Source organism: Monodelphis domestica, chromosome 7 (genome assembly GCF_027887165.1).
Source record: "Monodelphis domestica isolate mMonDom1 chromosome 7, mMonDom1.pri, whole genome shotgun sequence".
Lineage (NCBI taxonomy): Eukaryota > Metazoa > Chordata > Mammalia > Didelphimorphia > Didelphidae > Monodelphis > Monodelphis domestica.
In genome coordinates, this window is record NC_077233.1 from 201,431,575 (window position 1) to 201,503,663 (window position 72,089).

Below are 72,089 nucleotides of genomic sequence, written 5' to 3' on the forward strand. Positions count from 1 at the left end.
TGACTTAAAAGGAATGAATCTCTGATGGTAAAAAATTTTAGTCACTACAAAATACTGATGAGGAGCATCTTTATGGATAGGAGAACTTTGATATCTCTGAAAGGAACAGTTAGGTGCAGCTATTTATTTTGGGTAGCTTTAAATTAAGTGAATGGTTTTCAGAGTTTTTATGACTCAGATGATTTGATTAATTTTTGTATTAAATAAAAAAAATTATTCTACTCTTTGTAATCACAGAAAATAAGAGGATGGATCTTTTGAGCAAAATATATGAGTTCTAAACTGAGGTTTACAATAATGCCATAGAAGGAAAAAAATATTTATAGCATCACTTATAAGCAGGCCATTTGAAAATCATTCATGGGTAGCAGTGTCTCTTTATAAAAAAAGTCTTCCACAGCTAATCTGTCTTTATAGTCCTTAGAAATCCTTCGAAAAACCAGACTAAGGGTAGAAATGTAATTTTTTTTGAGGCTTGAAAAAATATAGAGAGAGCTCCAGGAAGCCACAGTCCCTCCCCCCTCAGAGAGCAGGGTCCTCTGAAACAACAGTAACCCTCAGGGCTGGCAAAAGGGCCTCGGTAGCCGGCTATTCTGAAGGCCACATCCTGAAAACAACCTGACCCAGTCACTGGGGCACCCAGACAGCAGGGAAATAGAAAGAGACGGGGGAGCCTGCAGTCCCCTGGCTGGATCCTTCCATCCAAGTCTCAAGGTCCCTGCCTCAAAGCATACTCAGTTCAACCCAGAGAAAGTTAATCTTATCAGGAGCCCTCGGAGCTCCGGGAAGCCGTGGCCCCTCCCCCCTCAGAGTGCTGGCTCTTCTGGCCAGCTAAGGCACAGAAACAAACACTGCGAAGAAAGGGCCAAGCCAGGCTCAGAGTGTGGAAGTAAGGCAACAGAGAAGCACTGGGAGGGAACTGAGGAGGGCAGTAACATGGAAACAGCAACAATTCCTGGCTTCCCTGGGAAGACAAAACAAAAACTGCAAAGAACGGACAATATGCCTAGGGCTAAAACCTCTGAACACCAGACAGAGATAAGAAAAGCTAGTCCTCCCCACTCAGATAGAGATGGCAAATTCCACAGAAGCACAAAAGCCCCAAAATTCCTAGAAAAACAAGAAGAAGGGGGAGACTTTGGACACATTTTATGGAGCAAAAATACAAAACACAGAGGAGATAGAAGAGGAAACACAAGCAAATGCTCTGAAACCTTCCAAAGGAAGGTGGAAACTTTCCACAAACCCATGAAGAATTTGAATCAGAAAGGATAAAAAAGATGGAAGCCTTCTGGGAGGAAAAGTGGGAAAAAATGCAAAAGAAATTCACCCATCTACAAAACCAGTTTGACCAAACTGAAAAGGAAAACCAGGCTTTAAAGGTCAGAATTAGGCAACTCAAAGACAACGAGCAGGTAAAAGAGCAAGAATCAATAAAGCAAAGCCAAAAGATCAAGAAATTAGAAGAGAACATAAAATATCTCACTGACAAGGTGACAGCCTTGGAAAATGGAGGAAGAAGAGATAATTTAAGAATAATTGGACTTCCAGAAAAGCCAGAAATAACCAGCAAACTGAACATCATAATACAAGATGTAATCAAAGAAAATTGCCCAGAGATTCTAGAACAAGGGGGCAATACAGCCACTGACAGCTCACAGAACACCCTCTACACTAAATCCCCAAAAGACAACTCCCCGGAATGTAATTGCCAAATTCCAAAGCTTTCAAAGAAAAGAAAAAATCCTACAGGAAGCCAGAAAAAGACAATTTAGATATAAAGGAATGCCAATCAGGGTTACACAAGACCTTGCAAGTTCCACTCTGAATGATCGTAAGGCATGGAACATGATTTTCAGAAAGGCAAGAGAGCTGGGTCTTCAACCAAGAATCAGCTATCCAGCAAAACTGACTATATACTTCCAAGGGAAAGTATGGGCATTCAACAAAATAGAAGATTTCCAACTTTTTGCAAAGAAAAGACCAAAGCTCTGTGGAAAGTTCAATATCAAAAATTAAAGAGCATGGAATACCTGAAAAGGTAAATATGAAGGAAAGGGAAAAGGAGAAAAATGTTATCTTTTTCTTTTACCCAAACTCTCTTCTATAAGGACTACATTTATATCAATCTATGTATACTAACATGTGGGGAAAATGTAATGTGTAAATAGGGGGAAAAGAAAGACCAAAAATAATAATCTTTCTCACACAAAGATTCATACGGGAAGGGGAGGGGAAGAAAACTCCTATAAGAAGGAGAGGAAAAGAGTTTTTACTTAAACCTTACTCTCAGGGAAATCAACTCTGAGAGGGAAGAACATCCAGATCCATTGGGATCGTGAATTCTGTCTTACCAACAAGGGAAGGGAGAAGGGAAAACCAAGGAGGGGGAAGGAGGGAACACAAAAAATGGAGGGAAGAAGAGGGGGGAGGGGGAGAGAACAAAAAAGGGAGGGACTAGAAAGGGAAACATATCAAGGGAGGGGACAAGGGGGGCTGATTTAAAGTAAATCACTGGACTAAAAGGTAGAACTGAAGAAGAAAGCTTAGAATTAGGGAAGGATATGAAAATGCCAGAGTGTCCACCAGTGACAGTCATAACGTTGAACGTGAATGGGATGAACTCACCCATAAAACGTAGACGAATAGCAGAATGGATTAGAATCCAAAACCCTACCATATGATGTCTTCAAGAAACACACATGAGGCGGGTAGACACCCACAAGGTCAGAATTAAAGGATGGAGTAAGACCTTCTGGGCCTCAACTGACAGAAAGAAGGCAGAAGTTGCAATCATGATATCTGATAGAAGCAAAGCAAAAATAGACCTGATCAAAAGGGATAGGGAAGGTAATTATATTTTGTTAAAAGGGACCTTAGATAATGAGGAAATATCACTAATCAACATGTATGCACCAAAAAATACAGCACCCAAATTTCTAATGGACAAACTAGGAGAATTGAAGGAAGAAATTGACAGTAAAACCATATTAGTGGGAGACTTAAACCAACCATTACCAAATTTAGATAAATCAAACCAAAAAATAAATAAGAAAGAGGTGAAAGAAGTGAATGAAATCTTAGAAAAATTAGAATTAATAGACATATGGAGAAAAATAAATAGGGATAAAAAGGCTTCTTCTCAGCACCACATGGCACATTCACAAAGATTGACCATACATTAGGTCACAGAAACATGGCACACAAATGCAGAAAAGCAGAAATAATAAACACAGCCTTTTCAGATCACAAGGCAATAAAAATAATGATCAGTAATGGTACATGGAAAACCAAATCAAAAACTATTTGGAAATTAAACAATATGATACTCCAAAATTGTTTAGTTAGAGAAGAAATTATAGAAACAATTAATAATTTCACCGAGGAAAATGACAATGGCAAGACATCCTTTCAAACCTTTTGGGATGCAGCCAAGGTGGTAATCAGAGGTAAATTCATATCCTTGAGTGCATATATTAACAAACTATGGAGAGCAGAGATCAATCAATTGGAAATGCAAATAAAAAAACTCAAAAGTGATCAAATTAAAAAACCCATGAAGAAAACCAAACTAGAAATCCTAAAAATTAAGGGAGAAATTAATAAAATTGAAAGTGATAGAACTATTGATTTAATAAATAAGACAAGAAGCTGGTACTTTGAAAAAACAAACAAAATAGACAAAGTACTGGTCAATCTGATTAAAAAAAGGAAAGAAGAAAAGCAAACTAACAGCATCAAAGACAAAAAGGGGGACATCACCTCCAATGAAGAGGAAATTAAGGCAATCATTCAAAATTACTTTGCCCAATTATATGGCAATAAATACACCAATTTAGGTGATATGGATGAATATATACAGAAATACAAACTGCCTAGACTAACAGAAGAAGAAATATAATTCTTAAATAATCCCATATCAGAAAATGAAATCCAACAGGCCATCAAAGAACTTCCTAAGAAAAAATCCCCAGGGCCCAATGGATTCACCAGTGAATTCTATCAAACATTCAGAAAACAGTTAATCCCAATATTATACAAACTATTTGACACAATAAGCAAAGAGGGAGTTCTACCAAACTCCTTTTATGACACAAACATGGTACTGATTCCAAAACCAGGCAGGTCAAAAACAGAGAAAGAAAACTAGACCAATCTCCCTAATGAATATAGATGCAAAAATCTTAAATAGGATACTAGCCAAAAGACTCCAGCAAGTGATCAGAAGGATCATCCACCATGATCAAGTAGGATTAATACCAGGGATGCAGGGCTAGTTCAATATTAGGAAAACCATCCACATAATTGACCACATCAACAAGCAAACCAACAAGAACCACATGATTATCTCAATAGATGCAGAAAAAGCCTTTGATAAAATATAACACCCATTCCTATTAAAAACAGTAGAAAGCATAGGAATAGAAGGGTCATTTCTAAAAATAATAAACAGTATATATCTACAACCATCAGCTAATATCATCTGCAATGGGGATAAAGTAGATGCATTCCCAATAAGATCAGGAGTGAAACAAGGATACCCATTATCACCTCTACTATTTGACATTGTACTAGAAACAATAGCAGTAGCAATTAGAGAAGAAAAAGAAATTGAAGGCATCAAAATAGGCAACGAGGAGACCAACCTATCACTCTTTGCAGATGATATGATGGTCTACTTAAAGAATCCTAGAGATTCAACCAAAAAGCTAATTGAAATAATCACCAACTTTAGCAAAGTTGCAGGACACAAAATAAACCCACATAAGTCATCAGCTTTTCTATATATCTCCAACACAGTTCAGCAGCAAAAACGAGAAAGAGAAATCCCATTCAAAATCACCTTAGACAAAATAAAACACCTAGGAATCTATCTCCCGAGACAAACACAGGAACTATATGAACACAACTACAAAACACTCTCCACACAACTAAAACTAGACTTGAACAATTGGAAAAACATTAACTGTTCATGGATAGGATGAGCTAATATAATAAAAATGACCATCCTACCCAAACTTATTTATCTATTTAGTGCCATACCCATGGAAATCCCAAAATATTTCTTTACTGATTTAGAAAAAAAACATAACAAAGTTCATTTGGAATAACAAAAGTTCAAGGATATCCAGGGAAATAATGGAAAAAAAAACACAAATAATGGGGCCTTGCAGTCCCAGACTTTAAACTATATTACAAAGCAGCAGTCATCAAAACAATTTCGTACTGGATAAGAGACAGAAAGGAGGATCAGTCGAATAGACTGGGGGCAAGAGACCTCAGCAAGACAGTATACAATAAACCCAAAGATCCCAGCTTTTGGGATAAAAATCCACTATTCGATAAAAACTGCTGGGAAAATTGGAAAACAGTGTGGGAGAGATTAAGAATTGATCAACACCTCACACCCTACACCAAGATAAATTCAAAATGGGTGAATGACTTAAACATAAAGAAGGAAACCATAAGTAAATTGGGTAAACACAGAATAATAGACATGTTAGACCTTTGGGAGGGGAAAGACTTTAAAACCAAGCAAGACATAGAGTCACAAAATGTAAAATAAATAATTTTGACTACATCAAATTAAAATGCTTTTGTACAAGCAAAACCAATTTAACTAAAATCAGAAGGGAAACAACAAATTGGGAAAAAATTTTCATAAAAACTTCTGACAAAGGTTTAATTACTCAAATTTATAAAGAGCTAAATTTATTGTACAAAAATCAAAGCCATTCTCCAATTGATAAATGGGCAAGGGACATGGATAGGCAGTTTTCAGATAAAGAAATCAAAACTATTAATAAGCACATGAAGAAATGTTCTAAATCTCTTATAATCAGAGAGATGCAAATCAAAACAACTCTGAGGTATCACCTCACACCTAGCAGATTGGCTAACATGATAGCAAAGGAAAGTAATGAATGCTGGAGGGGATGTGGCATAGTAGGGACATTAATTTATTGCTGGTGGAGTTGTGAACTGATCCAACCATTCTGGAAGGCAATTTGGAACTATGCCTAAAGGACGATAAAAGAATTTCTACCCTTTGATCCAGCCATAGCACTGCTGGATTTGTATCCCAAAGAGATAATGGACAAAAAGACTTGTACAAAAATATTCATAGCTGTGCTCTTTGTGGTGGCCAAAAACTGGAAAACGAGGGGATGCCCATCAATTGGGGAATGGCTGAGCAAATTGTGGTATATGTTGGTGATGGAATACTATTGTGCAAAAAGGAATAATAAAGTGGAGGAATTCCATGGAGACTGGAACGACCTCCAGGAAGTGATGTAGAGCGAAAGGAGCAGAACCAGGAGAACATTGTACACAGAGACTAATACACTGTGGTATAATTGAATGTAATGGACTTCTCCATTAGTAGCGGTGTAATGTCCCTGAACTGCAGGGATCTAGGAGAAAAAACACTATTCATAAGCAGAGGACAAACTGTGGGATTAGAAACACCGAGGAAAAGCAACTGCCCAACTACAGAGGTTGAGGGGACATGACAGAGGAGAGACTCTAAAGGAACACTGTAATGCAAATACTAACAACATGACAATGGGTTTAAATCAAGAACACATGATACCCAGTGGAATCATGAGTCAGCTATGGGGGGTGTGTGGGGAGGAAAAGAAAATGATCTTTGTCTTTAATCAATAATGCTTGGAAATGATCAAATAAAATATTATTTAAAAAAAAGAAAAAATATATACTTTAAACTCCTAAGAACTTCGCAAATTCTTAAACTCACATGGTCATTTAAGTAATTATATGGGTGTTCCCATGGGAAATGTAGTATTACTTCCTTCCACAAAATGATTCATTTTAAAAGCTAATAAAACTTAGCCCTGTGTCCTGCAGACTTAAGATTGAATTTCAGTTTTCTATCTGGATTTACTACTGGTTAAAATTTTAAAACATAAAAAGGTGGAAAGGAGGGGTTCCTCCCCTCACCCCTTTCCCTTCCTTTCCCTTCTCTCACTCCAGCAAAGAGATGTTACCCTAAGAACAGAGTCTTTTTTAAAGATACTCCCATTATTCAGTTCTAGTCAAAATGATTCAGATATTCTCCTTCTCCTCTCCCCCTGAAAATGACAAAGCCATGAGTCACCAAACCAAAGTCAGACTTCTTGAACTTCTGTTATTCTTGCGCAAACTCAGCTCACAAAATGGAAACTTGTTTCCTTACTCAATCTATTTCCTTCTGTTGTAGTATCTATATTTAAGCCTTTTCTCCCATCCTTGTATTTAAGGCATCTTTTCTATAAAGACTTTAAAAGTAACAAATGCCCCATAGCTACATTTAATTCAGTATAGTGTATCCATATATAAATGTAGCAAGCTAAACCTTATAGTTGAGAGGAAATGGGGTAAAACTTTTCCCTTGGCAGAGTCCATCAGATTGTTCTCTCGTTCTGCATTTAATTTCCATATTGCAAATATCAAATGCTTTCTACAATATTTGTATAGCCCATCTTTCCAATCCCAGGATGTTTTTACATATTCTCTTTCTGCCCCTGAACTAATCTTTTATCCCTTTCAGGCATAGAGTACTTTAAGTAAATTTACCTGTGTCCATAGTAAACAATCCACAGCTCAGGGCAGCTGACTTCTTGTTCACCCAGATGGAAATCAAACTGAAATGTGGATAATGCAGGCACCTGCCACAATCCTCTTAAAAATGCAAGACCTTAACCAGGCAACAGGATCCTGTTTCAAATAGAAAGAAAAGTCTATGAAGGGTCATAGGATTGTTAACACTCTAAGCTATCAAATGGGCTGTTACTAACTGCATTGTTTTGGGGATTTCCTTAGACTTCAACTGGAATTCTACTAATTCTAATAAATGTTTTTTCCTTCCTTCCTTCCTTCCTTCCTTCCTTCCTTCCTTCCTTCCTTCCTTCCTTCCTTCCTTCCTTCCTTCCTTCCTTCCTTCCTTCCTTCCTTCCTTCCTTCCTTCCTTCTTTCCTTCCTTCCTTCCTTCCTTCCTTCCTTCCTTCCTTCCTTCCTTCCTTCCTTCCTTCCTTCCTTCCTTCCTTCCTTCCTAATCTTGAACTTGTGTCAAATCACTCATTCACTTTTGAAGAGCTCTATGTAGATGTCCCATCAGAATCTCTTAGAAAACATGTCCTAAAGGCAATGCATTGTTTGTCTCCTAACATTGCCTGTTCTCCAAATTTTCCTCTTTCTGTTTCAGACACTTGTGCCCTGCCCCAGTCAACATAGTTTATTTTTAACTGAATCAATTTGAATTACTTCTCTCCCTCCCCTCTTCTAATATCCAATCTGGTTCTGACTCATGGCAATTCTACATTCCAGCTAAAATCAACTAGTTGTTCCTTAAATTCAGCATACTATTTCCTTGCCTCGTTCTAAATACTGGCTATGCTATATTACTAAACTGTGGGTTCCTTGAAAAAATGTTTTTAATTATGCCTTCATATCCTTAGTATCTAGCCTGCAATTAACTGAACTGATCATACTCCCTGCTCATTTCTGCCTCAGAATCTTATCTTCCTTTCTAGCTCATTGCAAGCACCTTTCCTCTGAAAATCTTTTAATGGTCCTTTATCTTGTTACTCCTCTTTTCCTCTCTGAATCTCTTCATATTTATTTGTCTTTGAAGTTTTTTTTTTTAAACAGAAAATATGTTCCTTTCAAGGCAATACAGTCTCTTTTTTGTCTTTGTATGCCTTGCATCTATATGCAATGTAGTATAATTTTATACCTTTTCCTACAGTATTGGAACTATAATTGAATCAGCTCTGCCTTTATTCCTAGATGAAATATATCGATCTGTTCTTGTATGGATTCACTCACTATCCCTATAATTTTCCAGTCCAAATTACCCCTTCTTATCTACCATTCTCCTGTGTATGTGTGTATGTGTGTTTTCCTTCATTTCAGTGTTATGTCTTTGAGGGCAGGAATGGTCTATGCTTTTGTATTTTTATTTGCAGAGCTCAGCACAATGCTTGGCTTAAGCAAATGCTTAACATATCTATCCCCCTCACTGTTTCATTTATTGAATTTATTAATGAAATGGTCTAGTATAGTATAGTATAGTATAGTATAGTATAGTATAGTATAGTATAGTATAGTAGAGTAGAGTAGAGTAGAGTATAGTATAGTATAGTATAGTATAGTATAGTATAGTATAGTATAGTATAGTATAGTATAGTATAGTATAGGAATCATTATCCTGGACCCTTGAGTTTCTTTTTTTGAAATATTTTGATAACTCAAAATAATTGGTCTCCTTTGATAGGCTTTGTATTTTAATTTAGGCATTTAAAAACATTATTGTAAGAATGGGTCCAAAGATTTAATCAGACTGCAAAAGAAATTCATACACAGACAATATAGGTTAAGGTTTCTTATTACTGTATAAAGGAGATTGGATTTATAATTAGATATCCTGGATTCAAATCCTAGTCTTCCTACCACTTATAATATATGTGACCTAACAGGATTGTGTTTTCTCATCCCCCAAAATGAGATATTGGTCCAGATGATCTCTAAATGGTCTTTTCAGTGTCCTATCCCAAGGAAAATATTTCATTGTATATGCCATAAAGAAAATGTTTATTGTGTTTTAGCCAGAACATGAAGAAACTAATTAGGTGCCAAGAATAAGAAACTGTTATAGGAGAATAATTTATATCAAAAACAAACAGACAAAAAAGTCCTTGAAGGTATAATTATAAAGCATGACATTTCACAAGGTTTCTATATAAATGATTTTCTTACTGAACTTGGAAGGTCTAGTATGACCAGAGTGAAAACATCAGGTCACACCTTACCTTTTCTTTAGTGACATCTTTTTAAAGGAAGGATTTAGACTGAAATTAATCATAATGACTAACAAAGGAAGTGACCATGATGTGATTTTATTTTCTTTTGTTCTTTGGTTTATCTATAGCAGAAAATGGATGCCCCAATCAAGAATAACAAAGGCTTTCTGAAATATTATCTTAATCTTCACATCATCCCTCTGTTGGGAAGTGTCTTTTATGAATCACCAAGAGGGTTGGGTGACTGATCCTAAGTAACACAAGACTTAAGTACAGAGATACCATTGGAATCTGAATTATTGCTGTTCTAATAGTATACTCCATTTTAAGAAATGGCCAAATGTGATCTGATCACACATATAACAATTATCCCCACTAATCCCATAGTTCAGTAAAACAAAATAAGAAAGTAGAGCTCCAAAACAGTAAGAGTGTACAGGGAAGAAGGAACACTCATAATGTCAGCTGGTTAACCCATTAACAATTTGATTTGTAGTCATGTATGAAGACACTTCTGAATTTTGAGTCCAAAGATCAGCTATTGGGCAATGTGGATAGAGCAACAGACCTGGATTGGGGAGGACCTGGATTCAAATGTGGCCTTAACCACTTCCTAGCTGTGTGACCCTGTACAAGTCATTTCACCCCATTTTAATAGCCCTTGACTTTCTACTTTAGAGATGTCACTAAGACAGATATTAATTTGTTTAAGGTTTTTGTTTCCAGTTAAGTAGTAGGCCAAACTTTATCTTCTTTAGCCAACTCAACTGTTGTTAATAACATTTGCAGAATTTTATATGAAGCACTTAGGATCACATGATATTCACCCCAAAATTTTAAAGTAACTCAAGGATGGAAATGTGGGAGAGTTGACCAAACATATTTTTAGCTTTCTAGTATATTCATATTAATAAATTGATGTAAGAGTTCTAGAGTGGGGGAACATGCTCTGGGCACACTGCTGAGTGCTACTAAAAATACATTAATCAGAGTTCTGACCTCTGTTTCATAGCAACTTGAAATGGTTTCCTTTAATAATGTATTATCCCCAATTAAGCAAGAATACTCTGTCCAGCAGTGCTAGCAGGTAAATGGAACTGTGTTCTAAATATTATACTGCACTTTAGTCCCAGGTCATATTCTTTTAATTTTTTGCCACTAAATTCAATTTGTCCTAAATTCCTTCTCCTCCTCCTTTCCCTCTTCTTGTTCTTCCTCCCCTTACTTTCCATCTTAGAATCAATATTGTCTATTAGCTAGGCAAAGAGAACTAAGTGACTTGCCCAGGGCCACACAGCTAGGATGTATCTGAAGAAAGATTTGAACCCAGGACCTCTCTTTTCCTGGCCTGGGCCTGGCTCTTGATCCACTGAGCCAAATAGCTCCACCCAAGTTCCTGTCTTCTTAATATTCTTCAAAAAATTCTATTTTTTTTAAATGGGCTTTAATCTTCTGAACTTGGCCTATTTCCCTATCTATGTTTACTAGATTGAGTCATTTAATCTGACCTTTCTGACAGTAGGATCTTTGTGTCTCCATCTCTTTGTATTATTGGAATAATTGAAGCAATATAGAAATATCTGAATAATAAACAGCTTCCTTGGAAGTAGTCCTAGAATAATCTTAAGTACTTAACTGAAAGAGAAAGGATTGTTTGGAATAATTGACAGGGTACATTTTGACTTTTGACAAATCTCTTGCCTGCATTTTTTAAAGTTTCTCTTCATTATAGATTTTTGCTCAATCATTATCAGTGAACTACTATGCAATTATCAACATTATCAGATTTTTGTATATGGAATACACAGAAGTACTAGAAAGGAAAAGGCTATGGGCCATTCTGTTAAAAGCAGTTATTATAGACTTTCTTTTTTTTAGTGGGTGGAATTAAAGTTGAGTCATCATCATTCAGAGGCCAGAAGAGGAATGAATCACTCTCCTGAAGATGTTACCTAACATTTCAGTCAAACAACACATAGAGGCCACAATTAGTCTCTAAGTATATATATATATATATATATATATATATATATATATATATATATATATATATATATATTGGCATCAATTATGTTTCCATTCTTTTCTGCCTATGTATCTCTTATTTTTGTTGTTTTAAAATGTGCTAATAGACTATCACCAGGATAATAAATGGGTCTTTTTCCTCCTTTAAAAGTGGGAGTTTCACTTTAAAATGGTGCTACTTTATCTTGCAATTATATCTGGTTACTTAAAAATATCAGTGCCTTTTTATTTTATGTTTAAAGTATTATATGCTTCCAGATTTTCTAATACAATTTGAATCCAAATGTATAACCCATTTAGAGATTTTTATGCCCATGTTCTCATAACAGCAACAATAATAATGATAGTCATAATAGAAAGTGATTGGTACATTTGCTTAAGAAAGAGTAAGGAGCATTTTTGTTTGTTTTATATTTTTTTGTCATTTCCCCTATGTACATCACTACATGGAGAAGGGAGATATTATTTATACATCAGTGGCAGAATTGCTGTTTTAAAATTCTTAGCAGCCACAAGTTATGAGTGGTGAGAGGGGCAAATACAAATCTGGCAAACACATTTTTGAAAATCACCAGTCATTCTTTCCTTTGTTCAGTTACCCAAACATGGATGCTTGAAATGAAAATCTAGAATCATAGCCTGTTAGAGTTTGAAGGGGTCTGAGCTATCATCTTGTACAGTTTCCTCATTTTATTTAGATCCCCATTAAAACTCAGAGAGGTCAAGCACTCAAATCTCAGGCTCCAAAATTTCTAGCCTAGTGTACCTGCCTCTAGTAGGTACATTGCAATTAAGAGGGGACTATTCCATTTATGTATTGGTCCCAGGATTTGGATCTTTAAATATATTATTATTAATGTTATTATTTTGGTAAATTTTCATACATTTGAAATTCACTGATGATATATATTGACAACGAAATGTTCCTTTCCAGCTGGAGGCAATTCTGGGTATTATAGGGTATACTAACAGAACACAAATTCTGGCACATCCTGCCAATATGGAAAAGTTACAAAAAGAATTGTTAATGTTTTCTATTCAAAGACTAGCATAGCAAATTCTTAGGAGGCTTGTCAGCAGAATTTGGCCACAAAGTGATGTTTTTGCTATTGTTACTGCTGCTGGTAGTGCTATCCTTATTCTTGATTTCACCCACAGAAACTCTGAAGAATGTTTATTTATTTTTTTTCTTTTTAAACCCTTATCTCTCACTTTAGAATTAATACTGAGTATTGGTTCTAAGGCAGAATAGTTTTAAGAGCTAGAGAATGGGCATTACAAGTGACTTGCCCAGGGTCACACATCTGGAAGTCTCTAAGATCATACTTGAACCTAGGACCTCCCTTCTCCCAGACTGACTTTTAATCCACTGAGCCACCTAGCTGTCCTCTGAAGATTGTTTATTAAGACACAAAAGATTGGGTTTTGATCTAAGTTTCTAGAAGTGTCCAGCCCAATAAAAACATGAATGTTTGAAGTATTAGCAGATCAAGGATCAGGGATGAAAAGCTAAAAGGGATTTCAGAGACTCGCTAGTTCAATATCCTCAGCTAAGAGATTGGAGGAACCAAGGCCAGGAAAATTAAGTGATTTCCCAGAATCACTTAGGCAGCTTATCATATGATATTTGAATCAATTCCAAGGCTGAATGGGTTAGACAATTGGGGTTAAGTTAACTTGCCCAAGCTCACAAGGGTAGTTAGTGTCTGAGGCCAAATCTGAATTCAGGTCTTCCAGACTCAAGGCTTGGCACTATGTGCTACTTACCTGCCCCTATATTAATGGTTAACTGAAAGATGACTGGTGAAAACAATGAGGCAGTGAGTCTTGACAGATAGAATACTAGACCAGGATCAGGAAGACCTGCATTCAAATCCTGCTGCAAACAAGTATTCTAGAACAACTCATTTACCTTTTCTTAGACTCAGTTTCCCCAACTGTAAAGTGGGAGAAATACATGTAGCATTTCCCTCCTAGGGCTGTTTTCGGGGTCAAATGAGATAAAATATGTAAAGCATTTTGCAGACTTTATAGTAGGGAGGAAATAATTATTTATTTTCTATTTTTAAGCAAACATTTTAAAAGTAGTTATTGCGTGCCTGGAACTGTGCTAATTTTGTTATAAATATTTTTTCATCTGATTCTTGCAATAACCCAGGGAATTTTGTGCTATTATTATTCCCAATTTTATACTTGAAGATACTGATGCAGACAGAGGTAAAGTGACTTGCTCAGGATTGCACAACTATTAAGTGCTCAAGGTGATAATTGAACTCATGTCTTTATGATTCCAGACATGACACTCTATCTACTGTACCACCTAGCTGTTTCTAGTACTGTATAAATATAATTCGTAATCATGTAAACTTAGTAAACCCAGTTTCATGATTACATTTAAAGTAGTAACAATTTGTAGTTCCAGGTATTCATTTAAAAAAACTGAATCATTGGTGAGAGAACAAAATCTCCATTCTTACATCATACAGGAAACTTCTTAGAATACCTGTTCTTGATTCATCATTCTTTCATACATCTTATAATTTTACTTCCCAATTTAACATGCATTTGTACATTTACACAACTGCCAAGAACTCAATTATTTTAGAGCTCACATTTAACAATCTATATAAAAGAAGATGCACATACAGACCCTTTCCTAATTAAAATAAAAAACAAGACAAAACAAAATCCATTGTATCATGGCATTGCAAACCATTTCTTAAGTGTTTTTTTCAATAGTGATGCATTACAGAAATCACTGTTTTCAACTGCACATTTTTCATAAATCAAAGGCATAGTTTCAAATATAAGCTAACAAAATATGATCCTGCCCAATCAAAATAAACAAAGAAGTCCCCAAAGGATGATGCATATAGCACAGTCTTTTACAGAGTTTATGTATTATTAAAAAAATACTTGTTTGAAACAGTGGGGGCATTTTATTGCTATGACATTATACATTTTTACCAAAAAATATTTTCTATAATAGCTCAGGACATTTTAAAATTATGGCCCAAATCGACTTGAACTACCTTATAGGCAAAGTTTTCTTTCTCAAATCTTACAGGCAAAAAATGAATAAAGCCTATAAAAAGTGATTTTTCTCCCCCAATGTATTCTTAGACCTATTTTCTGGAAAGAGTTCTTGTTTGGGGGTGCGATTGATTAGTCCATCCTCAAGTGACAGATACTTAAAATAGCTGAAATTTCATATCAATCAAGGGGAAAGAAACACTAGGCAACAAACCAGTTTTTCTTTTCTAAGCTTCCTAACTAATAGCAAGGATTGACAGTAGAAAAAATCAACCTGATAATTGTCCCACTTCTCTAGTTATCATGCTGCTTAACTAAACATAAGAGTAATGTTTCTCAAATTGTGCTGCAAAGAGTGCTGAAATACCTGAATTGTGAATGTTTTTATGAACCCTGTGTTGTTTGTTAAAAGGCATTAAAATACTAATTTCAGAGAACTTAACTAGAGAGTTATACCAACATTTTGTTTCAACTGAAAGGTTCCATCAATATTGTGGCAAAGTTTGAGAACCGCTGCTTTAGAAGCTTTCTGCCTTTTGTCCTAGATACTTTTCCCTCTCTTGCCACTCCAAGGAATGGTTCCAAAAGCTTTTTCTAACTTTTTTTGGGAGAGAAATTAAAATCAAGGGAATTGATCAATTGTAGAGATATTCACTTGCATCCTTCAGGGACTAACGGGGCCATAGATGTAGAACTAGTAGGTACATTTAGAGGACAATCTAACCAAGCCTCACTTTTGCATTTGAGTACACAGAAACCCAGAGACCTGCCCAAAATAAGCCAGGTAGGAAGGAGAGCTGGAACTTGAACTTGAATCCTGTAATTGATGATTAGTACTTTCCCCATTGTGTGGACTACACTGTTTCTATACATGGACTTCTCAGTCTGAACTGTCAGCTCTTGGAACATAAGCATAGTTAAATATAAACTCCTGAAAACATCTATACTATAGTTATGTTATAGTGCTTTGAACATTGTAGGCAATTAACAAATGTTTTGGAATGGAAATGTCTCTGGGTTTTCCTCTATAACATTTCAAGTCTCAAAATCTTTTTGTTTTTCCCCCAGGTCAAGCAGAAATCAAAAGTTAAAAAAAGAAAAGTAGCATATCTATCCATCCTAATTTTTCAAGTTGCAGCCTCTTCCTCTTACCTCCCTCCTCCCCCCTCCCCCCCTTTTAGAAGTCAGCTCTGAGCTGGCTAGCTTTGCAAGCCTGATTACATTTTGTTTAGGGGGAGGACTTAGTCATATCCTCTAGACAAAAGGCAACCAATCACCGAAGTTTGTATTGCAACTTTGGTTGCTAGGTGTGGTCAGCCCTTCCATATATATAAAAAATGACCAGCCTTAACGTTTCACACTTCCAGCTTGAAACTTTCCCTGACGGTTCTTTCATTAGCTGTTTTGCAGAGAAAGAGGTGAGTTTTAATTTTCTACTTCAGAGCTGTCTCTTTCTTTTTTTTTAAAACTTTCTTACAACTCTACCCCCTGAAACTTAGCTCTTGGAAGCAGCTGACTCTGAAAGTTGTAGCAGAGGTCGGTGTAACTTTACATTTTTCTCAAAGTTTTGTTTTGTTTTGTTTTGGTTTTTTTGGGGGGGGGTAAAAATGTTTGTGAAATTATATTTTCAGGATCAGTGTTGAAATTAACAACATTGTTTACTTTTGTTGGCCACTGGATAAAAGAATTATGCAGAAAGAATGTCGTCTGGCCAGTTTACTTGGCATTCTAATCCTTCACAGTTACCATGGAAAAAGATGTTTTTTTCTTCCCCTGCAATTTACCAGTTTCCAGCAAGCTATGCCTGCCTTATATGGACAGGAAAGGGAGGGGAAGGGAAGAGGCAGCCTGCAAGTTTCCAGTGAGTCTCCTTCAAAGAGGAGGCTATTCATAATTTAGTTTACCGAGGCTGGAAGCCAAAAGTTAACCCAATTTGGGTTCACTGTAGTAGTAATAAATAAACTGTTTCTAATTAAGGTATTTAGAGATTGATGCTTTTGTTTTAGTAGTCCTTCATAAGCTAGAGATAAGCTTCCCCTCACTTTTCTTTTACCAGGGTGTGGCCACATTCCTTTTCTGGGTAGTTCATGTGCTGACCTGTTCTTCAATTCTATATGCCATACTTGAGGGGAAAGAAAATAGATGTTTTTCTGGGTGGTGTCCTAATAATGGCATAACGTGAAGAAATGAGATCAGGGCCTCTAAGGCCTTCCTCATTTCCTGAACCCCTATCATTGAAGATATTAATGGGTGGGGCAAGCCAGAAGAAAAGAATCATTATGGAGACAGTTCTCTTATAGGGGAGACAAAGCTGATTTAGAATTTAGAAGAACTGTATCTTTAAGTCTCAGTTCTGTATTTTCTGCCGATATAAAGGTGGGGAAGTTAAGTGCTCTGTGCCTCATTTTCTTATTTTCTCAGAGGCAGCCAACCATAGAGATTAAAGAATCTGGGAGACTTGCATTCAGATCCTGCTTCTGCTAAATTCTAGTTGTGTGTCTCACACCTCTTGATGCTGGCAAATCTTTAAAACTCTTTTACTCTCTTTTAAACTCTTTAACTCTCTAAACTAACAATTGCTTTGGAGGAGAGGTTTCCTTGTATTACAGGCCCTGTCTTCCCCAAATCCCCTAAACAAATTCTACCTCCCAAAAGGGTATTTGAATTACTTGAACTTTACTGTGCTTTCTATCTCAAAATGTATGATCTTAATGAAACTTTTTTTATGTTTTGAGAATTAGAAATAATGGGGATGCATTACATTGGGACTATTTATTATCTCAAACTGTCTTTCAAAGATGATTGCTGAAATCCTTTTTTTGAATGGTAAATTTATAAACACTTATTAAAAGAGTTGCTTATATTTAAATATCATGTACACAATTTAAATACCACGAAGCATTTGCTGAAGTTTAGAATACTCTTAAAAATCTTCTTCTCTCCCTTTTGGAAACTTCATGTTGAAAAGAATTTAAATGTGATGAAATTCTGGTTCAATTATATACTTAATAGTGTAATAATGACTTAGCCACAGGTGCTACCTCATTTGGAAGGTGGGGAATTAAAAACCTTTTTAAGTGGATACATAACAGGTAATTATTAACAATTTAATTATCTAATCTAATAATGATTTTGCTAACCATTAAAAATATTTATTTAAGAAGTTACTAAAGAGAAATAAGTTGGAAATCTATACCTGGTGAACTGAATGCCTCCCAGTCCACTACTTAATTCAAGAAGTATTTATTAAGTAACTACAATGTAAGGTGAGAGATTGCATGAGAGACAACATGATGTAGTGGAAAGAAGACTGGTCTTAAAGTCAGGAAAACCTGGGTTCAAGTCCCTTCTCAGATCCATACTATCTGTGACCAGATAGCTCATTTAACTTCTCTCTATGTCTTAATGAACTGCATTCTAACACTATAAGGTAAAGGTGAGTTGCTAAGGAGTTTGGTAATAGAATATCTTTCTCTTCCTCTTTTCTTTTCTTTCTCTTTTATTCTCTCTCTTTGTCCCCTCCTCTTTCTCTTCCTCTGTCTGTTTTTGTAACTCCCTCCCCCCAGATTTGGAGGATGGGACACTCAAAGTCTAAAGTCATGATAAAGGAAGACAAAGTTTAAGGAAGAACAATTAGATCAGTTTGAGTGGAATATAGAGTAGTTGAAGGTAAATGACTTGAGTGGTCTTGAATGATAGGCTGAAGCTAGATTGTGATGACATTTAAATGTCAAAGAAAGTTATTTGTGTTTTATTCTAGTAGCAATAGGAAAGTCCTGAAAATTTGCAAAAAGGGGGACTGCCTTGACTTACTCTTTGTTAAAATTATTTTGGGGGCTGTGTGTATCTTCAAAATAAGATTTGAGTTTGAAATAAACTGAAACAAAGGTCATATAAATTTTTTCCTAAGAGCACTAATCTGAGAATCTGAGTCCTAGTTGTGTCACTAGGTAACTAAATAATCCTATTTAAATAATTTAAGGAAATTGAAGTTAGACAGGTTTAATGACTTGTCTAAAATAATAATGTGCACATCATTCTATAAAATTCCTTACTCTAAACAAAAATATTAGCAATTAATACATTTAATAAATCAATTCATACAATTCATACATCAATTAATCAATAAGCACTAAAATATATATTATATGGAGGCAGCTAGGAAGTGTAGTAAGTAGCACACTACTCCTGGATTCTGGAAGACGAAAGTTCAAATCTGGCCTCAGATACTCATTAGCTTTGTAACGTTGGGCAAGTCATTCAACCCTGTTTGCCTCAGTTTCCTCATCTGTCACTCCAGTATCTTTGCCAAGAAAATGCCAAATGAGGTCACAAAGAGTCAGACACAACTTCAAAAACAACTGAGTGCATAAAAAAACATGATTTTCCAAAGATATTAAAAGCGTAATTCACATTTTCAGGAGTTAGCCTCTCACAGTTTAGTATTTGTAGAAAGGTAAAATGATCATCTTTTTCATTTACATAGGTATGGGAGATTCTTGTGGTCAAGAAACAACAAGGTATAGGCCGACAGATTTTTAAAATCCACTTTCAAGTCCCTAAGGGTCTCCTAGGTCCCTCAGGGTTTTAAAAACTTGCCACTTAACTGATCTAGTATTCAGTGACCATATGTTTTCATTTTGAAAGGAATTTTAATTCCAAGTAGAAATATTGAATGAACAATTGAGTTGCAAAATGCCCTGGGCATGGAATTATGATGGGTTGCTATATTAAAATTGTGCAGCCGTCTTGAGTCTAACATGAGTATGATGCCCTAGTTTTACCAGAACTTTGTCTTCTCAAATTCAAGAAACATGCATTTATTAAGCAGTGAGAGCAGACAGTGATTAGAAAAAAAATTAAAATTTTTAAAAACTTGAGAAGTTTCAAGGTCTATTAAATTCAAGTGAGTTGAGTATTACTAATATACTGCTTCTGGAATGCTTTTATCTCAATTTGTACTTAAAAGGTGTCCTTTGTTTATTTAGCTGGCCTTAATATACTTATAAAGCAATTATTTACTTTGTTCAAATATTCCTTACTGCATAAACTGAACAAAGATCTCCTTGGACATGCAAATATAGAAGCATTGCTAATCTCTAGAAATCCACATATTCAGCAGCAGATATCCTAGGATAAGTAGTGAGTGATTGTTCAATAACATTCATTAAAGACAAGAGATATATATTGTTGCTGCTAATGTGATAGGGGAGGATTTAGTTTTCTACAGTGAAAATAGCTGATCTGCACACATGTTTAAAGGAGAACTGTTGAAGTATAGAGAATCTTTTTTGGAGTGATAAAATAAAGTTGGGGTTTTGTTGGCATTTTACAAAGAGAAATGGATTTGGAGTCATAGGATTTGGAATCAGATTCTGACTCTGTCATTGTCATATAGGGAAAGTCACTAAACCCTTTAGCCATCAGAAGTTTCTATGAAATGGAGGAGCTAGACTAGATGACTTATGGGTAGGCTACTTATTTCCTCAGTGCCTCAGATTCTCAAAAGTTATACTATACTATTGATGATGTTGGTGGTGTTGGAGGGACTTTCCCTACTAGGAATTCACTGTAATGCATGCATGGGAACGTGTTCGTTCATGTTTGTTGTTACCCTCTAGTGTTTGTGCTTATATAGTTGAATGCTCTGACTTTTCCATGAAGGTTAGCTTTCAAAGACTCACTCTGATTATCTTAGAGCTTCTAATTGAATGATTTTTCCACCCCATTTTAGTCTACTTACAATTCTCTGTGGGCTATGAAAGTAGATAATGAGTATTTGAATGATGAGTGCGTAAAGAACTATAGTGAATGCAATCCTTTCTTGTTCCAGTTCTTTTTTTCTTCTGATTGAATGTCATCTAAGTTGTGTGATAAGAAAATTGTGTAGTATAGAATTGACCTTATCTATCAGTTTCAATGGGTTCATGCCAAATTACTACAGGAAAATGAGCATTAAAATGCTAGTTAAGGCTCATTGCCCCTTCGTTTTAACTTTTGCTTATGCTTTCTTTTCAGGTACTTCTTTGAAAATGGCTATGGTAGCAGAATTCCTCAAGCAGGCCTGGTTTATAGACAATGAAGAGCAGGAGTATGTTGTAAGTATAGATATTAGAGGTTGACTAAAAGTGTGATATCTTCGCCCTCCCCTTTTCTATCTCTTCTTCATGTATTATATTTCCATATTAGAGTGGAAGCTTTAAGAGGGCTGGACTGCCTTATTTCCTTATATTTGCTTCTCCTCTGCCCACAGTACTTAACACAGTTCCTTAACACAGTATTCACATCCTGAGCAGTTAATAAATACTATATCTGTCAATCAACATTTAATCCAAAGCTGGGTATTTAGAAACAAAATAATTTTTTTCCCCCATAGAAAACTGTGAAGGGATCAAAAGGAGGACCTGGACCATCAGTTAATACCTACCCTAACTTCAATCCATCTTCTGATGTTGCTGCACTGGACAAAGCTCTTACTGTTAAAGGTAATCATGCCTCATCAGAACATTCCTCTTTGAAAAACATATGGATACATAATGTTTAAACATGGACCATGAGGACAGAATAATACCTCATCAGAAAAATTTTCTCCCGCAGTGCCTAGCAAAGGAGTCACTAAATGAATATATGTTTGAATTGAAACAAATGAGGAAAATCTTACTTCATTTCAAAGTTGAGTTATTTCCAGGTCTAATGAAGCTGCAATTTATTAGTAGTTAGGAGAGGCTTTATTTCTTATTGGTGACTTCAGATTTGCAGAAGCATAGGCTGGCCCTAAAGTTGGAGGGGATAGTAGTTTCTTAAGGTTAGTACAAGAAAATAATATTATTATTCCTTTCCACTCACTGTCTGGTCCAAAGAATCTGGATTGAAACTTTTTTTTCTTTGTTCCTTATTGTTCAACCACAGCTCAGTCTAAGAATTACAAGGCAGGGAAGAGACAAAGCTATTTTACTTTTATCCTTACTAATGAAAGGTTGCCTGACATAATACATAAAAATGTGGCCTCAATGCCACAAATTAAAATTCTACCTCTAATGTGTGACCCTCAACAAGTCATTAACATGTCAGAGCTCTACATAGCTCTCTAACACTATAAAAGACAAAGGGCCAACCTGCATTGGTAGAAGGAATATCTTCACTAGGGAGTTTCATTTACTAATAAAATGATATGTCCAATATCTTTTCAAGATGGATGAGATTTATTTGTTGACTATTCCCACATAAATATTAAGAGAAGAATAATTTTAAGGCTATCTATTATTTAATGTACTCCTTTGATAAATGAAATTGGAAAATGGCTTTTGGAAATAAATATTAGGTTAAAAAAATCTAAAATGATTAATATTTTAATAAATTCCCTTAAGTGTGACTCAAACTCAAAGTAGGTGGTGAATTGACTTCATAAAACAATCTAACCTACATTTTAATGTTTAGCAGAGTTTTGTTTTTCAGGGAAAAATGTAATGGAATAAATTTGTTTTTCACCATTTTGACATTACTGTAAATACAATCTCACCAATAATATCAAAGATAAAAAATGATTCTGAAGTGCAATTGTCCATCAATTTTTAGGTGTGGATGAAGCAACCATCATTGATATCTTAACAAAGAGAAATAATGCTCAGCGTCAGCAGATTAAAGAAGCATACCTCCAGGCCAAAGGAAAGGTAAGTAAACTAGAGACTTCTTTCATGAGCCCAAGATCTGAATTTTAGCCTTTTTTGAAGGAATTCCAGGATAACAAATAAGAGGTGAAATAGTTCTACCTATGAAGTAAGAAGATCCAATTTCTGCTACTTATTCTCTGTGTGATCTTAGACAATTAACTTAATATGCCTAAGTCTCCATTTCTCCTTCTAAGAAATGTGGTGGTTTTACTAGATACAAATACAAGATGCATAAATGCTATAAACCTACAAGAAATATAACTTTGAAGTCTATTTTAATATTTATTGTTATTTAGCTTTGTGAATTTTGATTCACATTTTTTTTTATTTTAAGGAGATAGTGCAACTTGTCATTCATTTTATATGCGATAATTTCTGGATGACACTTTTCTCCAAGTTGGTGGATCAGTAAAAGAAATCCTCTCAATTGGACAGCTTATATTCCTAGGCCTCAATATCCCCATCTATAGGATGAAGGGATTGGGCATGATTAACCTTTAAGGCTCCTTCTAACTAAAATTCTACAATTCCTCTAAATTAAGGTTCATTTCAAGAACATATTGCACTTCTTTCTTCCCTCAGTGTCTGAAGGTGTTTTAGTAATTTGTCAATACCATTTTATGGATTCCTCCTTAATCCTCTTTGAATGTTTGTACTTATTGTTCATAATGTGGATCATGGTCTTTGATGATTGCTTTGTTTGGGTGGTAGTAGGTTCCCTCTAGGCTTATTCATGGAAAAAGCTTTGGAACTACAGAGAATATCAAGGCACTTCATCATTTGACTCATCATATGCTACTGATTCTCTTCTATAGACCCTGGAGGATGCTCTAAAGAAAGGCCTTACAGGCCATCTGGAAGAAGTTGCCGTGGCTTTGTTGAAAACGCCAGCCCAGTTTGATGCTGAGCAGTTGAGAGGTGCTATGAAGGTAATATATGATGTATGAAAAATATCTAACTGATACACTCACTAATTAGATCCTCCTTGTTGGCCATCACCATAGGACCTAGTGCATGGACCATAGGGTTCAGTAATTTGATCAACAGACATTTCAGAAGTGGCAGGCAATATGCTGAATATTGGGGATACACAGAAAGGCAAAAATATAGTCCTTGCCCACAGGGAGGTCATGTTCTAATGGAAGTGACAGCATGTAAATAACTATGTACATACAAGATATATATATATATATATATATATACATATATGTATATGTATATATATATATACATATATATATATAGCATTGTTGTACCTCTAGGGGTCCTACAGACACCATTCTAAGGGGAAGTCTTTTAACTCTTTGGGGTATTCTTGATACTCCCATTACATTCTCTGAGCCAACAGAATAATATTGCAAATCAGGTGTTCTCTTTAATACAGACCAGGAAGCCCCAGTGTCTAATACACAATCATAGTAAGTGTTACCCACCTTTAAAGTAACATGGGGTTCATTAGTATGGGGGGGTAGTGGATAGGGACAACAGGTAATAGGACATCAGGGTCCGGAAAATCAAAGGTTGTATCCTCTGATTCCAGTGCCCCAGCCCTCCCCGGACACCTTCATTGTATTTGGGAAGTTCCTTGGGAATCACCCTGAAGGGCACTCCTTGAGGGGCATTAGCACCACGAGTATTTTTTGGATGAGCACCATTTTTTATATATTGTTGTGGAGTTATTTCATTTGAGTTATCATTTTCCCAATATCCATTCCTATAGTCCTCATTCCTAAAGTGGTTTTCATTGTCATAATTATATTTATTTCTATAATTATCACTTCTGTAGTTGTTATTAAAGTGCGTATTCCTTCCTATAAACTTCATAAAAGCTCTACACTGTACTGTATTGTGGCCCTTCGTCCCACAGAAGTGGCAGGTAATAGATTGATAATTAAATTTCTGGAGAGGGGCAACTGTCATTGGTTCATTATCATGCCCACTTTCTAATTTACCTATCTTATCTTTTAAATATCTCATTTCTTTCTTCATTTCCTCCATGTCATCATTATTTTCTTCCTCCTTTTCTTTGTTCCCTTTAAAACATATATAGCTGTTTTTCACAATTCTTCAATGTCCATCTCTGACCATCTTGGACAATGTGTTCTAAAATAATTCTTAATCGCTTTGCAAGAGTTATTGACAAAGATTCTTCTAACTTGTCTTAAGCTATTCTCTTTAGTTAGGTCCCAATCCAGGTATCTGTTCCCAATCTCGATTATTCTATCCATTAATCTGGAGGGTGTTTCTTCCTCCTTTTGCTTAATTTTTTCAAGTTCTATCCACTTATCTGTACTGTCTGCACATTCCCTCATTGATGTAAGGATGGCCTCTCTGCAACTGTATAGTTGTAGATAATCCTTAGGGTTGTTATAGTCCCATTCGAGATCTTGAGATGGCCAATGTGCTGCATTACGCCCCTGGGTTTTGTTGACATGAGCAATTATTTTATTTTTCTCACGTTCAGTTAAAAAAGCCTGTAGCAAGTCCTTGTAAGACAGATTATACTGAAAAAATATGTCTCCCATCTTTTTTGTTACTAGAAAGGGATCTTGTTCATATGTGGGGATATTTCGTGTAAATTCATTTATTTCTTGGTGAGTAAACGGTATCCTGTGTCTTAAAGTCACCACATCTCCATTCCGTCCTATTTCAGGTACTTCTCTTAGAGGAAATAGGCCTCTAGTTAAATTTTGTACCTGTGGGTCAGTTTGACAAGGACAGGTTTCTCTAGGAGGATGAGATCTCCTTTGGGCTGGAATTTGGTTTTCTGTAGGAGAGGGAACATGAGAAACTGAGATTGCAGGGGAAGGGTTTTGGGGATTAAATTCAGTCAAAATTTGCACTACAAGAGAGAAGCAGTCTGTTGACTGAGATATAGAGAAGGTGTTTTCCATCTGTATTTCAGGGAAGGACATTTCCTCATTCAAAGGTTCTGAAACAGGTCTGTTTCTGGTAGAGTGGATGTTTGCCAATTGATCCTATAAGAAACATTTTAGATCTTCTAATTGGGCTTGTGTTTTATCCTCAATTTTTTTTTTAAATTTTGGCATCTCTTAAGTACAGTATTGAAGAGTACAAAAATGACGTTACATATTAATATAAAAAATTGGAGGTATCCTGCATTCCTCAATGTCCCTAATTCTTCAACCACCATATATAAATGTCGAAGAATGTAGTATTCATTTATATATATATATTTGTAATTATTTTTCTAACAGTCTTCACAAAATATGTGGGGAAAAGGACAAAGCAAAAACTTTTCACAGGTTTTTTTTTTTTTCACTCCTAATCTAGGCAGTTGTTCCCTAAGGGAAAGGATATTTAGAAACAGCTCTCCCAGCCAGTACTTTAGGACCCTGTTGCTAAGTTTAAAACAGTTGTTTTCTATCTAACTATCAGAGTCATACAGCTGGGAAGTATCTGAGATCCGATTTGAACCTAGGACCTTCTGTCTCTAGGCCTGGCTCTCAATCCACTGAGCCACCCATCTGCCCCTAGATTAAAAGGAAGAAAAAGAAAAACTGCTGTTTCCAATTTAACTTAAGGAGCAAAGAAAAGAGAGAAGTTTTTTTTATCCTCACTTGTTCTAGCAGCTGTGTCTTTAAGCCGAGTTAGCTGTTAAAAAGGACTGAGTGGTGAGAAAGAGCAAAAAGACAAGAAAATTCAGGAAGTTTATTGGGGGAACTCATTATCCCTTAGTGGTCACCACGCTATGATATTAAAATCACCTTAAAAGACTGATATATATTAATTTAGGGTCGCCAAGGAATTCATCTATGTAATTCCTAAATGAAACACTCAAATCAGCTACCAATTTTTTATGGTGTTTTAATTACAAACAGGATGAAGAAAGTATTAGAGGGAGAGAGAGAGAGGGAAAGAGGAGAGAAGGAAAGAGGGTTTAAAATACCCACTCTGCTCAGGCTGAGCCAAAGTGGGCTCAAGGCCCTGAATAGCCAAGGCAAGGAATGAGATCAGTCCCTATCACTCAGGTGACCAAACAGGAGAAAATAGTCCGTGGGCTCCTCCAACTCCAAGCACCAGCTTCCTACTGACTCTCCCCTCCTCACAGGAAGTCATGAGAACTCCTGAGGCTGTCCTCTACCTCACTTCCTGTGTCTTACATGTGCCCAATGGTGACTCTAACTTGACTAGGACTGCCCAGAGGCCTTTCCTTTTTGCACATGTCTGTTGAAGGCCATATTCTCAAATAATTAAATCTTGAGTTTTGCTGTAGCCCTTCCTAATCTTGTTACCCTGAATAGGGTGGAGATTGTAGTTTCCAAGACTTGATTCTGTTATTCCAAGTATCTCTATTGTTATTGATCAGGAAATAGCTAAATCTGATCTTCTAGAGAATGGTCTGAATAGAGTTGAGTAGTTTTGGAATTCACAATCTGCAGAATTTCCAATTTCCATAACACAATATTTACTGCATGATGAAGAACCAGGTATCTTGTTGCCCCAGGCTTTTGTGAACTGGCTTTGTGAAGAGGACCAGGGAGTTTGAGTTATATCCAGCTGAAGGTCCTTTGGAGGATGATGATGCAGGGTGTGTCAAAAGGCTTAGGTGTGCCAAAAAGCTTCCAAAGTTAAAGGCTATGCTAAGACTTTTGGATTGCCCTTTCTAAGGATTCCTTTATGTACTAATGGACTTTCAAAATCTTTAGAGACTTCCTTGTTGCCCACTTTTCCTTTGGGATCACTGAATGTGTTCTAAATAAAGTGACTATCTCAATCTTTTGGGTCTGAGTGGTTCATTGTGAAGAATGTGTAACCCCTCCTCTGACTGTATTAATTGAAAGTGCAATGGTATCACAACATGATGAACATGGAAATATTTATTATATGACACATATGCAACATATCATATTGCCTGCCATCTTGGGAGAGGGAAGGGTTGGGAAGGAAAGAAAGAACGTGAATCACTAAATGTCAGAAAATAATTCTTGATTGATGTAAATTTTTTTTAGTTTAAAAAGGAAATTATAAAATCATGAAATAATGGAGTAAAAACAGTCAGAGAAGTCAGATACTAATAAATAAAATTATAGCACTGGTCTTTGAAAGTATATTTAACAGTAATGTCTATTTATCCAAATGCTTTCTCATAAGATTTTTCTCAAAACAGAAGATGGAGAGTGGAGTTAAAGCTTAGATATTTCAGAGTCTTCAAATAAATACAGTTATTACATTTAATAAGACCTTTTCCTCATTTATTTTTACAGGGTCTTGGAACAGATGAAGATACTCTAATTGAAATTCTTACATCAAGAAATAATAAAGAAATCAGAGAAATAAACAGAGTCTACAGAGAGGGTAAGTCAACAGTGGCACACACACACACACACACACACACATATAAACAGATGGGAAGAAGAATATTATGTTTCCTTAAAATTTAAATTTGTTGGTAGTGATAAAGTCTCCATACATTAAAATATCTGAAAGAAGCCAAAGGGCACCAGCAGAACAGGCAAGCTGAGAAAAACATAAAATAAATTTTACTATAAAAATCTATGCCTTAAATGCAGTCAATGCTGATGACAAGGACTTGGTCATTAAATGGTGTTCAGAGTTGAAATCTAGGGAATATATGAGTTTTGCAAAGTCTACTCCATTCTAATCCCTTAAGGACAGTTTCTATAGGTGATTCTTTTCTTTGATGAGAGTCTGAAAATGGACCAAATGTCCTTTTTCCTTTACAAGATGACCTAGGTAGGACATCATAACTGATTATTCTTAATTTTGGATTTTCAAACATGGGTAGATTTGTAACATCTCTTGGGATGATAAAGAGCAATAGAAATAATGATATACTTACTGGAAAGACCTGAGAACAGAGTTATATTACTTAAAAAAAATATTGCAATTTACTGTAACAGATTTTATTAACAACATAGTAGGCATTATAAAGAGCAGAAGTGTAGCAAGGCATTCTTTGACAGTACTCTGTATTCAGCATTTCTTGTCTCTCAGTTATTATAAGCAATGCAAAGCAGTCCAGACAAATTTTATTGGAGCCTATAGTAAGAGCCATGCTTACCACAATACTCTGAGTGACATATCATATCTTGAAGGAAGAAGAGTATATAATTACTCCTCACACTATAGATTTTGATATCTTATATGAAATCTGGTAACTTGGTTCTTTTGTAGACCAACAAATAAGGCAGTGGCATCCTATTCAGATACTGTAAGTTCCAGGCCCATCTGGGCCATGCTAGAGTTCTGGAATTTTATATAACAGTCTCAATTTTAACAACACCAATGGCTAACATTTTTATCGGTTTGTAAGATTTACAAAATACTTTATATATGTTATCTCTTTTGATCCTCACAACAACCTTGTGAGTTAGGTGATGGTATCACCCCATTTTATAGATGTGGGAACTGAAGCTCACAGAGGTTAAGTGATTTACAATGGATCACATAGCTAATAAGTGCCTAAGTTAGTATTTCAATTTTTATCCTGGCATTTTATTCTTTTAGACACTTAGAAATAATTTGGCATTCACATTATTTACAAATATATTTAATCATCTCTATGTGATCATAATCTCAAGGACAGAGTCAATATCTAATTTATTTTTGTTCATCATCTGGTACTAAACATTACACATCAGAGCGATCTAAAACCTTTTTAAATGAATAAACAATGACATCAGTAATCAAAATGGAAAATAAAATTATTATATAATTAAGCTGGTCAAAAATGAAAAAAAGTTTCTAAATTTTCCTCTTTTGCAATCTCTATTCTCTAACATCATAGTGCTCTTAATGTTTCCATTTTTTTATGTTACTTTTTTTTAAAATATTTATTTGGTCATTTCCAAACATTATTCATTGGAAACAAAGATGATTTTCTTTTCTTCCCTCCCCCACTCCTACCACCCCTCCCACAGCTGACACGCAATTCCACTGGGTATCACGTGTGTTCTTGATTCAAACCCATTTCCATGTTGTTGGTATTTGCATCAGAGTGTTCATTTATAATCTCTCCTCAGTCATATCCCCTCCACCCCTGTAGTCAAGCAGTTGCTTTTCATCGGTATTTTTACTCCCACAGTTTATCTTCTGTTGTGGATAGTGTTTTTTAGATCCCTGCAGATTGTTCAGGGACACTGCATTGCCACTAATGGAGAAGTCCATTACCTTCGATTGTACCACAATGTATCAGTCTCTGTGTACAATGTTTTCCTGGTTCTGCTCCTTTCGCTCTGCATCACTTCCTGGAGGTTGTTCCAGTCTCCATGGAATTCCTCCACTTTATTATTCCTTTGAACACAATAGTATTCCATCACAAACATATACCACAATTTGTTCAGCCATTCCCCAATTGAAGGGCATCCCCTCATTTTCCAATTTTTGGCCACCACAAAGAGTGCAGCTATGAATATTCTTGTATAAGTCTTTTTCCTTATCTCTTTGGGGTACAAACCCAGTAGTGCTATGGCTGGATCAGAGGGCAGACAGTCTTTATCGCCCTTTGGGCATAGTTCCAAATTGCCCTCCAGAATGGTTGGATTAATTCACAACTCCACCAGCAATGAATTAATGTCCCCACTTTGCCACATCCCCTCCAGCATTCATTACTTTCCATAGCTGTTATGTTAGCCAATCTGCTAGGTGTGAGGTGATACCTCAGATGTTTTGATTTGCATCTCTCTGATTATAATAGATGTAGAACACTTTTTCATGTGCTTATTAATAGTTTTGATTTCTTTGACTGAGAACTGCCTGTTCATGTCGCTTGCCCATTTATCAATTGGAGAATGGCTTGATTTTTTGTACAATTGATTTAGCTCATTGTAAATCTGAGTAATTAAACCTTTGTCAGAGGTTTTTATGAAGATTGTTTCCCAATTTGTTGCTACCCTTCTGATTTTAGTTACATTGGTTTTGTTTGTATAAAAACCTTTTAATTTGATGTAGTCAAAATTATTAATTTTACATTTTGTGACTCTTTCTCAGTCTTCTTGGTTTTAAAATCTTTCCCCTCCCAAAGGTCTAACAGGTATACAATTCTGTGTTCACTTAATTTACTTATAGTTTCCTTCTTTATGTTCAAGTCATTCACCCATTCTGAATTTATCTTGGTGTAGGGAGTGAGGTGTTGATCCAAACCTAATCTCTCCCACACTGTCTTCCAATTTTCCCAGCAGTTTTTATGAAATAGTGTATTTTTGTCCCAAAAGCTGGGGTCTTTAGGTTTGTCATAAACTGTCTTGCTGAGATCATTTATGCCAAGTCTATTCCACTGATCCTCCTTTCTGTCTCTTAGCCAGTACCAAATTGTTTTGATAACCACTGCTTTATGAGATCTGGGACTGCAAGTCCTCCTTCCTTTGCATTTTTTTTCATGATTTCCCTGGATATCCTTGATCTTTTGTTCTTCCAAATGAACTTAGTTATGGTTTTTTCTAATTCAGTAAAGAAGTTTTTTGGTAGTTCAATGGATATGGCACTAAATAAGTAAATTAATTTGGGTAGGATTGTCATTTTTATTATGTTAGCTCTTCCCACCCATGAGCAATCAATGTTTTTCCAATTGTTTAGATCTAGTTTTAGCTGTGTGGAAAGTGTTTTCTAGTTCTGTTCATATAGTTCCTGTGTTTGTCTCGGTAGATAGATTCCTAAGTATATTATATTGTCTAGGGTGATTTTTGAATGGTATTTCGCTCTCTAATTCTTGCTGCTGAAATGGGTTAGAGATATATAGAAATGCTGATGACTTATGCGGGTTTATTTTGTATCCTGCAACTTTGCCAAAGTTGTTGATTACTTCAAGTAACTTTTTGGTTGATTCTCTAGCATTCCTTAAGTAAACCATCATCTCATCTGCAACGAGTGATAGCTTGGTCTCCTCATTGCCAATTTTAATACCTTCAATTTCTTTTTCTTCTCTAATTGCTACAGCTAGTGTTTCTAGTACAATGTTAAATAATAGAGGTGATAATGGGCATCATTGTTTTACTCCTGATCTTGTTGGAAAGGCTTCTAGTTTATCCCCATTGCAGATGATGTTTGCTGATGGTTTTAGATATATACTGTTTATTATTTTTAGGAAAGGCCCTTCTATTCCTATACTTTCTAGTGTTTTCAGTAGGAATGGGTGTTGGATTTTATCAAAGGCTTTTTCTGCATCTATTGAGATAATCATGTGATTTTTGTCAGTTTGCTTGTTAATAGGGTCAATTATGTGGATGGTTTTCCTAATATTGAACCATCCTTGCATTCCTGGTATGAATCCTGCCTGGTCATAGTGGATGACCCTTGTGATGACTTGCTGGAGTCTTTTTGCTAGTATCCTATTTAGGAATTTTTGATTCTATATTCATTAGGGAGATTGGTCTATAGTTTTCTTTCTTTGATTTTGACCTGCCTGGCTTTGGGATCAGTACCATGTTTGTGTCATAGAATGAATTTGGTAGAACTCCTTCTTGGCCTATTCTGTCAAATAGTTTGTTTAATATTGGGATTAGTTGTTCTTTGAATGTTTGATAGAATTCATTTGTGAATACATCTGGACCTGGGGATTTTTTCTTAGGGAGTTCTTTGATGGCTTATTCAATTTCTTTTTCTGAAATGGGGTTATTAAGGTAATTTATTTCTTCCTCTTTTAGGCTAGGCAATTTATATTTTTGTTAAGTATTCATCCATATCACCTAGATTGCCATATTTGTTGCCATATAATTGGGCATAGTAGTTTTTAATGATTGCCTTAATTTCCTCTTCATTAGAGGTGAGGTCTCCTTTTTCATCTTGGATACTGTCAATTTGCTTTTCTTCTTTCCTTTTTTTTAATTAGACTGACTAGTACTTTGTCTATTTGTTTTTACATAGTACCAGCTTCTAGTCTTATTTATTAAATCAATAGTTCTTTGACTTTCAATTTTATTAATTTCTCCTTTGTGTTTTAGGATCTCTAATTTAATCTTCATCTGAGGATTTTTAATTTGTGCACTTTCTAATTTTTTAATTTGCATGCCCAATTCATTGGCCTCTGCCCTTCTCAATTTGTTAATATATGAACTCAAGGATATAAATTTCCCCCTGAGTACTGCTTTGGCTGCATTCCATAGGTTTTGAAAGGATGTCTCATCATTGTCATTTTCTTCAATGAAGTTATTAATTGTTTCTATGATTTGTTCTTTAACTAACTGGTTTTGGAGAATCGTATTGTTTATTTTCCAATTAATTTTCAATTTACCTCTCCATGTTCCCTTACTAATTATTATTTTCATTGCATTGTGATCTGAGAAAGTTGCATTTATTATTTCTTTTCTTTTGCACTTGTTTGCAATGTTTTTATGCCTTAATACATGGTCAATTTTTGTAAATGTACTATGTGCTGCAGAAAAGAAGGTATATTCCTTTTTGTCCCCATTTATTTTTCTCCACATGTCTACTAACTCTAATTTTTCTAAGATTTCATTCACTGCTCTTACCTCTTTCTTATTTATTTTTTGGTTTGATTTATCTAGTTCGGGTAGAGGAAGGTTCAGATCTCCCACTAGTATAGTTTTTCTATCTATTTCATCCTTGAGTTCCTCTAGTTTCTCCTTTAGAAGCTTGGATGCTATGCCATTTGGTGCATACATGTTGAGTACAGATATTTCCTCACTGTCTATTCTGCCTTTTTATCAGGATGTAATTACCTTCCCTATCTCTTTTAACTAGATTTGTTTTTACTTTGGCTTTGTCGGATATCATGGTTGCGACTCCTGCCTTCTTTTTGTCAGTTGATGCCCAATAGATTTGGCTCCACCCTCTTACTTTCACCCTATGTGTGTCTACCTTTCTCATATGTGTTTCTTGTAGACAGCATAGGCTAGGGTTTTGGAATCTAATCCACTCTGCTATTCACTTGCGTTTTATGGGTGAGTTCATTCCATTCACATTCAGAGTTATGATTACTAGCTGTGTTTTTCCCAGCATTTTGATTTCTGCTCCTTTACCTGCCTTTTCTTCTTTCACTATTTCCTTCTACACCAATGTTTGCTTTTGAACAGTCCCCCTTGTCCCCACCCTTATTTTACTTCCCTTTCTACCCCCCTCCCTATTTATCCCCCACATTATTTTCCCTGTGGTCTTTCTAAAATTAACCCCCCACTCACTCCCTCTCTTGTACTGCTTCCCTCCCCACCAGACCGTTTGTTACCCTTCTACTCCCCTATAGGGTGCAAATCTATTCTCTGCCCCCAATGGATTGGATTGTTTTTCTCTCTTTGAGTCACTTTCAAAGCACATAAAAGTTGAATATTTCCTGTCTCTGACCTCTTTACCCTTCCAGTGTATTGATGTTCTCCCCCCTCCCACCATGAGCTTCTTTATAACATATAAATTTACCCCCATTTGTTTCTTTTCCCATTTCTTTTAATATTAACCTGTTTTTAAGCTCTAGTTATATATATAAATATATAAATATATTTTTATGTTACTTTTAATTTAACCATAAAGAATGAATATAAACTGGGGTTTTATCCAAGCATCTCACTTTATAATGGGAAAACATATCCTTTTTTCATACTTTACCTGCTTTTATGTTTAAGGAACATATTTTTCTGAATGAGTTATCCATAGAATGCATATCTATATAGTTTAATTCTGTTAGCAATGCAAACCAGGCTCTGAATCTCTCTGATGGTGCTGAAACAATGTGACAGGCAATCCCTCTTTTACTGCTGCTTTGCTGAACAAATGACTTTGATGATACAAAACCATACTTAGTTTGGTTTTACTATTATGTCAATAAGGAAACTAGCTTTCTCACTTAAAGTATAATATCTCTGCTTCCTCCCTGCCCTCCACAATTTTGTAATATAGAGCTTAAGAGAGATCTGGCCAAAGACATCACCTCAGATACATCTGGAGATTTTCAGAAGGCTTTGCTTTCCCTGGCCAAGGTATGTGATTGATTTAAATAACTTCAATGAGTATCCCCTTTTGAAAAGCATAAACCGTAATTTTGAAATTGTTCAAGAAATTTCTCTTCTTTCCTTTGTGTATGATTCCTAAGATTTTTTGTTTAAATTCTATGATAAAAAATGTTTTGGGTTAGCCTGGAGAAAAGAAGTTTTAAAAGAAGAATAATGGCATTTCCCCCTTTACTAGGGTGACCGAAATGAGGATATTCGAGTGAGTGATGATTTGGCTGATAATGATGCTAGGGTAAGGATATACTTATCACTCTGTGAATCTTCTTTTCTAATGTACTGCTTTTGCTATAGCTATCTTTTTCTTGGATAGAATTATCACATTTTTATGTATTACTGTCTCATCGTGACATTATTTCAGAGTCCAGTAGTTGATTATCATTAAAGACTAACTCTAAAGACTGATTCTTTCCTCTGTATTCTTACTATACTTTGAGAAATGAAGAAATTAATTTAAAAAACCCTATTTGTTAAATTTTTGCTACATGCCAGGCCCTATGCTAATATTAATAAAAATGTGATCAAGCAAGTCCTTGTCTTGAAGGACATTACATTCTGATAGAGAAATACATACATGTGGAAGTAGTTGAAAAGGAGGGGTAAGGGTAGGGCATAGATTAGAGACAGTTAAAAAGTAGTGTAATCTTGAAGTTGTTCAAGATATGGTGGGGACTCACCAATAAGAATGCAGGGTTCCTGAGGCAAGAACAGAATCAGAAATCTTATGCTGGAAAGGATCTCTCAGAGGCCATCTAATCTAACCTCTTCATTTTACAAACTAGGAAAATGAGGCACAATGTGCTTAAGTAACTTGTTCAAAGTCATAGAGATAATAAATATTAGAGGACAGCTATAAGGCAAAGTTCTCTGATGCCATCATCTATATTTCTTTTCATTATATTATGTGTCTCTATATTAAATACTTAAGGGAATGAAAGGTCCTCAATATTTGTTTGGAAAATATTTCCATGCATTCTTACTGATTCCACTAGTACTTTCAAAAGGTAATATTTAACTTGAGGTTAAATTCTCTTAATGAATAACATTTCATATTGGTCACATTATTCACATATTTTGACTTAATATTGCTACAAAGTCAGTGATACCAGTGATATGAGATGTGTATTCAAGGGGAAAAAGGATTAGTAAGACTAGAGATAGGGACAATTCCGAATTAGCAGTATCAGTTTGAGGTTAATAAGTGCTGAAAAGATAAAGAGGCTTCAGAGAGTATCCTCATCTTGTTGCTGATTAAAAGACCTTCTTCTGTAGCCCTTAACAATTATGTTGGGTACATAGCAGCCACTCAACGGATATTTATTGCGTAATCCCTCAGGAAGCATAACATGCTTTCTACTCCCCTTAGTAGGTAAAAGTCCAAATTCTGGCTTGGCTCGTTTTTGTCTGAAATTTTTTATTTCAACATTTAAGGAAGAATTACCATTTATTTTCTACTTTACAACAGGCTTTGTACGAGGCAGGAGAGAGAAGAAAAGGAACTGATGTGAATGTATTCACTACTCTCCTTACCACAAGAAGCTTCCCACATCTTCGCAATGGTAATTAGGAGATGTTATTTTTTGGAGTGAGTGTGCGTGGGATAGAAAATGGGGTAGATTACTTAAAAGAGATGAATATAGAGAATAATTTCCCTGAAAATAGATTAATTGTCCTGGAGACATATAAGCTATTGAAGATTTTCTTTCTTTTCTTGCCATCTTGCAAATGAAATCTCTAAATGTATTCCTAGTCCATTTTTGTTCTCAAATGAAAAGAAACATCTTTTTCAAGTTCATTCCCATATCCCATACTACTGCAAACATGGAGCCCTTTCCATGTCTCTTTCCTTTGTGTCTTTTGACTACCATGTCAAAATTGTAGTATTTTTTAAAGCACAAATTTTAATCCATTTTATGATTTCTGTGTAGTTTGTGATGAAAATTTAGAGACATAAGGGAAGACAAACTATTCACATTGTTCTTAGCAGTTCATAATAAGATAGCTTGTGATCTGCTTTACCTCAAGTCTATTTCCTACTCTTTCCTCTTCCAAGTGATTGTGTGAGGATGTAGATCACTTAGCTTGATTTTGTCTTTTCTTTTTAGTGTTTCAGAAGTATCGCAAATATAGCCAACATGACATGAACAAGGTATTGGACTTGGAGCTGAAAGGGGATATTGAGAACTGCTTAACTGCTATTGGTATGTGATTCTGCAGTTGAAATAGGCTATAGTTTTTAGACAAAAATATTCTTTCTATAGAGACATTATCTCTTGGTTACATTCAAATTCTGCTGAAATAAAGCTGGTCTATAGTTTTCTTTTCCTCTGACAAGAGATAACATTACAAATATTTTAAACATTGACTTTTTATCTCAAATGGAGTTGAAGGGGCAGCTGGTATAGTGTATGGAGCATCTGGCCTGAATTCAGGAAGTCCTGAATTCAAATATGGCCTCAGACACTGGACTAGTCATTTAATCCTAGTTGCCTCAGTTTCCTTATTTGTAAAATAAGCTGGAGGAGGAAATTGTAAACTATTCGGGTATCTTTGCTAAGAAAATGGCAAATGTGATCACAAAGAGTTAGACATGACTGAGGAACAACATAACTGAGGGTAGACAATGTAGATTAAGGGAGGAGAGATGTTTCAGTTCAATCAATTAGGACTTATTTAGCTCCTGGTATGTGCTAGGGACTGGAGATACTACTACAAAAGTGTGACAATGCTTACCCTCAAAGAGCTTCTACTCTACCAAAATTCACATACAATTGAGTGATATTTACAAAATGAATACATAGTTATTTGTGAAGATGGTATACTAATCACTCAGAATGAAGCTGAAGCTTTTGTTATTGTATTATTTTAAAATTATTATAAAATTTCTTTTGGTATAACTTGTCCTGGACAAATATGGTTGTCCAGTTAGAAAGATAGAATCTCAGAGTTTAAGGGAAGCTGAGAGTTTAATATAACCTAGCTAACATTTGCATATCTTTTTAAGGTTGACTAAAGGATTTATAGATATTAAGTCATTTGATCTTCACAACAGCTTTTTATTGTAGATCCTATTATTCTCTTGTATTTGAAGACAAGGATCATGCCCTCCTTAAATGCTGCCTTTTTAAAAATCCTAAGCACCTTAAACTGTTCCTCCTATCACAAAATTTCAGCACCTTCTGCATAAATGCTCCCAATTTTCTATATCCTTGAAATATGATACCTAAAACTGAACATAGTACTTACTCCACATGTGGTCTTACTATCATTAAAATGTATTATTACCTTGTTTGGGATATAATATTTTTTGCCCTTCAGTTTGTATACATGTTATATTTTACATTTATCATTACTAAATATAGTCTTCTTGCAAGGCTCTTCATCTTTTTCAGTGCTCTTGGTTTGCCCCTAACTAGAAAGTGCCTCGATTAGTTGCTAATAGACCTTTGAAATCTACTATTCATAATTAAGGAAAGGCGAAATTTAAGGAAAGTTGAAAAGAAAAGTACAGAAAATAGGGAGGGGAGTGAGATATGGTGTCTAGATTGGAATGGGTGTCTAGATGCTTATTCAAATGATTGTCCAAATAAAATATAGTGTTATATGCTGCAAAAAGGGGAATTATCTCTAGGCATTGGCAGGTGACTGTCCCAATGAAGCCTACCCCAAACAGATTATATCTGGAACAATAGGTTCAGTACTAAGGGTAATATTTAAGGAAAGACATTGGCAGTTGTTATAGACAAAAGAGTGGTTGCCATAAACTGTGACCACGAAAATATGGATTTCAAGATTTTGAATTGCCAAAACTGTAAAGATAATTTTAGCATCTCGATTTTATATCAAAAATAAGTGGTTGCCATGGGAAAAATTCCCAAATATGAAATACCCAAGTCAGCTGGGTTTTATGGAGATTTTAATTAATATAAATGAAGGAATTAAGGAAAGGGAGAGAGACAGAGTAAGAGGAATTAATAGGAAAAGGCTAGGGCCTAGGCCAATGGCCTAGACCTTTCTCTTTAAGAGAGAAAACTAAGTCAGTCTTTAATCACTCACCACAAGATTTGTTCCAAGCAAAACTCTAGTGTTCATGGAGACCCTCCAATTCAGCTTCCTAAGCTGAACTAAGTACAGAGGCCTCTGACTTCCTTTTAAAGAGAATTTTCTCCTATGTCACCTCCCCTAAATTTTCACATCTACCAATCACAGTAGACGTTTTCCAAAGGACTGACCATTCTTAATTCACATCTTGTTATCGTCTTCTTAATTCACATCTTGTTATCACCTTCTCTGGGTAGACTAAAACTTCTGAGTACTTCACACCTCTTTGCTAAGGCTGTCCCTTGCAAGTTGCCTGACCTTTTAGTGATTAATTTGACCTCATAGGCACCCTTTTGCATTAGATCTAAAAATAGACCTAGCTTAAGGGCTTTTGCCTTACTATAAGTATGAGTTAAGTACTTTTTCATTGTTCAGGAAGGAGTTTACAACTTTATCTTCCCCTAAAGTATGCCTAAGTATGGGTGGAGTAATTTTAAAGTTCCCAATACATTCCTGATCAAGTACCTTCATTGTTTAAATGGGAATAGCCTTAACCAAATGTTTTAAGGTAGAGTTTGAGCAGTTTTAAGATTCATACAGTGGTAGCCCACCCAGAGGAGGATGGCCAAGACAGGATATTGAAGCCATGCCAGATAAAATTGACTACAAGAACTAGCAGTGTCTAGCCTGAAGAAAAGAAGGTTGGGTAGGAATGAAATGTGACAACTGTCTTCAAATACTTGAAATATAACACCTACACATGATCAGAGCACTTCATATGTGATCTGGCTACCAGTAAAATTTATTATACTCTTGTTTTGGATATATTTCTACCAATATATGAATGTCTATCAAGTGGAAGAAAGATTAAATGTGTTCTGCTCTGTACTAGAGCAATGAGGAGAGGGGACAAATTTCATGGAAGCAAATTTTAAAGTAGAATTTCAAACATAAAATAAAACCTGCCCAACAATAACAATTAAAGCTCTGAAAAAGTGCATTAGACTGCTATATGAGGACTTTTTTTACCCCATCACTGAAGATCATCAATTGAAGATGGTTTTATTTCCAATGTCTTCGAAGTGCTCTCTTAACTTTTCCAATATTTGTACCTTTCATATTTTTATCCTCATTTTTTTGACATTTGCTAACCAGGTTTCTTACTTGCCCAATAAAACTCACATAGAAGTCTCCATGCATCTTTAGGATGACTGAAGTTTTGTCTTTATATGTTGTCATGGAGATAGTACCACCCATAGCTTCATAGAGAAGCTATGTGGACCATTTAACCACCACTTATTAATCAGCAAATATTATTTATTAAGCATTTGCCAAACACTATTTTATGTGCTAGGAATATGAGGAAAAGATAAAATAGACTGTGATCTCAAAGATTAACAAATACAAAAGTAAGTATATACAAAATAAAAAGAGTTAAGAGAAGGAAGCTTTGAGGAATGTTATAACACTTTATATCTTATAAACTGAACTAGATCACTTCTGAGGCCTCTCACATTACAAGTGTTTATGATCCTATAATGTTATGTATAGGAAAGGAAAGGGCAGATGCTTATTTACCATTCCCCTTTAATTTCAACATGATTTTTTTTCTCCTGTGTTACACATGTCAACTATAAAGTATTCTCTCTCTCTCATAGTGAAATGTGCTACAAGCAAACCAGCTTTCTTTGCTGAGAAGCTTCATAAAGCTATGAAGGTATTGCTCATCTCAATTATTTTATTTAGTGGTGTCTTCCTAGTCAGGAGGAAAAAATACTTTTACTTAAGCAGCTTTTATTAGGCTTAATAAGAGTCTTCAATGATGAAGAGAAGTTTATTTTACATTTTAAAAATATGTTGTGAATTTGACATGTTTGAGGTGATTTTTAATCTTGCATTTGAATTTTTTTATTAAATTTTGTTTTCAAGAGAACCTTTAATTTGCTTTGAACACTGCATAAAATCCCAGCACATAAAACTGTGACTTTTTCTCTTTTTTCTTGGTCCTCGCTCGTCAACTAGTACCATCGAAGCTATTGGTTTTCTAATCTTTCTATGATTAAATTTTATCTTTTTATTATGTGTTCCCACTGTCCACAAAGGAGTAGTTGAATTTAAGTAACACAAATGCAACAACTGTTTTAAGTTTTGCTTTGTTTTTTGGGAAATTATTTCCAACAACTTGATTTTTGCTAAAAAAAGCAAACAAACCTGTTTTGGACTCAGGTTGAAATGTGCTGGGCTAATAATTTAACAATAAGTCCTGTGAATATTTTCTAATATATTTTCTTAATATAATGTAGAGTTTGGGAATAGAAAAGATGATCATCATTTGTTGTATACAACCAATCTTTTTCAAATTATTTCAATTTCTTTTTCAATTCAATGTAAACTCAGATCCTCTTGCCACAAGTCTGAGCTCATTTTATTGTTCCAAAAGAAGTCCTAAATTGTTACCTATAGGGCAAAGAGATGGTTTCATGGTGAGATTACATTAGTCAAAGATAGGTTTGAGTTTGTGTCTTCCTAATCCCAAGACTACAATTCCACTAAGCTATATGGTCTGTATATACTATACCACAAATTCTATAAGAAATGAATTGATATTGATGAACACCAAGCCTTTGTAAACCTAACATAATTTTGTGAGATGTTATATGACTCAGTAACAACAAGAATTGTTTTGAATAGGGTGCTGGGACTCGTCATAAGGATCTTATCAGGATCATGGTTTCCCGTTCGGAAATTGACATGAATGACATCAAGGCATACTACCAGAAGATGTATGGTGTCTCTCTGTGCCAAGCCATCCTGGTATATTTTGTCACTTGTTATAATATGATATGACAATCAATAATTCTTTTTGTGGTTTAATATATGATTTGTCCCAAGGAAAGAGAGTCAACTATTCTGTCTGTAGATTTAATTTTTATTCCTTTGCTCTTTTGAAAACTACTTAAAGGAAAATTGGGGGTCCATTTGAGAAACTAGTGTTTGGGAGTGAAAGATATTTTTCCTCTGAGACAAATTTCAGACTAGAAGTTAGGACATCTTTGATTATAGATTAGGGTAAGAAGAATCTTTAGAACATCTATTATAAACTATGCATTTAGAAAAGAAAGGCATTTAGAATGAGAAAAATTAAGTTATTATATAGCCTTTTGGTGGTAGAATCTGAAGTAGAATTCAGAGCTGGTGATACAGAGTATTCTCTCCTTTCTATTGACTGACATCATCAATAAAATTGAAGGAAAAATAGCAAATGTGTTTGGTTTAGACACCTTTTGCTATTCAGAGATTTTTAAATATTGCAATTAATTTCTTTTGACTAAAATGGAACCTTATGCATTTAGCAAAGAATTGTCAGTTAGCTATTCATTTGAAGCTATCATTCAAATAGCATTTTTGGAGGCTTAATTTGGAGAAATAGTTCTTGGTTCTGAAAATGAATTCATTTGCCAAACATATATCAATGGATGATTAAAGTATTTCAGTTTGCCATTTTGAAAGGGAGACAAGGGAGGTGTAATTAAAATTTCTTTTAACATATATAACTGAGGTATTGCAAGAATAAATTTAATGAATATGTTTGGAGATTAATTTTTTAAACTTTAAAAAATGTCATTAGTACTAAATTAGAAAAAAACATTCTCAAAGTTTAAGCAAGTATTTTACCAAACACCTAATTGCCCTAATTGCAATTTGACTAGCACATGCCCGTGTAGTGTGGGTGTGCACAATTTTTGGGTGCTAGACCAAGATGGAGACTTTTAAAATTCACACTTTATATATGAGGGAAGACTAAAGCAAAGAAAGAGAATTATGAACCAATGTTATTAATAATTACTGATTTAAAAAATTTAATAAAACTGGAAAAAAAGACTATAGCAATTATTCCCAGTCATTTGTTACAGCCATTGTATTTATACCAGAGATCGAAGGATGGTTCAGCATTAGGGATACAATGAACATAACTAATCATATTTTTAAAAAAACCTAAAACTACATAATTTCATCAATGAATAGAAAATGAACTCATGAGAAAATAAATTTCTAAGCTCCTCAAAAGAATAGGCACTATTTTTAATTCAAGTTATATTTTTATTAGGTGACAAGAATCCACCTAATTGAAAGGAGTGGTCAAAGAACTCTAAATCATCTCTATTTCTGATGATCTATTGTGAGGCACTCTAATGTGATATGTTTAGCTTGATATCATGTTACATATAATCAGAATGCATGGCTTTGTATTTCATCATGTGATAGTATTACAAAACATCTGTTTCAATCACTTTGAAATCTGAATCTAGTTAGCTTGGCTCACTCTGGGAAATAATCAGTCAACAATTATTTATTAAATGCCTACAAAGTCAAGAGAATTTTAAAATGGATTATGTTGCAATTATTCATTACCCCAAAGAATTGATGGTTATTTTCAGGTAGCATTAATATTTTTCTTCTTAAATTTGCAGGATGAAACCAAAGGAGATTATGAAAAAATCCTGGTGGCCCTGTGTGGAGGAAACTAAATGGCATTATTTTGATATGCTCCAGCTTTATTACCAGAAGATATTACATTTTTCTTTGCTATTTACAAAATATAGCATAGATTTAAACAAAAGTTTTATGTTAGCTTGGATTATCATTCAGCTATCTGCTTTCTGGAAAATTTTAGTCTGGAAAACTTAATCTTTTTTATCTCAATGTTGTATAATAGTGTTAAGATTTTTTTCTTCTTTTTAAAAAATATTTATCCAAAATGTTTATAATTTTACAACATTAAAAGGTACATCTTTGACCTAAGGGGTTTATATAACAAGGAAAAAATAAAGCAAATATGTAAACAGATTAATGCACTACAGCTCCTTTATATTGGCTTGATCAATCCACCAAACATATATGAATATATATAACTACTAGTTGAAGGCATTATCCCCAAACCAGAATTATAATATTTCATGGAAATGCATTGAGATTTCACATTCTTAAATTGAATATAATTGGCTTATCCTTTAGAACACAACCACTCAGATTTTAGTATTCTGTAGCAGGTCCATCACAGGTAGGTTGTTTCCATATTACTGGTTTTGCTTAGTTCATTGTAAACACAACACAAGTGAATATATTTTAAAAAACTAGTTTATCAAAACCAAAAATACTTTAAAAAATAAAATCCTATTTTCAAATTAGGAAATAATGTATAAATATCACTAACTATTCTGTTTATTAGCAACACAGCAAACAAGGTTAACCAATGATATATACACTATGGATCTGTGAAATAGCAAAATAAGTAAAAAATACTAGTTGTGTCTATTGAGGCAAACTTTTCCTCTTATGCAGGAAGATAGTGTGGTATAATTCCAATAAGCCTACATTATACTGGTATTTCCAATCACTCTTGACCAGACATTTCTTGCCACTTAATATCTTTAATTTGCACATACTCTTTTGGTTCTGCATATTTATACCTTCGGTTTTTATGTAAGCTTCATTTCATAACACACCTGAAAACACAGAGAATCATCCCTTATAAAAAATTTGTTTTAAAAGGAGAAAAAAAGTAGATAAGCAAAAGTTACACATAGACCAACTCTACATTGTACTAAAAACTCTGACAAGCAATAAACGAATAATCAAACAACAAAAAAAAAAACCCTGATGCATTTACACAAAACAAAGATAACATTTGCAAAGAGTCTTTTTTTCTTTTTCTACAATAAAATTTAAATTTTATTTGAAAAAGAATTAAAAATTTAATGCAAACTTCTCCCCTGCCCCCCATGTATTTTTTCCTTTGGCTCTAATTTTTTTAAACCCTTATGTTCTCTTAGAATTTATTTCAAATTTCAATTCCAATTCAGAAGAGCGGTTAAAGGCAAGGAAATTGGAGTTAAGTGATTTGCCCAGCACCACACAACTAACAAGTGACTGAGGCCATATTTGAACCCAGGACCTCCCATCCCTTGGTCTGGTTCTCTATCCACTGAACTACCAAGGAGACTTAATAGATCTTAGAAGTTGCAGTTAATAAATAAATATTGATTATTTATACAGCTCCGAGGATATGAAAATAGGCAAAATACCATTACTAATCATGAGGAGCTTATAATCTAATGAGGGAAACAATATGTAAGCAACTATTCACAAATTATATATAGCTTAAATAATAAATAATCACAGAGGGGGCAGAATTAGAAAAACGATTGGGAAAGTTTTCCTATACAAAGTGGGATTTTACCTGGGCCTGAAAGGAAGTCAAGGGAGCCAAGAAAGAGAGGTGAGGTGGAATAAATCAAGAAGGAATATCAGAAAGAGGCCTGAAATACAGGTTTCAGGTAGATAAAGGGATTTTACATATATTTTCCTCTCTGCCTTTAACAATAGTGGTATAAACATCTAATAAAAAAATAGGCAGCTCCTGAGTACTTCATTTGCAGTCATAGAAAGGGAAACTTTTAATGACTTTAAAAAAATACAAAACCTTATCTTCTGTCTTAGAATCCATCCTAAGTATCAGTTCTAAGGCAGAAGAGTGGTAAGGAGTAGGAAATTGGGCTAAACTTATATGCCCAGAGTCCACACAGCTAGGGAGTATCTGAGGCAAGATTTTTAACTCAGGATTTCCTATCTCTAGGCATGGTTCTCTATCTACTGAGCCATGTAGATGCCCCTAAAGTAACTTTAAAAATAAGTGCACATATTTTAATGACAGGAATTTCTACTTCCCAGAGCACATTGGTTTTAATTTTCAAAGTTAGATCACATGTGGAAAGTTACACAGAATAGACACAATTTTCAACGGTTGCCATAGTTACATAACTACTTGACCTAATTCTGGGCTTTCCTTTTTGTCCAGTACTTTCTTGTTTGTACAGTAATAGGCTTTTAAAAACAAGTCTTATAATCACAGATCTGGGGTTGAAAGGGACTCCAGAGCCCTTCTAGTTCAAGCCTTTCATTTTATAAAAGAGGAAACTGAGGTTAGGAGGATAAATTACTTTCCCAAGGTTGTATGAATTATGAACTTAAGAGAAGGGATTTTGATCATTGGTTCCTCAGACTCTAGTTCTGACAAGCTTTTTATCACATGAATTGCCTAATAGACATTCCAAACTTGATTTATTTTTAGGCACAGTGGTTAGAGCTTCAGTTCTGGAATCTGGAAGTCTGAATTCAAATCCATCTTCAGATATTCAGATATGGGCAAGTTACTTAATCTCAGTATGCCTTAGTTGTTTGTTGCTTTATTTTTTTTTTCAGATCTAAAATGGGGATCATGATAGTACTTACAGGGTTGTTGAGATGACCAAATTAAATATAAAGGGCTTAGCAAAATGCTTGGAACATAGTAGGTACATAAAAAAAAATGCTTGTTTTCTCTGGTTCTCCCTTCAACATGCCCCCCAAAAAAACATCCATTATATTTCTCCCTTTCCTACCTTTCCTCTTTCTATCTACCAGCATCCTTCCAATCTTAGAGTCATCCTCCATTCCTCATCTGACTCACTCCACATATGTAGTTTTGCATTAAGTCTCTCCTTGCTCCAATCCATCAGAGGATGCCAAAGTGATGCTCCTCAATCTCAGGCCAGGCCAAGTTAACTTACATCACTGATTCCTTTTTACCTTCAAGATCAAATATAAATTCTTTGGTTAGGCTTTTAAAGTGTTCTATCACTTGCCCCCTTCCACTTTTCCCATCTTATTACACTTTATTCCCTGTTACACTCACATTTTTGGTATCTCTCACAGAGGGCACTCCATTTCCTGACTGATTTTTTCCCATTCCTGGAAGGTGCTCCCTTTTATTCTCTGCCATTTGGCTTGTCTTCCTTTGATGCTTTCCTGTCTGACCTCAAATTCTACCTTCTTTAGGAGGCCTTTTCCAGTTCTTGTCTCTCCCCTATGCAACCTGCTAGTGCCTTTCCCCAGATATCATCTCCAATTTACCCTCTCTATGTCTTGCTTGAAGAGAGTTCAGCTTATTGCCTCCTCATTTGAATTTTAGCTTGTTCACAGCAGAAACAATTTTTGTCTGTTTTTCTATCCCTCAGTATTTAGCACAATACCAGGTGCTTAGTAGACAATAAGTTAATCCTTATTTACTCATAGAACCAGTCCTCTTTGTTTACCTTCGGGCAGAATTGGCTAGTAGTTCCATAAACCACTCACTACCAAGTTTGAATTTAAGAAGAAAAAAAATGTTTCTCTGGATTATGACAAAGGTAGAGTTGAGCCAGTGGTATTTTGACCCAGGGCACAGAACTGAAGGAAGAGTATTGAACTTTCTGAGTTGGGGGAAATAGAGTTTTTGTTTGTTTGTTTGTTTGTTTGTTTTCCCCTTAGCTGAAAGGAGTGAGGCGTACTAAAGCATAATGGAAGGTAGAAGCATATGGAGTTTTGATCTCTTCAGTGGACACATAACTATGAAGCACATTTTCTTCGAACCTGATCAAAGTAAGAAGGAACACAGGATAATTTCCATCATTTTGCAGGAAGTTCCTGGGGGAAAAAAAAAAAAAGGAAAAAATCCAAAATATTTTTATTAGCCTCCTTGCAACAAAGTGACTATAGGCAGAAACATAAGTCATTTGCATTATTTGCCTTGTTTTTCTAACATTTAGTATCCTTTATGCAGCATTTAAGCATGTTCTTAAGGAAACCAGATGCAATTAATCTCTCCTCATTATTATTTTCTCTTTTCTTCTTTCCTGTTGATGTCTTATCCATTTCCTTATGATCCTTTTTGAGGTTTCTTGGCAAAGATACTAAAGTGGTTTGCCATTTCCTTCTCCAGCTCATTTGATAGATGAGGAAATTGGGACAAACTGGATTAAGTGACTTACTCAGGGTCACAAAGCTAATAAGGATGTGAGGTCAGATTTGAACTCATGAAGCGAAGTCTTCCTGACTCCAGTGCCAAACTGTCCTTTTCTTACTGCTCACCTTTCTGAGGAATCCTAAACCCCTATATTAGGGTGCTCCCTTATGATATATTCAGGCAGAAAAGTTTTTCAAAGAATTAGTCTTAAGTTGAGAGGAAGGCAAGTTTTGGTATGGTAATCACATTCTGTGGATGAATAAATGGTATTTATACACTCTTAAATGGAAAGCCAGATAGGGAGGAAAAACAAAGAAGCTGAAGATTTAACTTTAGAAAATTAGAATTTATTGAAACAGAATGTGATTACTTTCCTGAAAAACTGAGGGTAAAATAAATTCTAAAGGCAGTGACTGAAAAAAAAAAAATCAAGAGATTAATAGGCCTCAAAGTATTTTGTGAGTTCTGCTAATGTGATGAGGTCTTGGCATTAAAAATTATAAATTGAAATTTTAGCAAAATTAGATCATAAGTGTACCCATAAATTCTGATTTCAGTATTTTAATTAGCTATTATATGACTTGGGACATTTTATTTCACATTGTACACAAAGTAATCTTGTTTTAGATGATGTACTGTGGCAGATGTGTTAGCATTATATCACTGTTCTGTTCCTGGAATCCATTATTTGAACACGTCTTTCCTGCTGAAAAATTTGATGAATCATCCATGCTGCATTCATTCTTGGATTCTGGGCTTTTCATTGTTGAATCAGATCCCTATGGCATATACAGTGCAAGAATTTTTCTAGTCAAATCACGTCTATCCTTTGAATCTGGTCCTACATGTAACAGCTCCTATGTGATTCCTCTATATAACTCATATGTGAATCCTCCCCATCTATAGACTCATTTTAAAACAACTCAGCAACAAAAACAACAGATCATTATTGACATTTTTTTTTACTATTTGACAAAGGTAAAAGCAAAGAAATTATTTTTAAGTTTATACCAGCCATTTTGTCCTAAATATGACTATAAAGATTAAAATTTAAGGAAACTGAGGCAGGGTAGAAATTAGTTTCTCTCTGCAAGGAATATTATATTTTTATGAGGTTTATTAAAGGCTAAAATATAAAGAAAATACAAGTAAGAGAGGCACGTGTCTAGGCCCAAAGAGCCTATTCATGACCACTCACATCTTGCCTGCTAGGTGGAGAGCCGCGTCTGCTCCCAAGAAGAAGTAGGAAAGAGGGAAGAGCCTTTTTACAACCAGGTTAAATACCCTATCTGGCACTCAGCCCAGGTGAGGTTACTAGGCATTCTGGGGAAGTGGAGCAAGGACTTCTGAGGATTGAAGTCCTGGATTCAAGTCTCCATTTTTACATTCCCTCATTTGATCCTCTGGGAAGAAGAACTTCCCCAAAGGATCATAAAAACAATCAATTTAAAGATTACAATAATTTGAGGATAAGAGAAAAAAAAAACAAAACCAATAATTGCTGGAAGCATTGACAAAAAGCCAGTTAGGGGGCAGTCCCCTTTGGCATGAAAGTATACATACAAATAAATCTTCAATCAACCACACCCAAAGTTCATTTTTGTGCAGCTTGTGATCTGGAGGCTTCTTCATGGTGGCTTCTCCAACAGTTCAGTTTCTGGATTCAGGGAAGCAGCATCTTGCTTTACCTAAAATTCTTCTCAAAAGGAATTTAAACTTTGCAATTTAAATAATGATATTTTTTACTTTCCCCTGTTAAGAGGGTGATTGAAAAATACAGGATCACTTAGGGATGCATGGCTGAGGTATGAGGTATATGAATCAATTGGCAAGAGAAATTAAAAAGATATCAGAAAAATCCAAAAGAAAAGAAAATGCTGGATGAAAATATAGACAATCAAAGTCTTATGTGTAAAAATTCTAAGAAAAAGAAAAATAAATCTATAACAGGTCCTTGAATCAGGGCTCAATCAAAATGATCTAAACAATGATGCATTCATCCAGTCAGTAGCCAGGACTACAGAAAGGTACCACATTATGAAAGACAGAAAAGGGACCAGATTATAGGAGCCAAGGTTGAGATACTTGGTAGAATGTGGAACAAGGAAGACCTGCCTTTAACACATGTTAAACAGCCACAACTTCGAACCCCAAACACATTCAAGTCCTCTTTGTCTAGGCTCAAAATTACATCAATCCCACCAGGATTGGTTGATCTCTTTGACCTTTTGCTTTATTGGCACTATGCAGTTTAGCTTTGTGCTTCTTTGGCACTGTGCAATGGCTCTTTTGTGTATATCTTGTCCTGGAATCAGACAAAATCATTAGTACTGAAAAGTCAAAAAGTTAAAGAAAATATTAATGCTGGTGACACGTGCTTCAAATATAAAAAAGGAGAGAAAAAACTGAAAAAAACTGAAAAAGTATATTGGATATGCAAGAAAAATATAATAAAAGCCTTTAAAAATTTCAAAAATATAGCTTATAATCATTGACACACTGTTTCAGCTAAGAAAATACAGAATACAAAGCTTTGTCACCAAAAATGAGATCCATTTCCTCTTCATATCTGGCCATGATCCACTGTAAGTATGAGCAAATGAATTGAACGAGGTAACATTTTTCTTTTTAAAGAACAGTATTACAAATATGTATATATCAATATCCCCAAAATTCTCAATAGCCCAATTAATTACAATAGCAAACAAACATACTATCATTTTTACATGAGTTGCTGTATGGTATTTAAAAGCCTATGAATTGATGGATATTTGTCACAATTTTTACAAACGTAGCAATCTTTCAACCTTGGTGAATAAATATATTTTTAAACAAAGTAAAACTCATTTTGGGTTTAGAACATCATCAAGAAATCTCATTCTGGTGGAAATAAAGTAGTGAGTTAAAGAGTTTAAATGAGGTGCTCCTTTTTTTGGAGGCTTTTTAGGGGTACTAATGCCCTGAGATTAACTGCCCCAACTTCCATTCACATATGTAGAAATGCGGGAAGGTCGGGGGTTATAAAATGTATTTCACTTCAGCTACTAGAATGGGCTTTACACCTCATGGTAGGGGCAGGCAAAAATGACCAGAGATTGTTAAAAAAAAAATTCCAAGAATCATGTTTAAAAAACCCTTAAAGCAAATTTGAGATATTTAGCACATTTAAATTTTCCAAAGGCTGTTATACAATTGTAACCAGATCTGATGAAGTCCATCTATCCTCTATGTGACAATTTACAAAGTCAAAATAGAAAGGCTGTTTTTTCACATATGGGCTTAATTTCAATGATCTCCATATGGTTATAGGGGAAAAGAAATAGAATTTAACAGTTGGTAACCCAGTACATTAAAATGATTGAGTATAACAGAATAATATTGAATGCAGTAATATATGAACTTAAAATCACAAAGTTAAACCTTAAACAAAGCAAACAGTAAAATGCAATAAAATACAGAGATTTTTTTATAAACCATTTAAACCATTGGAGTCTGAAATGCCTTAAAATATATAACCTTTAGTCTTTAAAGTTCTTTATGTTTTTTTTAATTATATGTCTATTAATTATATGTCTATTGTCCAAAGGCAAAGTGGTAAGGGGTAAGCAATGAGGTCCAAGTGATCTGCTCAGGGCCAGATGGTCATGAAGTGTCTCAGGCCAGATTTCAACCAGAGACCTCCCGTCTCTGGGCCTGGCTCTCAGTCCAGTGAGACACCCAGCTGCCTCCCCAAAGTTAGTTAAAAGGTTGTACAGAGCTGAATATACTCCCTGACACGCAGGTGAAGTCAATAAAAGGATCAATGCAATTTAAAGATATCCTTGTAAAATAGCCATGCTTTTAAGTTCCTGCTTGAGAAAACCTTTCTTCTTTCACTCTTGTCTCTTTCCCTCCTACACGCCAATCTGCCCATGTGGAGCCAATACCCCCATTTGTTACGAGCTGGTAGAAATGAATCTTGAGTGATTAGTGGATCTGCTCCAAGGCTAGAGTTTGTTGGGCAGGCAGGTCACCAGGTGATTGCAATCTAGGTTGAATCAGGTGGGCCAGGTGAGTGAGAGAGAACACTAGGGTGGGCAGGGCTGGGAGCCAGAGCAGGGCCAAGATGAGTCAAAAGGCTAAAAAGGCTTGGAGAAACGCAGCTTAGAAATCATAATCTTGGCTATCCTTCTTAAAAAAAAAATTAGAGTCTTTTGTCCCATTAGGTCGCCAAGTGTTAAGATTAAAATTTTAGGGAGGAAACTGATAGAGGTAGAAAGTAGTTTCTCTCTGCAAGGAATATTATATTTTTATGAGGTTTATTAAAGGTTAAAATATAAAGAAAATACAAGAAAGAGAGGCACGTGTCTAGGCCCAAAGAGCCTATTCACGACCACTCACATCTTGCCTGCTAGGTGGAGAGCTGCGTCTGCTCCCAAGTGGAAGTAGGAAAGAGGGCAAAGCCTTTTTAAAACCAGGTTAAATACCCCATCTGGCTCTCGGCCCAGGTGAGGTTACAAGGCATTCTGGGGAAGTAGAGCAAGGATTTCTGGGGATTGAAGTCCTGGATTCAAGTCTCCATTTTTACATGACTTACCTAACCATGCACTAAATCCTTGGAATTTAAGTATAAGATTTTGAGCTTGGGATGCTCTTTTAAAAATAAATATCACAAAAGTTAAATAAAAAGTCTTCTTTACTTTGAACATCAGCTGATTTTAATCATAACTTGCTCATTCTGTGACAGAGAGACCTTCTATAACAAAGTTATACAATGCCTTCTTTAAATAGGTTAGTATTTATTGAACAAAGAGAAAGATAGAATAAAAAATAGAGACCAAAGTAGTTTCAGATCTTGAGTCATGAAAGCCAGTGAAGAGTTCATAAGTAATTAAGTCATGGTGATGGCCCAATGATAAGAATAAAACAAGAAGGTTGCATGATAGAGTACAAATTAATTGAATTTAGAAATAGAGGAATTGGATTTGAATATTAGTTTCTCTATTTACTATTAAATTTTGAGTACGTTTGGGAATAAGTGTAATTTCTATAAAGAGAATGAGATTTTTTGATTAGATGAATTCTAAGACCCATTCAAATTTTAATCTCTAAGGTAAAGAGATGAGAAAATAGCAATGTGAAGTGAATATGATTGACCAACACAGATTCAGAATTAACTTAACCTCAGAGAGTATATAAGATGAAATTAAAAAAAAAATGAGATGTAAGGAGCAATGATGTTCCTGAAATTTTGAAATGAAGCAAAATACTTTTCAATTGAAACCAATTATAATATCATAGAATATTATAATGGTAAGAGCTTTAATAGTCATCCATCTATTCACCTCTTTACCTGAAAATGAATCTCTTTAATGGTATCCCTGGTAAGTGGTCACAAGACTTTACTTGAAGACCACTGGTGATAGGAACTCATTACCAAGATGACCCATTCTTTTATAAATAGCTCTTTCAGTGCTTATCATTTCACAAATTTTTCACATGTGACTTTCAATAATGAATCAAAAGTTCTAGGGAAGTTTTCTTTGGGAAATTACTGAACAGAATCCATCTATGCTAAATTATCTCTGTAGTTCTCATTCATGTATATTTGCTTTCTAATACATTCATCTAGCCAGTGTAAACCTTAAAATTTCTTAGACTTACGAATGTTGGAAATTTCCCCATTGGGAAATTTCATACTGGAAAAAATTTCCTACTGATAGTAAGAACTCTATTGGAATGTGAACCCCTTTGCATGGGAGAATCCTTCTCCTCCCTACTTAAGACTACTTTAGGACAGAAACCTTTTGCTAAACAATGGAAAGGGTTTTGACCTATGCTTAAGCATAGAACAGGAAGTTCTTTGAGTCATGATTGATTTTAGAATTGATACAATAGAGATACTTGGAATGACAGAACCAGGTCTTGGAAAATACAATCTCCACTCTACTTAGAGTAACAGGATTTAGGAAGGGCTGCAGCAAAGATCAAGATCTAATTATTTGAGTATATGACCTTCAACAGACATGTGCAAAGGGGGGCAGACCTCTGGGCAGTCCTGGGTTAAACTAGAGCCACCATTGGCACAGGGGAGACATCGACAGTGATTGGTAGTTGTGAGAACTGAGGGGAGGGAACTTAGATGGTTTCCTTAAAGATAGCAGGGTCTGAGGACAGAGAGAGGAGAGTTTTTTGGCTCTGAGAGTTTATTGCTCTGAAGAGGTTTTGCTCAAGGAGGTTTTGCTCTGAAGAAGTCTGAGAGGAGAGAGGTCCTGGAGGGAGAGCTCCTGGAGAGGTCTTGAAGGAGGCTGTGGAAGGAGAACTCAGGAGGAGAATTCTCTGGAACATTTCTTGAAAGGAGGCTCTCTTGAAGGTGGAGCCTGAGGTTGGCATGAGAAGCCTTACATAGAGAGATCTTGGGTGAGTGATAAAACCAACTGATTGATTTATTCATTCTTATTCTTTCTTACTTTCTCTCTTTTTCTATTGATTAATCAGTGTATTATAAATTAAATTTCTCTATAAAGCCCAGTTGGCTTGGGCATATTCATAAATTGGGAATATATTCCCTGGCGACCATCTTATATTTATATAAAACCAAGACACAGTAGAAAACATATTTCAGCGGTCATAATTGTTATATATTTCCCTTGCTCCCAAAACATTTTAATTATCACATTTTATGGCTCCCACTCTCTTATCTACAACTATTTAATGCTCAAAACTATTTTAAATCTAACACCAGGGAATTTAGTCATTGTAGCTTTAGTCACAATAATAGCTCTTTTCAAAAGCCAAGTTCATAGGATCAAAGGACTTAAAGCTTGAAGGGACCTTAGAAAACTATCTAATCTTCTACTTCTTATTTTACAAATGAGAAGACTAGGAAAAGAGACAGTAAGTGTCTCACCCAAAGTCATAAAAGTAATATAAGTAGCAGAGCTGTTATTTGAAATCAGAATCATTGAAGCACAAAATTTGACATTTGGAAGGAATCTTAGCAATCCATACCACCTACGAATGAGTGCCTACTATAAACAGGTCTAGTGTTTTTTCTGCCAAAGCAAGTGGATCATAGACCTTTTTTTGAATACATCTAGAAATCAACAAAAATGTGATATTATTCATATGTCCAATGCATATGAAATCCACGATTGAAAAATCAAATTCTTCTATATTGATTTGGATTCTAAAAGTAGCACTTTCTCTTAAATTAATTTTCCTGGAGTAATGGAAGGGACATGAGACTACTATAGAAGTCACTTTTGAAAACCTTCTTTTATATAAAGTCAAAACAAAATGATTATTAACTGGCAGTTTTTACATACTCAACATATATACACCCTTGTTTAAATTAAATTCAAACTCGAAAATCTACTTTGTTCTTAAAGCCTATGTTTGCTAAGTGAAATCATGAGTAATCATGTGTACTTCTAGGGTAAGAAGTCTTTGTGACCATGAAACATTTCTGTTGGTTTTGTCATAGAAATGTAGAATTTGGAAGGGAAGCAGTTTTTAAAACTGCCCTAGTATTGTGAACTTATCCATCTATAAAATGTTTCAACATAATTTTAAAAATAAGATTCTAACTCCAAAGAAAGGGAAATAGTTAAAAGTAAATATGGCTATTGTTATTTCTTAAAATTTTTAATTGATGTGAAACAGTGACTAAGCAAATGTAAACAACTAATCATAGTAATTGACTTAACTAGTTAAAACTTCATCTCTTTTCCCAAGAGAGAAACATACTAGTCAATGTAGGTGTGCATAAGCTTATTTGCAATATTATATGAAGGAGGAAATATTATATGGACATTTTTGCTTTGAAAACCAGAGATCAGTGACAGGGAAAATGAGATACCAAAAAATTTGGAATGAGACAATAAAGCCTGTCCAACATTACTCTTGACAGAAATAGGAAGGAGGATCTTCCAGCCAAGATGACTACTTGAAAAAAGTCAGATCATCTGGTTCTCATATATTCATTTCAAGAAAAATCTGAAATTCAGCCAAGACATATATTGGCAAATCTATTCAAACATTTGGTTACATAGCCATTTTTGGATTGACAAAACTACGTGATATCAAAATTTATTATTTCTTCTCCTTGCAATATTTTGAAGTCTCCTACCTCCACTTGCTCTATGCCAATCTTCTGTCCTTCTTTGTTCTACTGTTTCACTGTCCATTCTAAAGGGTTTTAGAAAAATAGTTCCTGTGCTTGTGCCAAATGATTATCATCACCCTTCATGTAAAGCAGAGCTTGGATTTAGAGACTATTTTTGCTAGTGTTTAAAAGGATAGAATTTTTAGAAAACAATGATCTACCATTTCATTCAAATTGAGCTTTAAAAAATGATCCTATGAAACAATTCTGACATCATACATTATGTTAAAAACATTCATTTATTTATAATTTTTTTTGCCAGAAGTCAAAAGCTTTGCTTGACTTGAATTAATTGAATCAGCAGATTATTTCCTAATCTGAGCAATATATTTCTTCAATGCTCAATATCTTTTTATAAATCTGTCCAAGTATTTCATGTACTATTTAATTAACTCTTTCTATATTATTTGTCTCTTGATGGGGAGGAGGGCAGCTGCTTTGGTTATTAATAAAAAACAGAAGTTATCCAATCATGAACCTTGATAAATTTTCTAACATGAAGTTTCTTTTATCAATGTGCCTGCACCGTCTCCCATATAGAAAAAAATGAAGATATATCTCATGCAAAACAATATATAACTGAAATTTCTCCACATTCTACTCTGACATATTTCAACACTCTTCAGACCTTTATAGCTATTTCAGATTCTCCAATAACCAACTTCCATACCAACAATACCTGGAATAGAAAGAATACTCTTTTAGTGATCTCTCTTAACACTTAAAACAAAGACTTTAAATTGTTGCTTTTCCCTTTATTTCTATAACTGCTCAATATGGAAAATTTATGCCGGTGTCCACTATGTTTCAGCTATGACTTTCTCATGATTTATGAGATTGAAAAATCAATTATCAGCCTAACTTGGGAAAGGTTTCAAACAGGACTCTGGTCAGAGGCAAATGTGAGTAACAGTCAAAGTCCTTCGGTACTCTGCCCTGCTCATTTCATATTTGTAGTATTGTACTAAACCCTACTCAGCAGCTCCCAAGTTGAGTATGGGTTGGATTGGAGGACTACTGAAGTCATCGACAACTTTAAAATTCTGTGATTCTGAGATTTGAGTAATGAAAATATGTCTTCACAGAAAAAAAATCAGAATGCATAATGAACTATGGACCATGATAATGGAGGATCCCAGAAGTAGTTTCCTTAGAATTCCAGTTGATTTCTTTTATTTCTCCTTTTTTATTTTTACCTGACAATAAAACTCATATCTAACACTCATTTTTCCTCTTTTTGATTTTTAAATTAATGTCTAAATCTCTCTTCCTTTCTAAATCCTAAACAACAGGTAAACTTTCTCATAAATTAAGGATTATTGTAAATTTATTTTTATTTTTTTAATTTTTAAATTAATTTATTTATTCAATTTAGAACATTATTCCTTGGTTACCATAATTACATTATTTCCCTACCTCACCTCCACCCACCCTTCCCATAGCTGACACATAATTTCATAGGGCATTACTTCTGTCCTTGATCAGAACCTATTTCCATGTTGTTGATATTTGCACTAGGATGTTCATTTAGAGCCTATATCTCCAATAATATCCCCTCAACCCATGTATCCAAGCAAGTTATTTTTCTTCTATGTTTCTACTCCCACAGTATTTCCTCTGAATGTGGATAATGGTTTTTCTCATAGATTCCTCCAAGTTGTTCAATGCATTGCCACTAATAGAGAAGTCAATTACATTTGATTGTACCACAGTGTATCAGTCTCTATGTATGATGTTCTCTTGGTCCTCCTCCTCTCACTCTGAATCACTTCCTGGAGGTTGTTCCATTTCCCATGGAATTCCTCCAGTTCATCATTCCTTTCATCACAATAGTATTCCATCACCAACATGTATGACAATTTGTTCAGCCATTCCCCAATTGAAGGGCATCCCCTCATTTTCCATTTTTTTGCCACCACAAAGAGCACAGTTATGAATAATTTTGTACATGTCTTTTTATTTATTATCTCTTTGGGGTACAAACCCAGCAGTGCTATGGCTGGATCAAAGGGCAGACATTTTTAGTGCCCTTTGGGAATAGTCCCAAATTACCCTCCAGAATGGTTGAATCAATTCACAAATCCACTAGCAGTGCATTAATGTCCCAACTTTGACACATCCCCTCCAACATTCATTACTTTCTGTTGCTGTCATGTTAGTCAATCTGCTAGTTGTGAGGTGATACCTCAGAGTTGTTTTGAATTGCATTCCTCTGATTATAAGAGATTTAGAAAGCTTTTTCATGTGCTTGTTAATAGTTTTTATTTCTTTAACTGAAAATTGCCTATTCATGTCCATTGCTCATTTATCAATTAGAGAATGGCTTGATTTTTTGTACAATTGGCTTAGCTCTTTATAAATTTGAGTAATTAGACCTTTGTCAGAGGTTTTTATTATAAAGAATGCTTCCAAATTTGTTGCTTCCCTTCTAATTTTGGATGCATTAGTTTTGTTTATACAAAACCTTTTTAATTTGATATAATCAAAAATATTGATTTTATATTTTGTGTTTTTTTTCTAGCTCTTGCTTGGTTTTAAAGTCTTTCCTTTCCCAAAAATCTGACATATGTACTATTCTGTGTTCAACTAATTTGCTTATATTTTCCTTCTTTATATTCAGGTCATTCATCCATTCTGAGTTATCTTGGTGTATGGTGTGAGATGTTGATCCAAATCTAATCTCTCCCATACTGCCTTCCAATTTTCCCAGAAGTTTTTATCAAATTGTGGATTTTTGTGCCCAAAACAGGGATCTTTGGGTTTATCATAGACTGTCTAGCTGAGGTCACTTACCCTAAGTCTATTCTACTAATTGTCTTTTCTGTCTCTTATCCAGTACCAAATTGTTTTGATGACCACTGCTTTATAATATAGTTTGAGTTCTGAGACTGCAAGTCCTCCTTCCTTCACATTTTTTTTTTCATGATTTCTCTGGATATTGTTGATCTTTTGTTCTTCCTTTGAGCTTTGTTATGATTTTTTCTAATTCAGTAAAAAAAGTTTTTTGGTAGTTCAATGGGTATGGCACTAAATATGTAAATTAGCATGGGTAGAACTGTCATTTTTTATTATGTTAGCTCGTCCTACCCATGAGCAATATGTTTTTCCAGTTTTTTAGATTGTGTGGACAGTGTTTTGTAGTTGTGTTCATATAGTTCCTGTGTTTGTCTCAGCAGATAGATTCCTAAGCATTTTGTATTGTCTATGGTGATTTTAAATGGAATTTCTCTTTCTAATTCTTGCTGCTGAAATGGGTTGGAGATATATAGAAATGCTGATGACTTATGTGGGTTTATTTTGTATCCTGCAACTTTGCTAAAGTTGTTCATTATTTCCACTAAGGTTTTGGTTGATTCTCTAGGACTCTTAGGTAGACTATCATATCATCTGCAAAGAGTGATAGGTTGGTCTCCTCGTTGCCTATTTTAACACCTTCAATTTCTTTTTCTTCTCTAATTGCTATAGCTAGTGTTTCTAGCACAATTTTAAATAATAGATATGATACTGGGTATCCTTGTTTCAATCCTGATGTTATTAGGAAGGCTTCGAGTTTATACCCATTATAGATGATGTTTGCTGGTGGTTTTAGATATATGCTGTTTATTATTTTTAGGAAAGGCCCTTCTATTCCTATACTTTCTAATGTTTTCAATAGGAATGGGTGTTGTATTTTGTCAAAGGCTTTTTCTGCATCTATTGAGATAATCATGTGATTTTTGTCAGTTTGCTTGTTAATAGGGTCAATTATGTGGATGGTTTTCCTAATATTGAACCATCCTTGCATTCCTGGTATGAATCCTGCCTGGTCATAGTGGATGACCCTTGTGATGAGTTGCTAGAGTATTTTTGCTAGTATCCTATTTAGGATTTTTGCATCTATATTCATTAGGGAGATTTGGTCTATAGTTTTCTTTCTCTGTTTTTGACCTGCCTGGCTTTGGGATCAGTGACATATGTGTGTCATAAAATGAATTTGGTAGAACTCCTTCTTGGCTTATTCTGTCAAATAGTTAGTTTAATATTGAGATTGGTTGTTCTTTGAATGTTTGATAGAATTCACTGGTGAATCCATCGGACCCTGGGGATTTGTTCTTAGGGAGTTCTTTGATGGTTTGTTAAACTTCTTTTTCTGATATGGGTTGTTTAGGTAATCTATTTATTCCTCTTTTAGTTTAGGCAGTTTATATTTTTGTAAATATTCACCCATATCACCTAGATTTCAATATATGTTGCCATATTTTGGGGCATAATAGTTTTTAATGACTCCCTTAATTTGCTCTTCATTAGAGGTGAGGTCTCCCTTTTCATCTTGGATCCTGTCAATTTTGTTTTCTTCTTTCCTTTTTAAAATGAGATTGACCAGTACTTTGTCTATTTGATTTGTTTTTTCAAAGTACCAGCTTCTAGTCTTATTTATTAAATCAATAGTTCTTTGATTTTCAATGTTATTAATTTCTCCTTTAATTTTTTTGGATCTCTAATTCAGAGATCTGGGGATTTTTACTTTGTTTGCTTTCTAGTTTTTTATTGTGCATGCCCAATTCATTGACTTTTGCTCTCTCTAGTTTGTTAATATATGAACTCAAGGATGTAAATTTCTCCCTGAGTACGGCTTTGACTACATACCATAGGTTTTTGAAAGGAAGTCTCATCATTGTCATTTTCTTCAATGAAATTATAATTATTTCTATGATTTGTTCTTTAACCAGTTTTGGAGAATCATATTGTTTAATTTCCAAATAATTTTTGATTTAACTCTTCATGTACCTTTACTAATTATTATTTTCATTGCATTATGATCTGAGAAGGTTGCATTTATAATTTCTGCTCTTTTGCACTTGTTTCCAATGTTTTTATGCCCTCATACATGGTCAGTTTTTGTGAATATACCATGTGCTGTTGAAAAGAATGTGCATTCCTTTTTGTCCCTATTTATTTTTTCCACATGTCTACTAACTTTAATTTTTCTATTATTTCATTCACTTCTCTTACCTCTTTCTTATTTATTTTTTTTTTGTTTGATTTATCTAGTTCAGAAAGAGAAAGGTTCAGGTCTCCCACTAGTATAATTTTTCTACGTATTTCACCCTTTAGCTACACTAGTTTCTCCTTTAGAAATTTGGATGCTATGCCATTTGGTGCATACATGTTCAATACTGATATATCTTCATCATCTATACTGTCTTTTATCAAGATATAATTACTTTCTCTATCTATTTTAACTAGCTTTATTTTTACTTTGGCTTTGTCAGATATCATGATTGTGACTCCTGCCTTCTTTTTATCAGTTGATGCCCAATAAATTTGGCTCCATCGTCTTCCTTTCACCCTATGAGTATCTACCTTCAGCATGTGAGTTTCTTGTAGACAGCATAAAAATGGTTTTGGATTCTAATCCACTCTGCTATTCGCTTGTGTTTTATTGGTGAGTTCGTTCCATTCACATTCAGAGTTATGATTAATAGCTGTGGATTTCCCAGAATTTTGATTTCTACTTCTACTCCTGCCTTTCCTTCTTTCACTATTTCATTCTATACCAATGTTTGTTTTTAATCTGTCCCCCTATTTCCTACCCTTATTTTACTTCCCTTTTGACCACCCACTCTTCTTATTCACACCATTATTTTCTTTACAGTCTATTTAAAACTACCTCCCCACCCTCTCCTTCCCTTATAATGCTTCCCTCCCCACCAGTCTATTTGTTAGACTTCTATATCCCAAAAGGCACAAATCAATTCTCTGCTCCAATGGATTGGATTGTTCTTCACTCTTTGTGTTAATTTCAAAGGATGTAAGAATTGAGTATTTCCTATCTCCAACCTCTTTTCCCTTCCAGTGTATTGATGTTCCTCCCCCTCTAGCCATGAACTTCTTTGTGACACATTTTTGCCGTCTTTTGTTTCTTTTCCCATTTCTTTTATTATTAACCCCTTTTTTAGCTCTTGTTGTAGATATACATATATACACAAACACATGTATGTGCATTTCTGCATACATGTATCTATATACATATTTATGTCTTGTCCTTTCATCCTATACAGTTTTTCACTGTTCCCTCTAAATGTATTTGTTATAGCTGCCTAGGTGATGAGAACAATTTTTAAGAGCCACCAATAACCTCTTTTCTTATAGGGATATATCATTTTAACTTATTGGGTCACTTTAAAAAATGTGTTTTTTTTTCCTTATTTTCTTTTCCCCCTCTTTTTTTCATTACCTCTTGATGATTTTCTTGAGTTCTGTACTTGGTTGGGCATTAAATATTCTATTCAGGTCTGCTCTTTTCTTTACAAATTCTTGGAATTCTTCTATTTTGTTGAATGACTATACTTTCTCCCATAAGAATATAGTCAGTTTTGGTGGGTAGTTGATGATTGGTTGTAGACCTAGTTCCCTTGCTTTCCAGAATATCATATTCCATGCCTTTTGGTCCTTCAGTGTAGCTGCATTACGATCCTGAGTTATCCTATGTTTTCATGGTATTTGAATGACTTCTTGGCAGCTTGAAATATCTTTTTCTTTGTCTGATAGTCCTTGAACTTGACTATAACATTCCTGGGTATTGTCAGTTGGGAATTATGTACAGGTGGTGATCTGTGGACTTTTTCAATCTCCACTTTTCCCTCTTGTTCTAGAATATCAGGGCAGTTTTTTTTGAATAATTTCCTGTAGTTTGATGTCCAGGCTTTTTCTTTTGCCATGGTCTTCTGATAGACCAATGATTCTTAAATTGTCTCTCCTTGAATGATTTTCTAAATCTTCTGTTTTGTGAATGAGGTGCTTCATATTTTCCTCAGTTTTTTCATTATTTTGGTTTTGTTTTATAGTTTCCTGCTGCCTTATGAGGTCACTTGATTGTAGTTGTATTCTGGTTCTTAAGAACTGGATTTCATCCCTGGCTTTTTGGTCATCCTTCTCCTTCTGGTCTGATTTTCTGTGAAGGTCACCTTTCATTCTCTTTACCACATCTTTCATCTCCTTTTCCTCATCTTTTGTTTTCTTTGCCTAATCTTTCAGCTCCTTTTTCTCATTTTCAAGCTGGTTGATTCTGGCTTTTAAGTCACTATTTTCTGTTTCCAGATGATTTATCTTAGTTTTTAAGTTCTTTTCCCTATTGTATCCAGCCTCCCTTAAATGTGTTTTGAATTGCATTTTGAGTTCTTCCAAAGCTTGTATCCAGTTTCTGGGATTTCTGTTTGATTGCTTGATATTCTCTCATCCTTCTCTGTTCCATTTGCTCTTTCTTCATTGCCTGTATAGAAGCTGTCAATTGTAATTTATTTTTTCTTTTTCTGTTGTTTGCTCATATTTACCCCTTCTTTGCTCCCTGTAGTTGTCTGTGCTCTTCCTCCTCTCACTTTTTTGGGTTTTGGGGTTTTCTGTCAGTCTCCCCTCTTAGAGATTTGTCAGGAGATATTTCAGTGCAATCTGTGGGGGAGGAGTGTTGGAGCTTGAGCTTCCCTGTCCTCTAGAGGCTTTGATTCAATTAAATCCCAGCAGTTTGGATGTTCTTGTGGAAGATGGTGGCCTAGAAGGAGCAGAAGTTCAGACCTCTGAATACCCTTCCTTATCGATCACAAACTGAATACTCCTAGGGGACTGAAAATCAAACCTAACAATGAGACAGAGCCAAGGACTCAAGACTGCTGGACTCAATTCAAAATGTTATCCCCCCCCAAGCTGGAATCCTAGAACACACGGGTTCAAGGGGAAGGCAGAAGGAAGGTCCCAGGAACCCTCCCTCCACCCACCTAGGGTGCTGAGACTCTAGCAGCAGTGGGAACTTCTGGGCGGGCAAAGGTGCTGGTCTGGAGGGTGAACCCTATGGGCAGGGCTGTGCCAAGCTCAGAGTGTCAAACACAGATATCAGGGAAGCTAGAGAGTGAGCATAGAGCTGGCATCCTGGCCAGAGCTATGGAGATCCTCTATATTTGATCCAGCCTTTCAAGAGGTTTTGGTCTCAGAGCACACCCAGCCCAAAAAAGCTGAACTTACTCCCATCAAAAGACTTCAGAGGTCAGGGAAGCCCAGGCTCCACACCCCTCGTTAATTGACTGCTGGACTTTAAATCCAATAAAAAGCCTCCAGAGGACAGGGAAGCTCAAACCCTCCAAAATCCTCCCCCAGTAACTGCACTGAAAGATCTTCTGTCAAAGATCCAAGAGGGGAGACTGACAGAAGCCCCCAAAACCAAAAAAATCAAGAGAACAGACAAATACATAGAGCAAAGAAGGGGAATAAGAGCAAACAACAGAAAAAGAAGAAATAAATTACAATAGATAGATTTTATAAAGCTAACAGAACAGTGGGGGAGGGATCAGCAAATGATAATTAAGAAATACCAGCGAATTAGATACAGGCTTTGGAAGAACTCAAAATGTAATTCAAAACACAATGAAGAGAGGCTGAAGACAATTGGGAAAAGAACTTAAATACTAAGATAAGTCATCTGGAAACAGAAGCACTTGACCTAAAATGAAAAAATAGTTCTCTGAAAGGAAAAATCAACCAGCTTGAAAATGAGGAAAAGGAGATGAAAGATTAGGCAAAGAAGATGAAAGATGAAGTAAAGGAGATGAAAGATGAGGCAAAGAGAATGAAAGATGACCTCCATAGAAAATCAGACCAGAAAGAGAAGGATGACCAAAAACCCAGGGATGAAATCCAGTTCTTAAGAACCAGAATAAAAGAACTGGAATTAAGTGACCTCACAAGGCAGCAGGACACTATAAAGCAAAACCAAAAGAGTGAAAACATTGAGGAAAATATGAAGCACCTCATTCACAAAACAGAGGATTTAGAAAATCATTTGAGGAGAGATAATTTAAGAATCATTAGTCTACCAGAAGACCATGGCAAAAGAAAAAGCCTGGACCCAATACTACAGGAAATTATTCAAGAAATCTGCCCTAGTATTCTAGGACAAGAGGGAAAAGTAGAGATTGAAATAATCCAGAGATCACCTCCTCTACTTAATCCCCAACTGACAACACCCAAGAATCTTATAGCCAAATTCAAGAACTATCAGACCAAAGAAAAGATATTACAAGCTGCCAAGAAGAAGTCATTCAGACACCATAGAACCACAGTTAGGATAGCCACACTGAAGGACCAAAAGGCATGGAATATGATATTCTGGAAAGCAAGGGAACTAGGTCTACAACCAATAATCGACTAACCAGCAAAACTGACTATATTCTTATAGGAGAAAGTATGGTCATTCAACAAAATAGAAGAATTCCAAGAATTTGCAAAGAAATGATCAGACCTGAACAGAAAATTTGATGTCCAAGCACAGAACTCAAGAGAATCATCAATAGGTAATTTAAAAAGAGGAAAAAAAGAAAAAACAAAACAAAATAAAAAAATTTAAGGGACTCAATAAGTTAAAATGATATTTATCCCTATAATAAAAGAGGTCATTGGTAACTCTTAAAAACTGTTGTTATCACATGGGCAGCTAGAAGAATTACATTTAGAGTGAATAGTGACAAACTGTATAGGCAAAAGGACAAGACATAAATAGGTATATAGATATATGCACTCATAAATACATATATATATATATGTGTGTATATTTATATATACATATATATGTGTGTATATATATATATATACAACTAGAGCTAAAAATAGAGGTTAATACTAAAAGAAATGGGAAAAGAAAGAAATGGGGGTTAATTTATAAGTCACAAAGAAGCTCATCTGGGAGGGGGGTGTAAACCTTAAAATTTCCCAGACTCTACTTTATAAGATTGGATTAAGACCATTCCCCATTTGGGCAGTGAACTCTACTTAAAGCAGGAATGTGAGAATTCTACTTTACCTACTTGGGTCTGCCCTAGGGGAAAATAAAGTTGTAAACTCTTTTCTGAACAATGAAAAGTACTTAAACCCATACTTTTCTTAAGCTAAGTACCTATAAAGGTCAAGCAACTTGTGAATTTACAAGGAACAAAGAACTGGAAAACTTATTCAGAGCTTTCCTGGTGTGAATTACTCAAAAATCCACACCTTCTTAGGTGTGGACTAAGAATGGGCGGTCCTTTAGAAACATCTACAGTGATTGGTAGATGTAAGGACTTAGGGGGGATGACAGAGGATATTTTGCCCTTAAAAATACGAGCTCAGGGAAGAGCTGGAAAGTCATTCTGAAACATTCAGATTGGAGAGACTCATTCTGAGGAGACTGATTCTGAAACATTCAGATGGAGGAGGGAGCTGGTGAAAGCAGCTGAGATGCTGCTGGCCTGGTGTCATTAGAAATCCTTACTTAGACAGATCTTATGGTGAGTTATAAAAAACTGACTGATTTTTCTTTTAAGACTCAGGTCTAGGCTATATTGTCTTGAGCACCTTCATACTTATTCCTTTCTTACTCTCTCTCTCTCTTTCTTTGATTACTCTTTGTATTGTTAATTAAAATCTCTATAAAACCCAATTGACTTGGGTATTTGAAAAATTGGGAATATTTCCCTGGTGACCACCTTATATTTGATTTTAAACCCAAGACACTGTAGTGAAACATATTTCTGCAGTCAAATTTACTCATCCTCTCTTATATCTATCACAATTTATATCTTCCACTATTTTAATCACTACAGTTTAAGACCTCAACCATTTTAAATCTCACAGGGGAGAACATCAATACACTGGAAGGGTAAAGAGGTTGGAGATAGGAAATACTCAACTCTTACATCCTTTGAAATTGACCCACAGAGGGAAGAACAATCCAATCCATTGGGGCAGAGAATAGATTTGCACCCTATAGGGGAGTAGAAGAGTAACAAACAGATTGGTGGGGAGGGAAGCATTACAAGGGAGGGAGAGGGTGGGGGGTAGTGTTAAATAGACTACAGAGAAAATAAGGGGAGGGAATCAGAAGGAAGGATGGTAGAAAGGGAAGCAAAATAAGGGTGGGAAATAGGGGGACTGATTAAAAACAAACATTGGTGTAGAAGGAAATAGTGAGAGAAGAAAAGGCAGGATCAAGAGTAGAAATCAAAATTCTGGGAAATCCACAGCTATTAATCATAACTCTGAATGTAAATGGAATGAACTCACCCATAAAACACAAGCAAATAGCAGAGTGGATTAGAAACCAAAACCCTACCATATATCATCTGCAAGAAACATACATGAGGAAGGTAGATACTCATAGGGTGAAAGTAAGATAATGGAGTCAAATCTATTGGGCCTGAACTGATAAAAAGAAGGCAGGAGTCAAAATCATGATATCTGACAAATGTAAATCTTGAAATCTCTCAGACTTGTGAATGTTAAAAATTCCCCCATTGGGGAATTCTTAATTGGAACAAATTCCCTACTGAGAAAACATTCCCCATTTTGATGTGAGAACTCGCCAGGATCAGAAATGGGAGGACCTCTACTCCACCCGTACTTAAGACTGCTTTAGGGCAGAAAACTCCTTGCTAAACAAAGAAAGTACTTGGATCCATGCTTATGGTGGGGCAAGGAGTTCTTTGAGCCAGGCCTGTTTTTGGAATTGATACAATGGGATGCTAAGTGCCTATAAAGGTGGGGCAACTTGGAAACTACTTAGACCTAAAAGGTGAAAACTTATTCAGAGGTTTTCTCTTAATGAAATTAGTGGACACCACAGCATTTTTTTTCCTGGCTTACTAAAGAGATTAATCTACTCAGCTGTGAATTCAAAATGGGCTGTCTTTTGGAAAACATCTACAGTGATTGGTAGATGTAGGGACTTAGGGGAGGTGACATGGGAGAAAAATCCCTATATAAGAAAAAGCAGAATCTCTTGAGGAGAGATATCCTTTTGGAGAAAGCCTTTTGGAGGATCTCTGATGAGGACCTCTTGGGAAGAATTTCTTGAGAGAGGCCTTTTGGAACAGTCTCTGGCTGGAAGGCTCTCTGGTGAAATCAGCTGAGATGGAGCTGGCCTGGTGTTACTAGAATCCTTGTTTAGTCAGACCTTGTGGTGAGTGTTAAAAAACTGACTGATTTCGCTCTTAAGACTCAGGTCTAGGCCATATTGGCTTGAGGCCCTTCATACTTATTCCTTTCGTACTCTCTCTCTCTCTCTTTCTTTGGTTACTCATTGTATTGTTAATTAAAATCTCTATAAAACCCAATTGACTTGGGTATTTGAATAATTGGGAATATTTCCCTGGCGACCACCTTATATTTTATTTAAAACCCAAGACACTGTAGTGAAACATTTCTGCGGTCAAAATTTACTCACCCTGTCTTATATCTAACACAATTTATATCTTCCACCATTTTAACTCACTACAGTTTAAGATCTCAACCATTTTAAATCACACACAAAGCCAAAGAAAAAATAAATCTAGTTAAAAGAGATAGGGAAGGTAATTATATCCTGATAAAAGGTAGTATAGACAATAAATAAGGAAATATCTGTACTCAACATGTATGCACCAAATGCCATAGCATACAAATTTATAAAGGAGAAACCAGTGGAGCTCAAGGGTGAAATAGATAGAAAAACTATACTAGTGGGAGACCTGAACCTTTCTCTTTCTGAACTAGATAAATCAAACAAAAAAAATAAATAAGAAAGAGGTAAGAGAAGTGAATGAAATAATAAAAAAATTAGAGTTAGTAGATATGTGGAGAAAAATAAATAGGGGCAAAAATGAACGCACTTTCTTTAAAACAGCTCATGGTACATTCACAAAAACTGACCATGCATGAGGGCATAAAAACATTGGAAACAAGTTCAAAAGAGCAGAAATTATAAATGCAACCTTCTCAGATCATAATGCAATGAAAATGATAATTAGTAAATGTACATGGAGAGGTAAATAAAAATTATTTGGAAATTAAACAATATGATTCTCCAAAACTGGTTAAAGAACAAATCATAGAAACAATTAATAATTTTATTGAAGAAAAGACAATGATGAGACTTCCTTTCTAAACCTATGGTATGCAGTCAAAGCCATACTCAGGGAGAAATTTACATCCATGAGTTCACATATTAACAAACTAGAGAGAGCAGAAGTCAATGAATTGGGCATGCACAATAAAAAACTAGAAAGTGAACAAAGTAAAAACCTTCAGATGAAGACTAAATTAGAGATCCAAAAAAATCAAAGGAGAAATTAATAACATTGAAAATCAAAGAACTATTGATTTAATAAATAAGACTAGAAGCTGGTACTTTGAAAAAAACAAATAAAATAGACAAAGTACTGGTCAATCTCATTTTAAAAAGGAAAGAAGAAAACTGAAAAAGAAAATTGACAGGATCCAAGATGAAAAGGGAGACCTCACCTCTAATGAAGAGGAAATTAAGGCAATCAATAAAAACTATTATGCCCCAAAATATGGCAACATATATGGAAATCTAGGTGATATGGGTGAATATTTCAAAAATATAAACTGCCTAAACTAAAAGAGGAATAGATTACCTAAACAACCCACATCAGAAAAAGAAGTTTAACAAGCCATCAAAGAACTCCCTAAGAACAAATCCCCAGGTCCAGATGGATACACAAATGAATTCTATCAAACATTCAAAGAAAAACCAATCCCAATATTAAAGAAACTATTTGACAGAATAGGCCAAGAAGGAGTTCTACCAAATTCATTTTATGACACACATATGTCACTGATACCAAAGCCAGGTAGGTCAAAAACAGAGAAGGAAAACTATAGACCAATCTCCTTAATTAGTATAGATGCACAAATCTTAAAAATGATACTAGCAAAAAGACTCAAGCAAGTCATCACAAGGATTATTCACTATGACCAGGTAGTATTCATACCAGGAATGCAAGGATGGTTCAATATTAGGAAAACCATCCACATAATTGACCCTATTAACAAGCAAACTGACAAAAAACACATGATTATCTCAATAGATGCAGAAAAAGCCTTTGACAAAATACAACACCCATTCCTATTGAAAACATTAGAAAGTATAGGAATAGAAGGGCCTTTCCTAAAAATAATAAACAGCATATATCTAAAACCATCAGCAAAAATCATCTATAATGGGTATAAACTCGAAGCCTTCCTAATAACATCAGGAGTGAAACAAGGATGCCCATTATCACATCTATTATTTAACATTGTACTAGAAACACTAGCTGTAGCAATTAGAGAAGAAAAAGAAATTGAAGGTGTTAAAATAGGCAACGAGGAGACCAACCTATCACTCTTTGCAGATGATATAATAGTCTACTTAAGAGTCCTAGAGAATCAACCAAAACCCTAGTAGAAATAATGAACAACTTTAGCAAATTTGCAGGATACAAAATAAACCCACATAAGTCATCAGCATTTCTATATATCTCCAACCCATTTCAGCATCAAGACTTAGAAAGAGAAATTCAATTTAAAATCACCATAGACAATACAAAATACTTAGGAATATATTTGCTGAGACAAACACAGGAAGTATATCAACATAACTACAATACACTGTTCACACAATTAAAACTAGATCTAAACAATTGGAAAAACATTGATAGCTCACGAGTGGAACGAGCTATAATAACAAAAAATGTCAATACTACCCAAATTAATCTACTTATTTTGTGCCATACCCATTCAACTACCAAGAAACTTTTTTACTGAATTAGAAAAGAACCATAACAAAGTTCATTTGGAAGAACAAAAGATCAAGGATATCCAGGGAAATCATGAAAAAAAAATGTGAAGGAAGGAGGACTTGCAGTCTCAGATCTCAAACTATACTATAAAGCAGTGGTTATCAAAACAATTTGGGACTGGCTAAGAGAAAGAAAAGAGGATCAGTGGAATAGACTTGGGGTAAATGACCTCAGCAAGAGTCTATGATAAATCCAAAGATCCCAGTTTTGGGCACCAAAATCCACAATTCGATGAAAACTGCTGGAAAAATTGGAAGACAGTGTGGAAGAGATTAGGTTTGGATCAACATTTCACACCATACACCAGGATAAACTCAGAATGGGTGAATGACCTGAATATAATGAAGGAAAATATAAGCAAATTAGTTGAAAACAGAATAGTATATATGTCAGATCTTTGGGAAAGGAAAGACTTTAAAACCAAGCAAAAACTAGAAAAAAACACAAAATGTAAAATCAATAATTTTGATTACATCAAAATAAAATGTTTTTGTACAAACAAAACTAATGTATCCAGAATTAGAAGGGAAGCAACAAATTTGGAAATGATCTTCATTACAAAAACCTCTGACAAAAGTCTAATTGCTCAAATTTATAAAGAGGTAAACCACTTGTACAAAAAAAATCAAGCCATTTTCCAATTGAAAAATGAGCAAAGGACATGAAGGCAATTTTCAATTAAAAAAATCAAAACTATTAATAAGCACATGAAAAAGTGTTCTAAATTTCTTATAATCAGAGGAATGCAAATCAAAACAACTCTGAAGTATCACCTCACACCTAGCAGATTGGCTAACATGACTGCAAAGCAAATTAATGAATGCTGGAGTGGATGTGACAAAATTAGAACATTAATTCATTGCTGTTGGAGTTGTGAATTGATCCAACCATTCTAAAGGGCAATTTGGAACTATGCCCAAAGGGAGATAAAAACTGTCTGCCCTTTGATTCAGCCATAGCACTCTGGGTTTGTATCCCAAAGAGATAATAAATAAAAAAAAATGTACAAAATTATTCATAGCTGTGTTCTTTGTGGTGGCAAAAAATTGGAAAATGAAGTGATGCCCTTCAATTGGGGAATGGATTAACAAATTGTCATATATATTGCTGAGGGAAAACTATTGTGCTCAAAGGAATAATAAAGTGGAGGAATTCCATGGAACCTGGAGCATCCTCCAGGAATTGATGCAGAGTGAGAGGAACAGAACCAGGAAAACATTGTACACAGAGACTGATACAATGTGGTATAATCAAATGTAATGGACTTCTACATTAGTGGCAATGCAATGGTCCTGAAAAACTTGGAGGAACATACAAGAAAAAACACTATTTACATCCAGAGGAAATATTTTTGGAGTAAAAACACTGAAGAAAAACAGCTGCTTGAATACATGGGTTGAAGGGATATGATTGGGGATGTAAACTAAATGAACATCCTAGTGTAAACAACAACATGGAAATAGGTTCTGATCAAGGACACAAGTAATACCCAATGAAATTGTGTGTTGGCTATGGGACGAGTGGATGGAGTGGATGGAGGGAAATAATATGATTATTGTAACCAAGGAATAATGTTCTAAATTGACTAAATAAACTTATACAAAAGGAAAAATAATGAAGTCCAGGAGTTTGTTAAGGATGGGTGTTGGAACTTAAGCTTTCCTGACCTCTCAAGACTTTTAATGAGATTATGTTCAGCTGGGTTGGGCTGGATGTGCCCTGAGGCTAAAACCTCCTGGAAGGTTGGAGCAATATGGAGGGTCTTCACCACTGTGACCAGGCTGCCATCTCTGTGCTCCCTCTTGTAACAGTTAAAATTAAGGGAGACTGAGGCAGGTAGAAATTAGTTTCTCTCTGCAAGGAGTATTATATTTCATGAGGTTTATTAAAGGTTGAGTATTTAAGAATATACAAATAAGAAAAAACTAGGCCAGAGGCCTAGACAACCTACACTATGGAAAGAGCCAAGTCTGCCCCAAAACAGAAGTCC

General features: G+C 35.1%; 1 protein-coding gene across 1 annotated transcript; it reads left to right on the plus strand.

The window, feature by feature from the left end:
- Window positions 1-16,048: 16,048 nt before the first annotated feature.
- ANXA1 (annexin A1) lies at window positions 16,049-43,356 on the plus strand. The gene is made up of 13 exons (XM_001364896.4): window positions 16,049-16,276; window positions 20,877-20,956; window positions 21,235-21,343; window positions 22,434-22,528; window positions 23,344-23,457; window positions 27,757-27,847; window positions 34,358-34,437; window positions 34,646-34,702; window positions 35,933-36,026; window positions 36,573-36,668; window positions 40,167-40,225; window positions 41,200-41,322; window positions 42,981-43,356. The coding sequence occupies exons 2-13, from the start codon at window positions 20,891-20,893 to the stop codon at window positions 43,035-43,037; spliced, it is 1,041 nt and encodes a 346-aa protein (XP_001364933.1). The 5' UTR covers window positions 16,049-16,276; window positions 20,877-20,890; the 3' UTR covers window positions 43,038-43,356.
- Window positions 43,357-72,089: the final 28,733 nt, after the last annotated feature.

What these genes read in the sequence shown, in the direction of transcription:
- ANXA1 (XM_001364896.4), top strand. Translation starts at nt 20,891, where the DNA reads ATGGCTATGGTAGCAGAATTCCTCAAGCAGGCCTGGTTTATAGACAAT. An exon ending in ATGAAGAGCAGGAGTATGTT is followed by an intron (nt 20,957 to 21,234) that starts GTAAGTATAGAT and finishes TTTCCCCCATAG; the next exon opens with AAAACTGTGAAGGGATCAAA. An exon ending in AGCTTCATAAAGCTATGAAG is followed by an intron (nt 40,226 to 41,199) that starts GTATTGCTCATC and finishes TGTTTTGAATAG; the next exon opens with GGTGCTGGGACTCGTCATAA.